This window comes from Glandiceps talaboti, chromosome 20 (genome assembly GCF_964340395.1).
Source record: "Glandiceps talaboti chromosome 20, keGlaTala1.1, whole genome shotgun sequence".
Classification (NCBI taxonomy): Eukaryota; Metazoa; Hemichordata; class Enteropneusta; family Spengelidae; genus Glandiceps; species Glandiceps talaboti.
Genome location: NC_135568.1, coordinates 12,373,818 through 12,434,276, shown reverse-complemented (window position 1 = coordinate 12,434,276; position 60,459 = coordinate 12,373,818). Strand labels below are relative to the sequence as shown.

Sequence of the window (60,459 nt, the reverse complement as noted above, 5' to 3'; positions counted from 1 at the left end):
GAGGTCATAGTTCAGAGATCAGTACCGAGAATACTGTAGTCGTATGTATTTCAGCAGTAGGTCTATTTCAGCTAAATATGTGGAAATGATTTTTCTGCAAAAATAAGTCCGACTGAAATGCATATATATGCATTAACAACAGTTTCACTGAATATGAAGGACTGGCGGGAAGCGTTACTATTTCTCTGTGCACTGTTTCGCCAAAGTGGAGAGTGTCCGACCTGTTCTAAATTGTAATTTCGTAAATTATTCATGCCCAAAAATAAACTACAACTTTTATACGTATATCAAAGTGATTTTGTGAGTTCAGTCTTACTGTCTCTTCTCATATTAAAGTACTATCTATACCGTAACCTCAGTAAGTGTTAATTTATTCAGGGTTCAAAGGTCACTCGTGGGAGGGGTCAGAGTTCAAAGTTCAGTACCTGGAGTATCTAACTTTTATACCAATATCCAGAGTGATATTGAGTTTTACTGTTTCTTCCCATAAGTACTATGCATACAAATACCTCTAGTCTGAATTCATTCAGAAAGACCAACTTCCAAATTTTATAGTTGATTTTTTGGACCACAAAAATGGTTATATAAGGGTGTATACATGTGTGAGGGTACAGAACAGATGTGTAAGTTTTAATACTAAATTATGTAGTAGTAGTATTCATAATATAAAAACCTGATGACCTGAACTATTTATATATCTACACTGACCAATAACTGTATTGTATCATAACTTATTAAGGTGGTATGTGCTTAAGAAATATGTCATAATCTTTTACTGTTACTTTGTTCAAGAAAACGCCAACCAGTTGTCAGTGAAAAATCAAGAAAAAAAACAAGGGGTCACACCATGCAGGTGCAAGGTCATAATGATCTTGAGATCTTGACATTGACACATTTTAGTATTCAATATAGCCAAGTATGTCGAGTCTGGAAAATTCATAGATTTATGATTGTTTTTGGAGTGCAGACCCAAAAAATCAATTTGATTGGACATATTGCACCATACTTTGTGTACTGCTGCATGAACAATTTACCCATAGATGATTCAATACTGTGCAGGGTGTACAATGTTATGAGAAAGTCAACTGGGTTTTTGGTGGCCAAGTGGTTAAACCACTTGCCTCTTACCTCTGCAGTCGGGTACAAACCCATTCAGGGTTTGATTAAATTTACCATGCTGTAGTAAGTAAGAAGAGTGTCATTCAGTTTGACTCTACCGAACAATGCAGGTTTTCCCTGGGTACTCCGGTTTCCTCCTGCATTAACACTGAACCCATGAGGGATGGCTCTCACTGGACTTCTTGGGAGATAAGTGTTTATATACTTAAAGAACTATCCAGTATAAATAAAAATAAAAGATTATTATTGTGTCTAAGAAAACAACTATAAAACAGCATTCCAGTTGCTGTTACTTCAACTTTAATGTTGTTCATCATCTTCAAATTTGTTTGGGTTACAAATTAGCTCAGGGTATATACTACATGTGTATTGGGTCCAGTGTATAACAGTCTCACTTTAGTATATTTCTGTTGACAAATAACATCATTTGAACACCATATCAGAGTTGAAATCACATATCAGAAACTACAAATACGGCTAAACTAAAAACTGATATATGCTATCTTTAAAAATCTAGTCCTGGTATATCTTGTCAAATTTTAACATCGTTTTCTAGAGAGGAATTGCAATCGCCGGAGACTATGTGTTGTGGTATTTTAATCTCAAGCTTCCCAAATAATAACGCTTGACATTACCAATGAAACTACTGTTACGGCAAATGCTTGTTAAATCTGTCATGTCTCCGAATGGCAAGTTCATTCTTCCATGTCTCATACACTATGTCTTTGACCCAGTGTCACTGGATTGTTATTGCTGTCTAATGACACTTCTATGCTCTGCTACCAATGTTAACCTTGATAGTGCCTATGAAACTACAGTGTACTTTTATTTATCACATGTGTTTGGCATGACTAACCTGTACTTGTATATACAGATAGTGTCCTGTGCATGTGCAGTTGTGTCTAAAGTGAGTTAAGGATGTGAATAAACCCTCAGCTGACGAAGTAGAATTCTGTCACTAGTTAACACAAACTTTGAGATACTAAATACTAAATAAGAGAGAGATACATTGTAATGACTTAGGCGTGATTCTGAAAAAGTAACTGAGAAACTCGCTTGTATTTATTTAGCCATGTTTTTAGCTAAGGACTGAATAGAACCAGACTGCTTTTGTGAAACTGACCCCACTTTGTTCTTAATTTAGTTTCATCCCATTGTTTTCCTATGATGGATGAGTTCATTCTTTAGGAAAAAGGGGTGTGTAGTACTATCAATAATCTTTTACAATGCTTAGCTGTCAAACTGATAGGAGGAGGTGCAACAGTGTAAAATTCTTTGATAGACATTTTTGTAATTAGAGAACTTGCCAAAGAATTGTTATAGCTCTTTTGATTTTGTAGTTCTTGCCAGGGAAAGTTTTGATAGTTAATTCCATTTTGTAGCAGTTTTGGTTGTCTGATCCGTTTTCAGTTTGCAGGATCTTATAAAGTAGTTTTCCTAATTTCAGTTATGTGGAAGTTTGAAAAAGTTGAGTTTTCTATCTTTGACATTCACAGACTGTTTATTCAGTTTAGCCACATTAGTTCACTGTTTGACATTCACAGACTGTTTATTCACTTAGCCACGCTAGTCAGTAGACATTCATAGACTGTTTATTCATTTAGCCACGCTAGTCTGGTTTTCTGTTTGACTTTTATGATAATTTGTGAATCAATGCAACAACCAATCAATTTACAGAAGTCTAATCACATGATTTGATGCAAATATTTGAACAAATTTCTGCCATAGAATTTTTTGGTAAATATTCATGAAGGAAAATCAAAGTAATCATCAGATCTTTACCAAAGTACCGTTGACTTATTGCCATGACGACTACACATCAAGGGTTCAGGAGATCAATAGTAAAGAAAGTTAGAAGCCTATTGGTACCTAATTCTATATTGGTTAATTGACCAATCAAAAATCATTTTCTCATATATAAAATGCAAATTTAACAGGTGTGTATACTACTGTAACATCCTATCAGCATAACTGACTGCTGTATCTGATTTATTTCATCAAAATTTGAAAAGAAAAAAATTGAGTTTTTTAGGTTTAATTTATTTGAACTATGGAATAGTTCATGCATAATATTGAAATGAAATTTGCATAATTTGCATATTAATTTATTTGCAGGTGTTGATTTACCATGGCTTTGTTTGATGTTTATTTCATGACTTGTAGATATTTTCTGTGTTTTTTGATGGAATTTTGTCATATTTTTCTGCTTTATTGAGGTGTATATGTTGATAGCTGGATGACTAGTTCTATGCATTGGATTCTTAGGTGGAGGGCAACTCCCAATAAAGTTTCAAGAAATAAAAACAAAAGTGAGTCAGTTTCTTTTATTTCATATTAAGGTATGATTTAGAATGTTAAGGTTTTTCTCTCTATTTATAAAAATTCACACCACTCCAGGAAATATATTAGTCATTTTCATAAAAATGTGCGTTGTTGAGAGTTACAGCTATCTACGAGAAGGTGGAGGAAAACCTTTTAAATTTCGTCGTTGAGGGCGCTCATGTTGCGTGGAAACGATTGAAAATAAAGCTACTCGCATCATTTTATCATCGCGACTGCCAGTATGAGAAAGGTCGTTTGGGGGCCAACGCACTTTACAATATCTTACCCCAAGACACTCTGATTGGTATGCTTGGTATTTTAAAACTTTCCCAATGAGCAATATTTTTTAAAATAACAATAATAATAAAAGTGCGCTTAAGAATGAAAAAAAGGTTGAAATGGTGCGTGGCTTCAACATAACACGTTCTAAACAATGAGTGTAACCATAATGGCATGCGAAATTCAAAAATAAAAAAAATGTCAGTCATTAAAATTGCTGAAATAACGCCAGCCTCTTTTCTCAAGACTGTAGGTAGGCTAAGTTTCCTATCCACATGGCGATTTCAAAATGTTTACTAAAAAAATGAAAAAACCGAAACATTTAACAAGCTGTGTAACAATGCATGTCTCTGTGTTTTCTATTGACGGTACGGTTATTCATTCAGTTCAAACTTATTTGCATCCGAGATTAAACTTAGGCCAAATAAAATATGGTATGTTGCCGATAACTCGACCCCCTCCCCCCCCCCCCCATCCTAAACTCTTTTTTTACAGAACTTAAGATAAAATGCTAACACTTTACTTCTATTTCTGTGTACACATTCATGCCTTTGCCTCATCTGTGGTCAGTTTTTAACGAGCATTCCAGAGAGAAATCATGTCTTTTTAGACTATAGCAGTACAATGAACGGAGGGGGGGGGGGTTGTAGCTGTCACATGCATACGATCAGGTCCTCAATTACGAAGCATCGGTCAATAATCACCTGACGCCATAAACACCTGGCGAAAACATTCACTCCTTTGAGAAGTCATTCAAAAAATTAGAGTAAAAATGAAACAAACTTCCGATTTTCGTCATGTTAAGTCAAGTTATCGGAAACAAACTTTTTATTTTTATTTTGCCTTATGTGTTGCGAAACAAAAGGGGTTTAGCTCAACGCTCGACTAGACCCGGCGGCGATGACCGACCTTCACTTTCTCAGTGACTCCTAATCCCAACTTGCATTGAAATACAGTGGTTTGCTATGTATATTATGACAACAGGTTGTTTCCCGTTCTTTCAAGGTCTGGTTGAAGGAGGTTGTATACCTCGAGCGAGATCTCCTGGGTCTATCTGAGATATCAAAAAGCTGGGTGTACTAAACTCAAAAAAGAGTGTTTCTCGTTTTCACAAGGACATAAAACAACACAGTGCAATAACAAACTACTTCTATCACCTAACTCAAAAAAAATGTTGTTTTTCTACACTGTGGTATTATGCAATGTATAAATACGACTTAGATGTAAACATGTGATAAACATGGCATTTGTGATATAGGTAAATTAAATACACACTACGTGTAACGCTGAAGTAATCCAGCCCTACGTTACAATCTGTTTGGCTGGTGTTTACTGCAGTTGAGTTGAGGGCATTCCCTGGATCAACCTGTCATGTGACCTCTTCGGTATTTGTATTAGTCTCATAACCTGTATTTTGAACAAAAGAATGGTATCGCATTTGACGAAATCTGAAATGTTGTTTTCCTTATTGTTATAAAAATGGGTTTGCGGGATATCTTTTGAGAACAATAAAAGACTGTCTGCAACCACCTGTTGAATACCACGGTACCTACTTCATCAACCCCCCCCCCCCATCTCTCTCTCTCTCCCTCTCTCTCTCTCTCTCTCTCTCTCTCTCTCTCTCTCTCCCTCTCTCTCTCTCTCTCTCTCACATCACATCACACTTATCACATGTATCATGTATCACCCTCCCACATCTCCCGTTACACGTGATACATACGCACGTACGTACGTACACATACACGCGCGCGCTCTGGCGCACGTACCTACGATATGACGCATATTGAAACCAATCTGTACACTTGCTACTCTCAAAAGACTTACAAAAAACGGGGGAAGTGTACGTGGGTTGTTCATGGTAATTTTTCAGTACACGTATTTGAAGAGTCCTGAAAAAGTTTTAGCTGAAATAATTTTACCCTTGTATAGCGATCAGCATGGATGCACGTTGTAAAAACAACCATACTGACTTGAACAGTTCCATTTAAAAATTCATTTATCCCGATCGGGGTAAATATGACAAGTACGTTGTATGTATTAATAAATTGTATGTTATTCCCGACTACTAACGGTTGTGAACATTTCAGGAAACACGAAAACAATGTCGATAATTAAAGTGACACGACTGAGAACATTCCAAGCTATCTATGAGCTATACCGGAATGTAAAGTAAAATGTAAAATGTGATCAACTTTTTCCTTCAGTTACTTGTAGTCTCCCAAGGTTCAGTGTTCACTCGACTGTTCGCAATCACGTCGTGTCGCTATTTCACATTATTGTGTTAAAAACATTCTTCAAAAAAAAAGAGTGAAAAAAAAACAAATGCAAATACGTGTATGTAATCAGTAATCATTTTCGGTACCTGGATCTCTGAATTGATGGATGTCGGTAAAGTAAATGACCACATTTTGTCGTCTGCGGTTATGTCATCCTTTGTTACTCGTATTTTGTTAATTTTTGGATGGAATCCAATCATTCTGTAAGGCCTAAGAATTGATGACCGTTTGGGGTCAAAAGCTAAACCTCTAACATTTTTCAACATTGTTGAATAGTTAGCTGTGCAAGGCAACATGACCCCATCATTGATGTACGATTTCAATAGGTCTGGAAATATAGGTTATTAGGTCAAACAGTGAAAATAAAAACACTACTCGGCAGATTGGTCTGAAATTTAATTGCGATATTTCTAGTAGTAGTATCTAAACTTAATATTACTCACAACAAATTGACCCCATAATTATATGCAAATAAAGTCTAAAAAGATGTGAACTGCAAACTACAAACTCCGAGGTAAATTAACAAATTATTGTGAAATTCGTTTGTGATGTTCCTAAAGAATCCGAATACGATATGACATCAATGTTTTAATTCACGTGAAATGCGAATCGGAAATAAATTTGTGTCAATATTACCAGCAAAGGTATTAAACACCCTAAACTATATCAACTCTGCATAGCGGCATATCATATATAGTTTGTTTTTCAAATGAAAAACAACAACACATTTTTTTTACTAAAATACGTACAATGGATCAAACAGATTTGCCTTGAATAGTTTTTCGTTTGGTTATCAATCATCTTGCGCCTAACGACTTAGAGTAAAGATCACTCCTTTTTGGCATGATGTTTCATTTTACCCTGGTAACTTCTGACGTCAATGTGATTCAGCCTTTTAAAAAAAAGCACGCATTCAATGCAGATTTTTTAACCCGCTATAAAGTTGAAGGACTGTATCGTCAACTTTCAAAAACCACGAATGCAATGCAAAATTAAGGGGATTGTGTAGTCAAAAAAACACTAATTCAATGCAAAGTTAGGGGTTGTGTCGTCAAAAAACCATGAATTCAATGCAATTAAAGTTAGGGGTTGTGTCTTCAAAAAACCACGAATTCAATGCAATTAAAAATAGGGGTAGCGTGTCGTCAAAAACCACGAATTCAATGCAAACTTAGGGGGTTGTGTCGTCAAAGACCACGAAGTCAATGCATGCTCTAGAGTAAATCTGCGTCGGCAATCTTAATCACGTCAAACCGACTACATCAACAAGTAAATATACAAAGTACCACGATAGAAAATATCTGCAATGTCTGATTGTATTCATCATGCGTGTAGTAGTATTCATCGCCATCTCTTCATTGTCTGTGAAGTGTCTTAGCCAAAACATCCGTCCGAGGCTGTGGTGTTGTCATTTATGGGTAGAGTTAAACTACATGTACATGTGATGTATAACTGAGACCACATATTCATCAAGACGAAAAGACACTTTTAATTAAGGTTGCCATATAGATGAGAAATGTGTACTACTTAATTTGAATTTTTAATAAAAAAATGCATTGTATATTGTATATCGCCACTGTTAGATTTTTTGACAACTCGTATCAAAGTGTTTGGCTGGGTCAATAGAAGCTACTAAATAATATATTCACTGAAAACTGTTAAAATACCAATAATTAGGCATAGTTATACATGTCAATTAGAGATCTATTTTATCTACATTTGTATAAGTAGTAGAGTAATCAGTTAAAATCGTGATTCATGGGGGGGTGATTTTTGAGTGCGGACCCAAAAATCAATTTGATTGCATATATAGCATCATACTATATGTACTACGACACAAAATGTCTACCCATAGATGATTCAATAATGTCCAATACGTACGAGACTATGAGGAAGTCACAACTGGTCCCATTCTGAAACAAATCAAGGGCCAAACACTGATCCGTGTGTGAGGCATAAATATATGCTGGGATTTCGAACTACAGTTCGACATGGAAGATTGCATGCGTGAAAGTATAACTAGGGGTCTACGGTAAAATATTGATTAATAAACCTTATCGCATACACCCATATGAAATGGTCTAAATTAAAAACCCCAAAAAACATTAATATTTCGCAGTGTCATGGAGAAAATATCACCTCTGGTTTGCGAGGACATACATTGCCTGGGGTTCAAATAAACGTTGTTGGTCGTTTAGTACGTACACTGTTTATCATAGCAAGCTTACAATACCCGAATAAGTATGGGCATGTGCCGGGGCGGGGGGGGGGGGGCATTGGTCGCATACATACAGGAGTCAACTGTATAGAGAAAATTTATTCTACTGAAAAAAACATATGTTTTGACAAATTGATGAACTGCTGTAATGAAACAAGCTTCAGTGAATAACGACCCAGGCATACGTACATCCGAAAAGGTAAAAACGTTCAACAATTTTTCTTTTTTTAAATGCCGATAATGAGGTAGTTGCAGGTAGGTTCGTGGGAAATAACTGATGACGTATTTTGAAAAGACTGTTTGTCAGTAAATAATGGTGAAAACCATTTAAAATATACAATGTGTTCCTTCCTATCTTTGATAGCTGGATCGATAGCTTACACTGGAATGCTTGGTGATGTAATGCAGCGTAACAAAGTAAGCTGTGCAGAACAAAAGTTAGAATTGATACAATTGTTTCATGTGTCAGTCTTTCGCACGGGATTATTCATATACATTGTAATAATATCAATTTTATATTATTTTATTATCAAAAAGCTCTTATGTACAGATACCAAAGGAAATAAAAAAGAGGTCACATCACTGTCATCAATTTTTGAAAACTTACTTTTTTCTGCTTTAGTACCTCACATTCACTGCCCTGTTGCTAAGGAACTAGAGATGATAGAAGCATAGAATTTAGTCGTATGCAGTATGCCATACATCTCCAAAATGCGGGAAGTGTGTGTGTGGTGGGGGCACATAATTGCGCTTATAACAGTCTGTGTAGCCTTGGCAAGACTTGGGGAGTATGACAGTTTTGGGTTCATTTTGGGGTGGATGGCATGACATATTTTGAGAGCGTGAAAGGGCTGCGGAAAAAACAATTTGACCAAAGTATTTTCTCCTCACCTGCCCTAGCTCTAAATTCTACTCGTTTCCTAGAGTGTCTATGGAGATGTCACTGCCAATAGAAATGAGCAAATCAGAGACAGTCTGTAACCGTCACGGACTTTGTTATATATTTTATTAGGGCTGTTGAAGTTGCAACTGGAGAGGTTTTTTTTGAAACTGTTCTGTTTAAACATTCATGACTTACTCATAATACTGTACAGCCAGTGTAGGTTGAATTGTACTCATTCATTCATACATACATACATACATACATACATACATACATACATACATACATACATACATACATACATACATACATACACACACACACACACACACACACACACATACATACATACATACATACATACATACATACATACATACACACACACACACACACACATACATACATACATACATACATACATACATACATACATACATACATACATACATACATACATACATACAATAGATGAATCTGTATCTAGCTTGATGATGATGTTCGTCAAACTGGACAAGATCTAATCGAATTTTGACATTCAACATGCAAGCTTGGACGTTGGAGAGGGAAAGTCAATGTGCAGTCAACGCAATATCATTTAGAACTGCATGGTCCAACTGTCATTTTTTCAACAAATGTTATGGTTGAACCATTTCATTCGTCGATTTGTAAAAGTCGTCTGACTACAGTAGATGGAACAAAAGACAAACAGATGCGACCTGACGTCATCTTATTTACATATCAAAAATGTACATAAATGTTCCATTTACGAGAAGGGTGAAGACAGTCGACATTCTATGAACACTACACAGAGGTTAGTCACTTTATCAATGAGTGGGTCTTGCACGGTGTGTACACGACGACACACGTGGACTTAACGGAAACTGTTCAAATAGAAGGCATTTTGAAGTATGTCGTTACTATTGTGCAGGTATATACGCACGTATTCTCCGTCCACATGACGCTACATGGTAAATGAACATATATACACAGGTAGCAGGGTCAGACATGTCTTGCTGTTCAGTGTGTGTTTTTTATAGCATGGTGTTACAAGTCGTGTCTTCTAGACTGGTTAAACAGTGTTGTAAAAGCCCGTCTCAGACCACTAAAAGCATGTGAAAAGATATAGTGGTCTTAGTCCTGCTTGCATACGTAAGTCGCCCCTTCCTTCTCCTCCAGGGTCATGTCAGTAATCTAGACCTGTGCACCGTCTGCAAGCAGGACTATAGTAGTCTGAGCCCAAGATCAAGAAAGTTCAGCAATACGTTGGTGTTGTTGGTGTGTATGTAGAGAGTTGGCGTTAGTGTAATGGGAATGTTCTGAAGCCTGCCTCAAAACCTGGGCAGACGTTCAAAACTAGAACAAATCCCGAACTTTAGGTCTTCGAGTTGATGCATTATCTCGTCTTGTAAATCATATATGATCCCAGTATATGCACACGTAACTGGTCGTTATTTAATTATTGTTATCAGTCATGCATGCCTAATTGGTATTCTAGATTATTAGAATACAAATCACTTTGATGACGTGTGTCGGGCGTTTGGAACATCACAAATTATTTCATGGTGAATTTTGAATTTCCACGTCGATTTTGTATTTTACACATTCGCAGATTTGGAAATTGAAAATCAACTGAAAAATGCAAAGTGAAAATATTTGAAATTGGGAATCAATTGAGAAATTCAAAAGAAAATATCAAGGCCCTGGTAAAAGTGTTGAAAATTGAGGAATCGACTGATAAATACAAAGTGAGAACGTCGTGTACACATTTGCAGTTTTTTGGAAATTGAAAATCAATAGAGAATTAAATTCAAAAGCAAAAATATTGGAAATCGAAAAATCAACTGAGAAATACAAAGTGAAAACGTCGGAAATTCAAAATCACCCAGTGGTACTAACCAGTCATCGTAAATCACCACATGTAACAGTGTTGTATTTAGAGGCACGTCAGTTTACCTTTGCAAAAAAAAAAAAAAAAAAAGATTGAACCATGCAATGCAAGTTGTTGATTTTTTTTGGCGGGAATTTTACAAACCCTGCAAAGAATAGAAATTAAACATAATGGTATGTGATTATCACGACTGTGAATTAGCCAGGTACAATTTATAAAGTTATCATTTACTTTAGAACAATAGTAAACGAAGAAAAACCTTTTCAATCGAACAATTCGATAACTCGAAACAAAAGAGAACTCGGGCGTGGTGTGCATCCAGATGAATATATAGTTACTGATAACAATGCCCAGGTAGTCTTTGTTGATATATCATTGTTCGTACTAAATATAATAAGCGAGGTAGAAACAATAGTACATGTAACAGTTACAGCACTCATTCGCTACATCATAGTGCATCACAGACAACCATGGAAGTAGGGGTTCTACTTCCATGCAGACAACTAAGAGATTCTTGTATGTGATTGCATTAGCGTGGCTTGCGTTGACGTGGCTAGGAAACTATACAATATACAGTTCAATCTGTAATTATGATATATGTAGATTTGTAACTTCATCCAGAACTTCCTCCATCCCAATAAAGTATATTTCAGAGCAATGGCGAGTAAGATTCTTATTTTATTTACAAACAATTGTATATTTTAAAAGTTTCCGCCATGCCTATAGATGATTTGTTAATAAGAGTATAAACGGTTGTTAGGATAATATGATTTAACTTCAAAACACTTGTTTGGTGGTTCAGGATTTATGGCTTCAGCTCTCGGCCACGCTTGTGTTCGGATAAGCTTGGGTAAGCTGAAAGCTAGTCAAGAGGATTGCGAATGAGTACTGTAACTGTTACTTGTTGAGAAGATATATCTTTGAGTGTCTTGTTGTATGTATGCCAGTAGCACACTAAACCAGATTAACATGGACCCTGTCACTTCGTGGTGTCACGTTCTACCTCTCGTAGAAATTTGGTAACGAAGTAACATAGCGGAACTGCAACTGATTTGTTCAATGACTAAACAACCAAGACTCGATCGGTTCAAAATTTGTTCAAAGGCCTTCAACAGAAGATGTGATGTATTGTATGTACAAACCTAAAGTATAATGTCACATTATACACTAATGTATTCTACTATTGTAATGGATGTACTCTGCTTTTTTTTCTTTCAACAGTGTTACCTGTATATATTGTACACTGACTGTAGTGACTTGTTGGCCGTAGTAATTCCTTGTTTCGACTTGTCTTGTTGTGATTACATGTCTCCGATAAACATATTATTAGTAGTACTATAGCGGGTTCCTAACTGTTGAATGACGATCATTAAGTTAATGCCTTTACAAAATACATGTATTTTAATGTGTGTGTACTGGTATTCTGTGTGGAATTAATGAAAAATCCACAGTCAGGAATAGGTATTGTGTGGAAAACGAATGACCCAAAAATAATGCCATTTAAATTAATGCGATAATTAGCATAAATTGGTGATTATATAACATGAATTTACAATTAAAAAAAACTAAACAAGCGATCGAAAGGGACACTTGTTTGAATTGTAAACGATACCCGATATTGATACGATGTCATCCGTCGTATTAGTCTGTGAGATAGATTTGTGCCACGCTATCAGCCAGCACTGGAACACTGAACCCTGAACACGACGTATTTTTCAGTCTATCGTTGTATCCTTGCCTGGAGATATTTGTTTGTTTTAGCTGTTTGACCGCTATGTTAAATTACTCTGTTAAGTATTAGTATCACTTGTTGTCAGTTTAGATATTTTGTCACGTGATCAGAATATTATCGTTGTAATTTTTGCTTTAGTTTAGTTTAACCATTCCTGAATTATCCTAATATTCTCATCAGTAGACAAGGTCTGAACTCACTGCGTAATAATTGTCATATCTGTCATTCTACATCGATTCTATCTGAGTCAGTATTCCATTCAATAGTTACTCTACATAACACCTCTTATTGTGTTTAAATAACTTTTGATATCCCTTTTGACACATCAGCAAAATCGGGTAAAATTTACAATTCAAATTAGCGTCCCTTTCGGTAGTTTCATGGTTCGTAATTATAAATGCAGGGTTCATAACCTTGACAATGCCAAGGAAATACAAAGCCTACATGTAGTAGTTATGCAACTTGTTTTATCATGCAGAGTAAGATTCACAAAACCTGTGTTTGGAATGATAATATAGATAAATAAAGTTAACCTAAACTTTGAAGCGAAGTACTTGGGGAAATAAAATGGAAATATGGTGTTCAACCACCTGTTGAAGGAACTACGCGTACGTAATGAGGTCATGATAACTATTTCCGTCTCTCTCTCTCTCTCTCTCTCTCTCTCTCTCTCTCTCTCTCTCTCTCTCTCTCTCTCTCTCTCTCTCTCTCTCTCTCTCTCTCTCTCTCTCTCTCTCTCTCTCTCTCTCTCTCTCTCTCTCTCTCTCTCTCTCTCTCTCTCTCTCTCTCTCTCTCTCTCTCTCTCTCTCTCTCTCTCTCTCTCTCTCTCTCTCTCTCTCTCTCTCTCTCTCTCTCTCATTATAATGTATATGTAGTATATGGACCTCTATTCCATAGTTGTATATTGACCATATGAGTGACCACTTCGGTATATATTTTTGGGGGCTCATGGATCAATAATACGACTTCGCTGTTGTTTTCTATTTTGAAAAACAACATAGACCAAGTCAGGGTTTGTAACTAAACGCTTGCAAAAATAAGTACATAATAAACGTAAGCTTGATAATTATTGTGCGCAAGGAACTGGTTTGTAAATAAACTCGGTAAACACAACTTATCTGACAGGATACGTGGCAACGTCTTCGCGAATATCCGGGAGCGTTCAGTCAAACAGGAATATGCATAAATTGTTTTGATTTCTTACGGTTTTTTTATGATCACTTGAGTTTACCGTTTGTTTACAAATCACTTTTTGTATACATGTACGATAACACACTCTTTATACACATTTGTCAGTTTTTGTTATTTATTTATTTAGTGACAAAAACGGCCTTGGTTTATGTTGTTCCACACTTTATTTTTTACTGGGAGAAAAACATACTAAAAGTTGTTTCATTGATTAAATTGTTTAACTTTATACTGACTTTGATCCGTATCGCCACTTCCAATGAACAAACTGTATTAATGGTCGTGAAGGGCAATTCTGCAGGGCCACCATGACATTGTCTAATTTGTCATTTTGACAGATGGTAAGTTGAACGTGAACGTGACCGATTACAGAGGATAACTCTTTAAACAAAGGAGACGAAATGTTCAAGGACAGCTTCACCTTTTCACGTGCTCAATTTGACTGGAGACATGAGGTCCACGTGTTAATTATGATGCAAATCGCTGTCCTCCTTACAATAGAAAGTGTACATATATGACACCACCGGCCACTCCGTGGAAAGAGCGCGAGTGAAAGAAACCATTCCCAAGTTACAGAGCAGTCCCTACCGTATGAGATATCTGTTCGTTCACGGTGCCAAAGATGGACAACAAGGCTTATTCCACAGATAAAGAAAATGGCCATGTGGTAAGTAATAAGAATTTACTTAGATTAATAGATTATTTGTAACGAATCCACTTATTCTCCAAATCCCACGAGATTATAGTCTTCGTAGTGAGATCGTGGTTCTGTACCATGGTACTTGATCGAGAGTGTCTCAGATTGTTCACGAAACTCAGCAAAATTACCGTCTTAATGTAATCTAACGAAATAGACAACATAGTGGAACGTCCTGGTATGTGCAATTTGGAATCCGAATCAGTATTGTGTGGTAATTCGTACGATATGGAAATTGGTGCCATAGATGCCAAGATCTACAATGGAATGAATGACTAAATATGCCACCTAAATACGACTACTGTATAGTGACTACTGTAGAGTCCCAGGATTAATAATATTTCTGTTAATTTTTAAAGACTTTTCGTAAATGTAATTAGAGTTTCACTACAACGGAAACATATTTTAGAAAACAGTAATATACCAGTTATGGCATACACATAGCGTTCGTTATTGTAGCGAGCTATTTTTAATAGCGGCGAGACAAATATTATCTCCTAACTTAGTCAGAAATAATCCAGGACAGAAAACGCTGCATTTGCACGAATTAGCGACAACAACTTGGTTTTTTGTCGACTCCGTAAAATTGTCGATCAAACACGGGGAAACACAAAGAGTACTGAAAAGTTTGTAACCGGCAAATGAATTCCGACGCCGCACCTGGGAAAGAACGCCGCTTGGTGGTTTGACAGATACAATGCAATTTACATTTTGTAGTGAAGCTAGGGGGTTCAGGTGACAGACAGGCAATTGTATTGTAACAAAAGTTCGACAAACAGTGAAAAAGTCGATCGGTACAAAACGCAGGTACAGGTCAGGTACTGACTGAATATCTTTTTTATTCACAACCAGATCCAAAGATGTGAATCCGTCTTTGTATTTGGTGTAGGTTTCGATTGTCAGGTTATTTTTTTCTTAGCATCAGTTATCTTTGTTTTAAAAATCGGCATGCAATTAGTGTCTTTTGTTCCAGGCCTAGGAATTACATTTTTCACATAGATTTCATACTCGTTCTTGTACGTACGTACGCTTTAATATATAAGTATGCATAGTCTCGGTTACCCAGAGTCTTGCCATTGAGGGCTCCACCCGGTTCCCCCAGCATGGATGGAGCCATCAATGGCAAGAATCTGGGTAACCGTGACTGACATATACGTTACATCAAAGGTCAATTAAAATTGGTGCAATGAATCTGGTCAGGTGATTGGTACATTCTATGCTTTGTTATTGTGGATTTCTGTAAGTAGCCGCACATCTACCATTTATTTTGAATGCAACAAATAGGGTTTGATTTCTACCCTATTACACACTCTACAACACATCTAAATGCATATGCTCTGTGTGAGGAGTAATTCAAATTGTTTTGAACAGCTTGGAGTATTTATCATTGGCGATTTCAACAGAAAGTGAACATATTTGAGTATAGACATTATTGAATTAGCATTTATAAAAGAAAATGTGAAATTTGCCATGAAAACCAATATATTTCAAATAAAAACTGATGGCGGATCTTTGGATCCAAATGTGAATATGAATCAAAACAAAATATTCAGTCTAATATACCTGACCTGACCTGGCCCGTACTTGGCCCGAACCTGTGTTTTGTACCGACTGTGACAAAAGTACTGGTGTAGAATCATTATCCCGTTTTTGAAATCGAATGATTTGCTTATACATGTTCCATACAATTGAATAGAAGTAATTCTGTGCCAATGCGAAGATACCAGACCATAGAAGCGTATACGCAAAGGACTCGTCTGAACACGACGCCTTCTGCCAGAAATAATGGAGCTATTTTAATACTTCACAAGTTATATCACACGATCAATAGTATAACCATGAAGGGCTCCTCTAAATACGCACACAAACTATTACCATGGTTATGTCATGAATTTGTAATTACTGTGTTTGGGATCAGAGAGGACGTTGTTTGTACATGTCGCCAAACCCCAAGTTAGAGAAATGAATTCTCTTATTGCAGTAGCTCATGACCACGGGTGTCAAGACAATAGGTACACTAATATCATATGTCTGGAGATGTCATTCAAGATAAAGTTTAGTGTCCCTTGTTTCATTTCCACGACGCTCATAGTCGAGTCTAGCTGTTAGACCTCGGATGTCCTTCCGATACAATACGACACACGAACGAACATCGCTATCGAGGATGGAACATACGAGGGATCTAGCAAAAGTCATCTCTGCGGTTCAGGGATATAAATATCTGCCAATCAGAGAACTGCATTGGCGACAAGCACAAACAGAGGACAATGGCTAAATATGTCATGCATATTCATTTAGAGTCGGTCAGTCCCCCTGCTGTTTGTATGCAAATCACAGAGCAATAGACCAATATCTTGGGTAACCTATCACATATATTTATAGGGGTCTGTCATATGCCATTTCATTCAAATAATTACTCGTTACAATGTAATATTATTCGCTTTTTTGACTATGTTAACGCAAAACACGCTAATAAACCTAAGCGACATCAAACCACCATCACCAACATATACCAAGCGAATTCTGGACTTGATTTTTGAAGTCAAACACTTTCGAATTCATTAACGAATTCTCAGTTCAAGAGTGTGCCGCGGATAGATGAATAGATGTATAGATAGAAAAAAACGGGGGGGGGAAACGAGTACCAGCTGGATGTTAGACGAAATTAGGTGAAAGTTCAAACAGGAGAATGTGGTTGCACGAAGGAGAATAAACAAAATGATATATTGCAGCGATGTCAGTGCCCTTTCGACCACATTCTGTTGACAATTGTTATTTACATATCATATGTCTATATCGTCAATGCCTAGTCATTTTGTAAAATGGTTCAAATCTTTTGTATTTAAAGTTTATTCGAAGTTAAACTTCAAATTGACTGATTCCCTTGAACCACAGCTAGGAATTTTTCCTTGTTTATGCTTGAACCAGAGACCCGCCACCCACTGGGTTTTTCTAGTCTCGGTTACCCCTCAGACAACTATAACTTCTCTATAGTTGTCTGACGTTACCCAGACTGTCACGGCTGGGGCTCCCGGCCGGGGCTCTTCTACGAGATCACCCAGACGAGAGTCGTTTGGGGTGTCTCGTACACAGAGCCCCCAGCGGCGACAGGTTCGGTAACCGAGGCTAAGATCTTTCAGGCTAGATTAAATATAACAAATCGAAAGGTCGAAAGGTACCCACTTGGGTAGTACTAGTAAATACGAATTTTGTTAACTCAAAATAATACAATGCCAGCAACACTGAGTCACCTGCAGAATCCAAAGATCGCCACCCCGCGACAAGATTTGGAAATGCCATCAGAATATCACCCTGCGTGGATGCAAACATCGCCATCAGGCGACAAGATTGAGAAATACCATCAGTATATTAGTGCATCATACGAGTAACCCGCTGAAGTTTTCTTTCCACGAAAGTGACTTTGGTCTAAAACAAAACAGTTCGCTCAGTTAGACCCCTCCATTTAAATACAGTTTATCTCCACGATTTGTAGTACAATAGACAATCGAGGAATGCCCCTCTTTGCTATTAAACACAGGAAACCAAAATATACAGACGTTTGAAATCAAGTTTTACATAACTTGTCAAATGATTGTATTCATATATTCTTGTTCACTATATCATCCATTCATTCATTCATACGTACGTTCGTTCGTTCGTTCATTCATTCATTCATTCATTCATTCATTCATTCATTCATTCATTCATTTATTCATTCATTCATTCATTCATTCATTTATTCATTCATTCATTTATTCATTCATTCATTCATTCATTCATTCATTCATTCATTCATTCATTCATTCATTCATTCATTCATTCATTCACTTACTATTCTGTTGTCGACGTTTACAGACCCATGTGTCAATTGGTGTAGGCACCAATGATGATGACGTTCACGTCGACGGTTCCAAAGGAAATTCTTCCTATCCTCCACCTGCCTACGACTCTAATGATTCTAAGCTTGAAAACGGAGTATCGGGAGGTTCGCCAGCTTACACAACAGATGAGAAAAATGAAGACAAAGAAATTGATGATCCATGGGCACTTCCCAATGTTAAACCAACTGGTAAACCATGGAAAGGTGAATATACAATTAAATTGTAGGATTCAACCGAACGTCTGTACACTACTGTTATTATTACTATTACATCATCAAAAATATCATTTTCTTTCTTATGGTTTTCTTCTAGAGCTCTCATGTCCTGAGAAGTGTTGGAGAGTAATAAGGGATGGCATTATCAAAATGGCATTGTTACTGGGTTTACTTTATCTCTTTATCTGTTCCTTGGATTTCCTCAGTTCTGCTTTCCGTCTTCTTGGCGGCAAGGCAGCCGGTGAAGCCATCGGAAGCAGTGTTGTGGCAACCAATCCTATCTGTGGATTAATGGTCGGTGTCTTAGCAACGGTCTTGGTTCAAAGTTCTAGTACATCCACATCTGTTGTTGTTTCCATGGTAGCATCGGGAAGTAAGTAATCTACCTAATGTACCACCAACACAAGCATACATGCAAACACCACATAATTTGAAGGAAAAAAGACATGTGTTGTCATGTTTAAAACTAGCAAATGCAACAAGATGCTGCCCCAATTGGTCATTAAGTCATCGATGGTGGGCCAATCGGTGTAATCGTTTGGAGGGGGGGGGGGCGTGCTCACATTTACAGCTTGATATGCTTTTAGGGGAGAGATAAACAATAGTGAAATGAAAAACCCTTGATTATTGAAGATGCTCTAACTTGAGCCAAACATAGGACCTCAGTTGAGGACTGCCACTTTACATTTAATATTCACCCTATCATATATGTGTTTACAACGAGTGGCATAATCTCTCTAAAGACAGAACTGTGAACTGGCAAATGCCAATGTTATAATACTCAAATACTGGTCTGTGCTCCAAAGGTTGCCGAACAAAAGCCAGATTAATGCCCTTGGCCTCGGTTTGCTTTCTTTTAAAATATTGGTGCAATGCGACGCCCTATCAAAAAGAAAGTCTGACAGTCTAGCACCTAGACTATATGACATTGTGCACTCTCTGTACTGTTCTTTTCTGTTTAAGATGACTGCGGTTCTGGGACTAATTTTCCAACAAAATTAAAATCTCTTCACATGAAAGCTTTCTAAATACCAAAAGAACAGGGGAGACTCGTCATCTTGTTTTACTTGTAAAGGAAATCCAAAATCTTTTATTTTGCCCGTAGAGTTAACACAGTGTTTGGCGGCCATGTTGGATTCCAAAATGGCCTTACTTGGATTTGAAATATTGCAAAAGATTGTACGATATTTCCCATTTAGACTCTAAACGAGACATATATTTGTATCTATTATGTTTCAGTCTTGGAAGTACGTCCAGCTATCCCGATAGTCATGGGGGCCAATATTGGTACATCGGTCACAAATACCATCGTGTCCCTCTTCCAAGCCAGTGACAGAAACGAGTTTCGACGTGCATTTGCTGGCGCTACCGTTCATGATATGTTCAACTGGCTGTCTGTTTTTGTTCTTCTCCCTCTGGAATTAGTGTCAGGATATTTGTACCTTTTAACTGACGCTATCGTGAAAAGTCTACACTTGCAAACAAATGAGGGCGCCAGTGTTGAGTTACTGAAGGTCATTACCAAACCATTCACAGAACTGGTCATCCAGGTAAACCATTTGCAACAAATTTTTCATTCATATTAATGTATGGATGTACAGTAACAAATTATGCATTCATATTAGAATTGCGCATGTGCAGTAAGAAATCATGTATTCATATTAGAATGCACGGGGGCAGTACCAAATGCATGTGGGCAGTACCAAGTTTGCATTCATATTGAAATGCGCATGTGTAGTGGTGTAATTCACATGCAAATTTAAAGCTGCAACTGGAATCGAACGTGTTTTTTTTAAAAATGTGTTGTAAGGTACAAAATTCAAAGTCACCTTTGCTGCATTCAAACAGTTTGATTTCCAATATCTAGTTCAGAGGTTTGCAAGACTGAGATTTTTTGAAAATACAAAGTGACATCATATGTTCCACCAATAGCATGCATGCATGTTTTGACGTCATCGTTCTTTATGTATTGTACAGGTTGACAAAAAAGTCATCACAAAGGTAGCAGAAGGGAAGGCAGATGCTCTGAAAACAAGTTTAATGAAGCAATGGTGTGTAAAGGATAAAGTTGATGTGTATACGATGCAGAATGTGACCGAGTTACAAAACAGTACTGACGGAAGTGGATTCATCAACGTTACCACTCTACGAAACATCTCAGAAGAAGTAACAGTTAACATTGACAAATGTAAGTGTGAACTTCTTTTGCTTTTTTCCAGCATCGACATCACGAGGTTGTTTCCCCATTTCTAGTGCAAAGGAGCCAGTTTCAATATTCACTTGATGACGTCAGAGGTGGATACGATACCTGATAAAGTGCATATATATATATATATATATATATATATATATATATATATATATATATATATATATATATATATATATATATATATATATATATATATATATATATATATATATATATCTTCTTTATTACCTACTTATTAAATTTACATTTGTAAATAAAATAAATAATACATTTTTGAGGTAGGTAAAAGGAGACCAGAAAATAGCTACTTGCTAATCAAGTCTGTCTCCTTAGACACTGTAAATAACATTTATAATAAATACATGACAAAATATAACCATTATCAATCGGAATATATACCCAAACTCTCAAAATCTCAATTATTTTTCCACATGGTTCATGACTTGTGATGTAATTTATTTTACAAAATTCAAGATTGTTTCTCATTCAGCTGGATATTACTCACAATCCAAGTTTTTTATCATTACTCATCTGCAATTCGCAAGAACAAGGCACGGGCTAGTAGCTAAGATTGGTGGTCCCATATAAAAGTAGGCCCCTTATCTTCGTCTTCAACTCCAAATAACAAGACCTCGTCTTAGGTTAGTCGTATTTTTAACTTCACAGAATCATAGACGTTGAAGATAAGATCTTTCTACAATGTCTATGGCTGAATGAAGAAAAATATTGGGGAATAATATCAAATGTGTTAGCTAATATTTGTCTGTTTTCTCTTTCCATAGGCTACTATCTGTTTTTCGATTTGAAATACAAGTACAATATGAAGGACTCTATCATTGGTATAATCGTGTTGATATCCTCCCTTGCTATTCTCTGTATTTGTCTGGTGCTGATAGTCAAGATCCTCCACTCCTTGCTGAAAGGACAAATTGCTGTCATTACCAAAAAGGTCATCAACTCCAATTTCCCAGGACGCCTTGCGTGGCTGACCGGATACGTCGCCATCTTGGTTGGCGCAGGACTAACCATATTGGTGCAGAGTAGCTCTATTTTTACGTCCGCAATGACACCACTTGTTGGCATTGGTGTTGTATCAGTTGATCGTATGTACCCTTTTACGTTAGGAGCAAACATTGGCACAACCGTTACCGCTATTCTGGCGGCCCTAGCAAGTTCTGGCGGTAAATTAGCGCTAGCATTGCAAATTGCATTATGCCACTTCTTTTTTAACATCAGTGGTATTGTAATTTGGTACCCAATACCCCAGTTGCGTAAAGTCCCAATAGCAATGGCCAAGATAAATGGCAACACCACTGCTAAGTATCGCTGGTTTGCTATACTTTATCTTATAGTCATATTCTTGATCTTGCCTGCTGCTATCTTTGGTTTGTCGTTGGCGGGTTGGGTTGTTCTTGCGGCTGTTGGCATACCCTTCTTAGTCTTTCTTACGGTTGTCATTGTGATCAACGTTTTGCAACGCAAACGACCAGGGGCATTGCCACGCAAATTGAGAAACTGGAATTTCCTTCCCCTAGCTCTGCATTCCCTTGAACCCTTAGATAGAGTATTAACAGCCATGGTCCGATGGAAGATATGCAAAAATTGCTGTTCACAATGTAAACCACTTAGTGATGAAAGGGTAGTTGTTGAAGCAAACGGGACAGACTTAAATACCGACAGCCATATTATGAAAGATGAGAAAAACAATCTTAATGGCATTACAGAAAATACACAGTTGTAGGTGAATATGAAAAATATTTACTTGTAGGGCTACTGGTTCTTAATAATGTGCATATTCAAACTGCATTTCAATACAAGTCACAACTAGTTCTGACTATGTTTACATCTTTATAACACAAACCATTGCTAGCCATGCCAAAGTACATTTTATCCAATTAACCCAGCCATATTTTTGGGATAAAATTTGTTTTTGTCTCCCTTTTTACTCAGTTTTTGCTATTAACATTTCCAAAGTTGAAATACCTGCTGAAATAAAGACATGGGTTTTGCACATGCGCACCTGGTGATTGTTATACTTTATTTTTTTAACATTCCTGGTGTCACCATGCTGATGATACTGAACTCAGATGTTAAGTCTTCCAAATCAATAGCTTGTCGCAGGCGATAATATTGATACAATTATTTCGTTTTCCTGGTGTACTAACTCATAGACTCGTAGAGCTCATGCTTATCACCGGGTCAAAGGTCAGAGGTTAATATTGACTGACCACTTTCCATACTCCCTTTGCGAATTCCAGTTTCTATTTCCATTAGTGACTGTGACGTTTACCTGTAACTGTCAGAAATGTCTGTTGCAATTGCAATCAAATATATTTATTGAATATTTCGGTGATTTTGCAACTAAATTTTGGCGGGAGAAAATTGTAATGCTGTAGAAGCTGTAGTAATCCTTTCTTTTGCCGATCTAGTCTTGTTTGTTTTTTTAATTTATCGTTGTCTAATGGATTTAGTCAAAGACAGGCACAACGTTGTCTGTAGTTTATGCAGTTTCGAAAATGTATTCATTATTCTCAAGAATAAGTATATATCCAAATATTTCTACTCCAGAGTTAGTGTTTTTGGACAATCCTTAGCTTCTTGGTCCTTTAAGATGTTTAATGGGTCGATAAACCTGTTATATTTGAGTTCAGGTAGATCGCCTTTTTTAATCAAGAAACTATCAAAAATTTTCGTCTGCGTGTTTTATGCTGGACTCCCTAGGTTAGCAGTTAATATCACTTTGGTAGTGTTGTGAGAACTCGAATATAGTAATGATGTATATTATAGTGATGTAAATGTTATATTTTGTGCCCTACTTGTAACAAGATAACGCTATCCACTTCTGTTCTGACATGTACCCAGGCTATTATGGCCTAGAATGATTGTATATAATTTATATTGTAAAATATTTCGTTGCTGCTTATGCCAAATTTTATTATTTAAAAATACAATTGTTTGTTATAGAAGAGTGAATGCATATCAATCCATATTATTTTGTACACATTTTTTAAAAATCGTGAGTACCAAGCATTTTTCCCGCCAAATTTCCCCGCCATTTTTATACAGCATGCAGCATTTTTAAGTAAATCTTTGGAATGTCTTATGTCTTTTCGATTGGAATCGTAGAAACAGTTCTGTCATGCCTTTGTCTAAAATATTTTGTTTGAAGCCAAGACAACTTTAGAAAGTCAGATTAAGGGGTTCACTAATTTGCAATGAAGCAGGTGATATAAAATTATGCATCCTCAAAAATAACAAGCGTCCTAGCGGTCGAAATAGCTCCGCTGCTTTTTATTTTTGTTTTGAGAAGCTCAAATGTCGTTATAGTTGAACAATGTCTATTAGCCGCTTAACTAAGCTACAATTAAGAATAACCATTGTCTGAATGTTTATTCACTTGCCCACTCAACATTGTCTGAATGTTTATTCACTTGCCCACTCAACAATGTTGCGGAGAATATGTATATATCCAAATATTTCTACTCCAAAGTTAAAGTGTTTTTGGACAATCCTTAGCTTCTTGGTCCTTTAAGATGTTGAATGGGTCGATAAACCTGTTATATTTGAGTTCAGGTAGATCGCCTTGTTTAATCAAGAGACAATCAAAAATTTTCGTCTGTGTGTTTTATGCTGGACTCCCTAGGTTAGCAGTTAATATCACTTTGCTATTTGGCATAATTGTATGCTTGGTTGTTCTGGCAAATAACAATGTCAAGTCTGGTAACCAAGTCTATAAAACCGGGAATAAAATATGTGAATGTTTCGAAGTTAGCATAGGCTAAATAGCCAAGAATTGAACACGTACTGGTTCGTTCTCTTCTGTTCTCCAAAACCTTCAATTTATATATCTCACGATTCTATTTGAATCAACCTCGAATTCACGATACAATGCAATATTAAGTACACGTACCGACATGTGAAAGTGTTCGAACGATAACAGCAGTTGTTAGGGGCGAAGTCAATATATAGAAAAAAAATGAATTGCTTAAGTAGGTCTCAGCTCCCTGCACCCCCACTCCTTCTAAATTATTAATTTGTCATGATTTATAATTGTTTCAGACTACTACGAATACGATTAACTTCAAGTCAATGCGTAGTACTATTAATACAAGGTGTGTATGTAGTGGGGAAAAACTCTTCTGTTGAAACTTCAACTTTTGTTGTAAAAAGTTGACAACAGAAGTATCAACAGTTCAACCCCCCACCATACATACATACATACATACATACATACATACATACATACATACATACATACATACATACATACATACATACACGTACGCACGCACACTTTAAGGTCTAGAAAAAATTGTTTGTTAGGTTACCCGACCCCACCTAGTTTTTCACTGCCGACCCTAAACTTTTATTCACATATTCGAAAATTGTGAAGTCTCGCCAGAAACTGTGTATGCGGAACCTGACATCAACTTAAAAAGACAATATAAAACTGTTCTTGCAGTCTGTAATGGCTGTATATCTGTTGGGAAGAAATAAACAACACAGAGACCATGTGGAAAACAATGGAAAACCTGAAGTAGACACACACATGGAAAAAAAATTCTCGCTAGTACCCCACCTATTCTAAAATTGAGCGTAATCGGAACTCACAATTATTTTATTAGCCTAAAGCAGTTAATTTTTTTTTAAATTCAACTTTGAACTATTGTCTTCGCCCCTCATTTTAATACGAGTACAAAACGTCCGTATATACATTTATGTACATCTATGTAGGTAAATTCTACAAGACATACTATTTACTAGCACCTGCTATTTATCAATTATAAAAGTGACCTTTAACCTCTAAAAGAGAAATTACAAATTATCAAACAACATCCACACCCTGTATCCATGTTTATCATTTTGGTGTTTGTTAAATCAAAGTGCAAGTCGTTTTCTGATTGATCAGCTATGAATGTTCATTTTTTTTTAATTTCAACATTTCCGTAATATTTTATTTTTATTTTGTAGTGCGATATATTATTTTGTGTAATGGTTCATTGTTGATCAGTTACTGGGAATAAAGTTTTCAGTGTTTTCATCACTTTTTAAGACTGCTTTGTTGAAGAAATTTCCTGGTACTCGTAGTCTCTCAATACGCCACGTCACACACACACACACACACACACACACACACACACACACACACACACACACAGTAATTAACGTTAGCGTTGTGCATGTGGACGACAACCCCTGCCATAGACTGTAAGATACGATATTTGTGCCATGCTATCAGCCAGGACTCGCAGTTCAAGAAGCCAAATAGGGCTGAGAAAAACGACGTATCTCACGGTCTACTACTGCCAGTGTCATATACTTAGTAGATCATGCGATATATATATATATTGGTGTACAACAGGAGCTTATAATTTTCAATAGTCCATTTTACCCCCAGTAAATTATGACGTCAATGTAAATACTTGTACTAGTAAGTCACATTCAAGACTGTGCTAATGATCGGGACTTGGCATCTCCCCTTATCCATCCATTGTATAGGAAGGGTGAGAGCATATACACGCCCATTGTATAATAACCGTGATGTCTTGTGACCTGTGGGAAACACGTGACCTGGCTTCGCTTGTAAGAATGTTGTGTAGCATGATTGCAAGTGTTAAAGACACACCAGTCGAGTCCCACCTGTAGGAGTCGAGCGCCTGAAGTAGACCAGACACCTATGTGCGCATGGGCGGGTCTTACACCTTATATTACTCGATATACATATACTTTCGGAATGTGTTTATTTTTAGTTCAGACAACCATGGATCTATAGGCTAATGAGTGTATTGATCCAACCAAATAGTGATAGTTTTGTCTGCGCCTCTAGTGAACAGGGTTTATGATTTTAACTCTGATGGGAACCTAGTATGTAAGGTACGCCGTGACGGGGCGCCCTCAAACATCGGCCAACCCCTAACAGAGAAGGCCGGTGAGGGCGAAACGTCACGACGTATCTTACAGTCGAGTCTAATGGGAACCGAGAGTACTAGATACACAACATTGCACTGAAACACACTGAATAGCTGTCGATACTCTGAGTTGGTCGGTGTATTTATAGCCCTGCTTACAGGCGGTGCACAAGTCTATATTGCTGACTTGACCGTGATGTAGGAGGGACAATTGTCAGAATCGAGTCCCGGATTACTCTGTATGCAAACAGGACTAGTGTATTTATAGAGAGACTGTGAGTGGACAATGCGATAGGAACCGAACAGAGTACGTAATAACTTTAGTCGGTCAACCAGAGTCCCGAACCTGGGGTCTGAACCAGCTGGCGAATGCATCGTTTGACCCCCTTTACGTACATCACTGAAAACTCAGACCACTAACGAATAAAAATTATTTAGTGTGGTGTCGTTTCCCCCAAAAAAGTCAATGTATGTACTAATATATCATTATATTGTATAGAATGGGGGGGGGGGGGGGGTAATGTACTGGGGTCAAATATCTTTTTATGGACAGATACCGTATTGTTCAGAGTCAATACTTTCACTTTGACTAACAATTGTATAACAGGAAAGACAATGTGAACAAGTTTGTCATTAACATATCTGTGGCCCTGGTGCATAATGAGCGAAGTGAGCGGAGTAGCTACTCTGCAGTGAGGCGACACCCACCACTGAACCGTTGCGGGCTTTCCAGTTATCCAAGCGGCTTTCACGCTACGATAAACTAGCCGTTGAGCAAACATGGAAAACGTCAATCGACCACTTCGAGATAACAAGAGAAAAAAGGTAGGGGTGCTTTATTATTCAGTTTCATTATACACTTTTCCATCTATTGCGAGTGATTGAAGGAACTATACCGGGTGTGTTACAGAATGCCTGTCACCTGATACATCGCATTATACAAAGGGCACACGCAAGCTTTACGTTTGGAAATCGGTCATATGTGATTTGTTAGATCTGACGTCAAAGATACCCGTCAATTATTTCGTTTTATTTACTTTCACGAGTTCATGGGTGCATGCACAGAAAGGATAATTTGACACCATTTTAAATGTATCTATGTCAGGAGGTTGCAGGAACCGGCATGAGGCTATCATGTGGACACTTTCTCACATCACGTGAATGTACATCTGCCGGCGGTACTAGGTGAAATCGTGATGTCGCTGTAAACAATCAAGACTCGACAATATTAACACTATTATGACCACAGGCACTCGAATAAATGTGTATGATTTAAAAAAAATAATATGTATGTGTCTTATTTATATACAATACATTTTTTTCTACACATTGATTCGAGTACCTGTGATTATGACGATTTAACTACAGGCTGTATATACAAAATGTTACGTTATTTCTGAAATATCTATTGTTGATCTTGATGGAACGTGGTACTTTCCCAGTTTTTATGGACTTCTGGCTTGACCGGTGCACGTCGCGTCGTGTACTTTTAACTGTGGTCTGTGTTTTGAGCTTGTCCCTGAAGAAGGTCTCTCGTATCGTGTGAAATGACCGGAACGTCGGTGTGACGTTTTAATATGTAAAGAAATTCGGTGCTTGTTTACTTTCATACCTACAAAGGTTTAATACCTGGCAACTTAAAAGTTATGGATATTTTAGAGACCTTTAGACCACAGTCTACTTACACTACAATATAATTAATATTTTTTACAGTTAGTACATTCCATTCAATACACGCCATTCAGGTTTCGAACTAATCCTTTTTTTGCAGACGGCACGGTGTACGCGTTTCACAGGACGAAGAAGGGAGGGGACTAGTTTCGAACCACATGTTGACTTCCACTTATTTGCATGAGTTTGGCCACAGTCGAAGTATGGTTAAGCCACGTTAAATTATGGGATAGATAGTTTGTAAATCCTTGCTCGAAGACAAAGCAACCTTTTTACCCAGTATGGGAATGAATTCCAATATGCATTTAACTTAGTATAATAGTAATGTGTCGGTTCGATTGTGAGAGCCGTTTGTCACCCTGCCGCCGTGCCCTTTGACTGGTCAGTTCGACCAAGGGCATGAGGCAACAATTCTGGTGTCTATCAACAATTGAATAACATGAATAAAGACAATATCAAAAAGTTCCGTCAAGTTTATAATTACTTCATTATCTTGAATCAATAATTAATATCTAATTAAAATACATCGAAAACACAGAAAAATACAGTAACTTGAAACGCGCTGAAATACAAATAGAATACGGCGGACTGGGACGTAACATGCGTAATGCATGTCTGGTCTAACGTCAGTCAAGTCGATCGCCATATAAGGAATTAGTCATGAATATTAAGTAGTACGTTCTACTCTTCATTTTAACCAATCAGCGTCACAGAAAGTTTGGGTCATAGGTTATGCAAATAGGCGCGCTTACTTTTGTTTTTCTTATCGTCTGCTGAACCAGAGCAAAACCACAACAAAGTTTTAATCACGATGCCGAAAGTCATCATCAGAAACGTAATTGCTGTGGGAATGCACCATTATTCGGGGGAACTAACGCCAGGGAGAGGATACAACATCATCCATGAACTGAATAACGTGCATGATCCGAATGCTTGCGGTATCGTCGAGAATGGAATGGAACAACATCAAAAAGTACTCGGCCATTTGAAGAGAGACGCTGCTCAGTTACTAGCAAAAGTGATTGATGCACGTCTAGCTTCAAATGGACGGTATTATTTGAAGCCAAAGGGCCGTTGTTTCTTCCATTCTCGGCGGTATGGTAAAGTTCAGATGTGTACGGCCGGCTTCATGGTGAAGACAGAGGACGTCACTCGGGCAAAGGACATAGTCCTGAACCAGAGTTTTCCTGTCTTGTTCCCCTAGACACCAAACCAAATCAAAACGGCCCTTTTCAGGGCCACACATCCTCCAAAAAGAGAACTACCGTAATCAATGCGTGATGTATGTGTGTGTGTGTGTGTGTGTGTGTGTGTGTGTGTGTATGTGTAGAAATGTGAATTACATGGTTTCATGGTGTTATGAAAGCTGTTCTGTGCACTTTCACAAAATGTTAACTTAGTGTAGAGTTCGAAGTTTGAATTTTGATTTGAATACATCACAGGTAGGTAAACTACACAGATTACCGTCACCAGTGTGCTATTGAGTAAACGCTGATTAGGATACAACACATATGTTTATAGTATTACGTTATCGTTGTGACATACAGAGACTATACTGTAGCTAGTTCGTGTTTGCTGATGTCGTTGGTTTTGGCGTGGAGGGGGGGGGGGGCAATCATCACTTGTTTGACAGATCATTACGTACATGTTTGTGACTTCAGGCAAACCTTGGTCACGTGATGTATTTCTATGATTCAATGGTTGGTTATGTGTGTAAAATTAAGGTGGGTGTGTTAATGATGATTTCTAATTTAACAAGAGATATGCTTTGGTCTTTCAACTTACAGCTGTTTCTAAAACAAATCCGAAGCACTACTTGGCAATATACTTAATTTGCAAAACATGTCATTGTACTTTTGATACCCCTATTATGTTGATTGATATAACTTTTGTCACAGACTACTTTATTTCTCACTTGTTTGGTGTGATGGGATCATCATCACTTTTCTAACATGATATCAAAAAGACAAACAATAAATTGTCTTTTTTGATGTCACTTGCACAATATATTACTCGTGTCACTTATTTCATTAATTCAATATTTTATCTCTTATCTGAGAAAACGAGAAATACTAGCAAGGACACTGTAATTGATGTCTTAATTTCTTTTTACACATACTCCTTGTTTGTAGTGTTAAGACCTTCAACTGTTTATATACACAGTTGTCACAATTAACTACTGGTTTGTCATTATTTACTATTTTGGGGAATGGAGTTTGGGCTAAATAGGTATTGATGGGTAGATGGTTGAGTGGTAAGGGATGGTTAGATGGACAATTGGGCGTTATTTCTAGTCAAACTTGCAATCAAATTATGTCTAAGCAAGCATGTATCTATAAGGGAATGAAAATGATAGACGATGAATTATGATATACAATGAATTTTATTTTCAAATAAAACTTCTGAATTGAAACATTTACAAGTATTACATATAATACATACATACATACATACATACATACATACATACATACATACGTACATACAATACATAGTATGAACATGTATGTAAGCCTTCAGTAGGAGTGCTGTAAGGTACTACCAGAATCAGTTGGATATATAAAAACTCCAAAAATGTGTGAAACAAGCTACAGATAAAAAACAACTGACTCCTTACTGAATATGCTATCTACTCGACCAATTACTTGAATAGATGTATTGTGTGCATGCATGCATGTGTGTGTGTATGTGTGTGTGTGTGTGTGTGTGTGTGTGTATGTGTGTTTTATAAAAAACACATGTATGCATCATTACCATTAATAACTGGACAATTTCAATTTGAAATTTTACATGAAATGTCAATTTGCCCTCATGCTTATTTGTTGTCTACAAATATAAAATGGACAGAAAATGTTAAAAACAATCCAATTATTTTAATAATGGTATTTCAGACCTACACCAACAACAAAATTATTCAACACAGTGTCATGTGTTAATTTGTACTACAGTGACATTTGTCTTGTTTTGACTTTGGTATATTTGTATAAAGATGTAGAGAGCAACTTGACAGTTCATTATTTCTATGAATTAATTACTCCAAATCAGCCATGTTTAGATTTATGATTCGTATATGAAAGGTGGAACCCCAAACACCATACCTGAAAAAGACAATGCAAAAATGTTATTGCTGAGATAAACAGTGAAACTAACATCTAGCATTAAATATTATAGAAACCAACTCTAATGTAATCTAAATTTAATTTTTCTACTTTAATCTTTTAAACTATCAGAGTCTATACATATATATTTGAAATCATGAAAAGATACACTTCACATTGTAGCATCAAAATAGTTACATTTTCACTGGATAATTTTAATCTTCACTTTAACAAATATTTGTCTCACTTGTCATCCTCAGAAATACCATCTACATTACCATCACTTTCCCCCACTTCATTAATTATTGCATCCTGGATTTCTGTGACAGGTTTTAACCATGTTGATTTAACAACCCTACTTTTACTCAGTCTAGTTACTTTACTATCCCACTCTATTCTTCTTTCTGGAGACATCACTGACAAGTAGGATTGCATTTCACACTTTAATTGTGCCACAGATTTAGATTCTAGTTTGTTATATTTTGCCCTTTCTTCTTTAGTAACAAAAATTACAGGGACGTGTTCTCTTCTCTGAGGGAACTTAGAGGCCCATAGATACTGAGTGACAAATCTCATTCTTCTCATACCTGCCTCGCTATTAAAATCTAGCAAACCAATGTCAAGATCCTCCCCATGAATATTGGTAATTGTTCTACCTGGGTTAGGTGTAAGATATGCCTTGGACCTTAACACCACTTTGAAGTTAACAAGATCGTTTTCATATGGAGGAAGATTGCGATCAAATGAATTGTCAACTCTCATTCCTAGTGCCATCAATGTGGTGTTACGGAGACATACAAGACTGTGATGGTTGCGAATGACCCTTTCCCACTTAGTATAGTCAGGAGTCCCCACTATCCATGATTTGATTGATTTATTATATTCTTCAAGGACAAAGTCCAAACCCTGGTGTTTATTTGGCTTTCCAGATCTAGAAACAGATTCATATTGTTCTAATACCTCCCTTAGGGCCTCTGGCCAACACAATCTATCATACTCATCCCATGACTCTATTTCCTGGTATTTTGGGTGACAACGTCCAAACCAAACTGGAGAAAATAATTGTCTCCCTGCTCTGAAAAGTTTAGTATCATTGTTTCGGACCCCCTTCCTGAACAAATGAATTCCAAGGCAATGTTGCAGCATTGTTGTCCAAACAAACTGTATCGTTTCATCACTACTTTTGTTTCTTATCCATTCCAAAAGTCATAAGGTGATGGAACTTGAGACTCACACGTATATGGCCAAAGTAACTCTTGATAGATAGCTTCATGGAATTTACAGAAATTATCAAAACTTTGATGGTGGTCCCCACATCTCTTAAAGAAAAGCTGAGCCTTCTCAGTCACAAAACCCTGTGTCTTCCCAAACTCTGAATAGATAATTTCCCAATACATTTCTGCAAAAGATCTTATCATATTCATTTCTTCATGACCTGGACCAGTGCGAAGAACCACCCAATCAAACTCATCCCCATACTTATGAATAGCTTATTCTTATGATGTGCTGGAGTAAGCCATCACATCTTACAATGGTCCATTCCCTCTTTCCTTTACCGTTGCAGTATTTATGAATCCCTGCATGTTTCCCTATTGCCCTAAGAATTATTACAATAGCTTCCAGAGAAGATGGGTTTACAAACATAGGGTCTACAAGACTAATATTGGCCTTCCTAACTTGGTTAAGTACATTTTCAGTGTCTGGGGATTTTCCTTCATATTTCATTACTACCCGTTGGGTACCTCCCTCATTAGTCACTGTGTGGCCAGTATACTCATGAAATAAAATTGTATTATCATCACAAGTGCTTTTTGTCCTGTATGTCTTTGTATCCACACCTTTTTTACTCTTTCTTTTCAAACCAAAGTTACCACAATTTACACATTTAATTCTATTTTCAACCTTTGGATGGCTGTGATTACATACACTACAGATGTCAGTGGCATTACTTAATTACACAATTTACACATTTAATTCTATTTTAACTGATTCACTATTCCCTATTAAACCAATCCCACTTTCTGTCTGTTTAGCTGTTATTGCATTTATAAATGCGACAACAACAGGATTTCTAGAATTTATGTGACTGACTAAATTGACATCTATTAGATTATCTAAGCTCCTTCTATCTTTATCCCTGGTCAGTTTTGTTGTTTCTTCATAGGCATTCTTATTTTCTATGAAACCTATTTGTTTGACTGCTTCAATCCTCTGTTTTTGTGTTTCATACATATTGTCTAATTTCTTTTGTAATTCATCCTTGTCATCTTCTAGTTTATTTTTATCTTCTAACAGGTCCTTATTTTCATTTCTAAGAGAAGTCACTTCTTCACTTAACTCATCTACATCCTGTATTAGGGACTTTACCTGATCTTTCAGCTCACTAATTAGTTGCTGGTATTCGCCTACAACATCAAGGTTGTACATGTTAGCATATTCTGGTATCTGAAATAAGTGTAAAATACAAAACTGTTAAATCTCTAGAAGTTGCATACTTTCATTTCATTTAATGACTCTTAGTTACTATGTCACAACTACCTACATGGCAGACATGAATGGAACATACAATATAGCTTGGTATCATTGCCTGTAGTACTGTGTACACCAAAATGTATGATGTTATTGAATCGGTCTACTGACTATGTGCTACATGTTACATGTGTTACAGGTTACATGTTCAAGTGATGGAAAATTGGTATATTCATGTCATTTTTATGTCATGTAATCGCTTTCATATCAGTGTATCTTTCGCTCATGTATACATTGGAACTAATTACATAAACCAGTCCTTCAAGATTATACATGTATGTATGTATGTATGTATGTATGTATGTATGTATGTATGTAATGAAAAATGAGGAGAGACAAGTGAGACATATAGGGATGTAGGAGTCGAACCCACATCCCCTGAATACGAACAAGCGTGATCCTGCCAACTGAGCTTACTCGTTAAAATAAAATATGCAATGTACAGCAGTAACTGTGACTTGCCTTTGTTTCAGGACAAAGTGTACCACCTCTTGCTGCTTCAGAAATACGACAGTTGTATCTGCAACACCATTATACTTAAAAAAAAAAAATTCATTGAATTTGTTAATATCATGATGTTACAAATACATGCATATTATATCAGCCATCCATAATAATGAAGTACACAATGTACATCGTCAATCATAAATGCAGTACTTAAAAACACTACATAGATTTCATTTATTCAATTTTACAATTATAAGAACAACATATAATACTGTTGTGAACATGTTCAGCAAATGTGTACTGTATCATGTAAATTTCGTATAATTTTAAAATTTTTACCATTGCCAATAAAGTAACATATTAAATAATATGCAACACAAATAGCATCTTACCTTTGTGTGACTATCAATTGGAGTTACCGTAGCTATAGCTTGGTTTTGGAGTGTTGTACGAGTAATATGACCTGGGATAGATGAACATCCTTTGCTTGGACACTAAATAAATCATACAGCAAAAATCAACCCATGAATTAGGAATTTAGTGAGAATCAAGAAATATATATGCACTCTATGGATAATTGGATACTGGAAGTATGGGATTAGTGAAATTAACAATTACTGCTAGTTGGGTATTAGTATTTTAAAACAAAAGTACTAGTAACTCATTTCAAATCTAAATATTCGTTTTGGGGTGTTATGCACTCCCACACACATGTACATAGTCATTGTTATTCAAAAGTCTACTGAAAAATCAAGGATGGATCATTTTCTATTAGAGTATAATGTTTTTTCTACATGTTGCTGTATCTGTGTTGATATAACTGTATACATGGATTGTGTATACAAGTGTATTAGCAGATCTTATTTTATCAACATTTCACTGTTTATAATTAAAACACTAATATATCGTTTGGTACATATTCTTAGATAATACAAACTGATAAGTATACATACTTATATCAACAGACCAGTTACATCACTCATACTGTGAAAACATCTCTGAGAAGATGTACAGAAATGTACAGACCATGTAACTGCATTTGTACATGAAATTTTTCAAACAGATCACAATAGTCATAATTGCTAGCTGTCACATGTCTATTAGTACAGCTATGAAATCTTACCAGATTTATAGACCCTATATAACATCACTTTTTTCACATACCCTGTTTTAGGAGGTGCAGGAGGTCTGTTACAGGCATGTCCTGTAATCTACATGTGGATTTCTAGCTGTTTATATAATGTAAACGGCCTGACCTTACTTAGCCAATTATATCATGACTAACCTGTGACTGTGTAATATCATGAATATAGTCGATGTCTATACATGTAGCTGGAGATTCTTCATGGGTCTCCTTTCGTTTGCGATCAGCCTGTGAAGAAAGCAATTCCAAATATCACACAAATGAAATACACAAAATAGTACATACCACTCGTAGGTGTGTCACCCCGCGTCTCCAATTATTAAACGAGTCGTCAAACAACTACAAATGTAGTGATCATCAATAAAGTTTTTACACTTGCTAACTATACACTGACTGTCAACATAAGTCTATAGAACTATAATACATATTTGATTTACTGTTACACGAGCAAATCATCATTACAAAAAAAGCTCCTACGAATATAGAAGTAAACTTAGTTTGCTCAGCTGCATCGAAACTCGTCCTGCTTGCAGACTTGAAAGTCGAGATTCAATGCTGACATTGTCCCTTTCGTTCTCAGCTCCGTGTTTAGAGACATTGAATTTGTTAGTCCTGCAACCGGAATAAGTCGGGACTCAATTCTGACAGTGTCTGTAATGTTTCTTGTCAGTGTTCACAATTATTACAAGCAGGACTACATTTGTTATTTGTCAGAGTTGTGTCCCGTCCACGGTCGTCAAACAGGACTGCTCCGGATCCCGCACGAGACGAGGCTCGGTCAGTACAAAGAAAATTTCTGACTACATGTATGTTACAACACAGAGACAGACTGCAAATTGCAAGTGGGATCCAGATATCAACTGTATCAACATATTATCAGTTCACAACAAAGGCTATGTCGTTCAGCAACTTGGAAGCACAAGGTCATCGGTCAAACGTGAGAGGTCATTATATACATCGCCCTCAGAGTTATAAAAAACAACCTCTTTTGTACATACCTGAACTTTCCGCTCCGCAACATTATTGAAGTGCTGCGTAAATTCCCGTCGCATTGCAGCCATACGAAGGCAGTTGGTGCAGATACTAGCTGTCCTGTGAACTCCAAGTCTAGCGAAGGCATTGCGAAAGTCCTTCCGTACATATTTCGCTATTTCAACCCCGGTTTTCTCACGCTCAGAACCTCTATTCCACCTTTCATGGAACGGGTTTTTACATTTCTTCTGTGGGCCATGGCCAACAAACACAACGATCACAATAATGCTAATTAAAAATAAAAAGGCTAAAATAATTGCTGCAAGGCTTGACAAAGATTGATGCGTTTGCATTGTTGAACCTTATCTTTAAAAGTGTCGTCTGCTATTGTAAGCTCGAGCTCAGTGACTATCATTTCATCGATCGGGAGCGTTAACTGTCAATCATTTGTCAATTGACCAATAAGATGTAGGAGAATATTTTGTGTACATTTTGTAATTTTCTCTCAATATTTGTAATTTCTACAATTGTTTTTGTATGGTAATGTCAATAATCACGTTATTTACATGCTTCATAGAACACTGAATATTATTTTACAGCTGTGATTGGTTAAATTAAAGACATCTCCCTAGGAACGATTCGATCATAAATATTCATATATGCAAAATAGCATGACTATATATGGCGATCTTGTAGACTGAACGTGTGTGGAGTGTACCGATTGTGTAGCGCCCCCAACGGTCATATAAATTATCTGTCTTGTCGCGCGCTCGCGATCGCGAGCTCGAATGATTCGAATCTTTGCAACCGTCCATAAAAGTACTGGATTTTGAAAATTCCATATGCACGAGCTCGACATTTGCTCAATTTGCTCAATTTGCTCAATTGCTAAAAAAGGAAGGGTAGGACACTCTGGTGTTCTTTTTCGTCGTAAGATTGAAACCACATCGCCCTCGTTCACGGACGCTTTCTGTTTCGGGCAAACTTACGCGTTTTTGTTTACTCAGTCAAATGATGTTGTTACGTTTTCTCTTTCATTCAAAGGTATATTTTGAAGAGACACAGATATGACGAGTAATGTTTAATGATTATTTTTACGTAATTTTATGAAAATAATATAGACCGGAATCGACTGTGTGTTCGAGCCTACCGTAACTCTACGGCATCAAATATTGATTAAACCAAGATATTATCAATTGTGTTTTTATTTATATCCCTCGCAAAAGACGCACCGTTTCGGAGCTTCAGTTCATATAATATGCTGTTTCGGCAATCTGTTTTACTGTCCCGCAAACGCCACAATGTACTGAAACATGCGAAATATATACCTCACCACAAGAGGGCAGCAGGTGGTATCGAGCATCGAGCGAAAATTCATGGGTCACATGTTCGAATTGAAGCGTCCTGATTGGTTTATTCGATGCCTTGTCCTACCCCTCTGTATTACAAGTTTAAGCAAGGAATGCATTTGAGCTCGAGCTCGAGCACGGCAAGCAGCACGTCACGCATCGAGGCGTCAGCTGTCGCGAGCGAACTAAGCGTCAATTTTGCATGCACCATGATCATGTTCCATTAAACCATTACAGACAAAATCTATCCATATAGTTTCTTTCCTTTATTCTTTTTTTGGAGTCTTCCATATTTATATAAACTTTTTCTGCGATTATTAAAAATGTTTCATTTTTTAAAAGACCGGAAAGTGTACAAATTTACTACAAATACATACCCAAAATAACAACTATGTGTAGACATGTATAATGAGTTTATTAAAATAAACTACAAATAAAGAAGTAAGTATGCAAATGTGACTCATAGCTAACTTGGGCCTTTATTACATAATACATGGATATCATTATCATTTTTGGGTTTCACCAGAATTGTTGCCTCATGCCCCTGGTTCGACCAGGCAGGAACTTCACCGTGGCGGTACTCGAATAGGGGCGTGTAGGGCGTGTAATATTCCATAGATTGTTGTTTTCGGTTTTGCGATTTTCGGATTTCTAATATTATATTCTCTATATTTCAAATAAAAAGTTTTAAAATATTGTGATCATAACTATTGTTTCCTCTCGCTGTTTTTTGTTTTTGCCTATTTCCTACCGTAATCACTGTCTTATCATAGTTTACCAGCTTTGCTTTAATTGCCCACTTAACACATTGCACAGTGAGTGTAAACATCTACTGATCCACAGTCTACTGATTCGACTAATCACAGACAAGAATTAAAATAAATGGAGTACTTCGGATTTAGTCTTATTTTGTTGCAGCTGTAGGTGAGTGAGGGCGCACTTATAGTTTGTCAACAGCGTCGTTTTCTCAGGCTGATATGCAATAGGCAATTGCTACATCCACATCCCCTAAGGTCCAATAATCCAGGGGCTATCCACGACTTTGAATCCCATCTCACGTTTAGCTCAATGAGGTCTTGAGATGAAATGTCGAATTCAACAGAAGTCACCCACACAGTCATTACATGTACTTTGTTAATCAATCACAGAATTCTGCCCAATATTAAGGTTGTGTTTATGGGACAGATACATTAATGACCAAATATGGTATATAATGACCAAATATGGTATATTTGTCAGAGCAGGATGCTACTTATACATTCTAACTGTTAGGTTTTATTCATTTGCATGATGAACAACTTTTGGTTCATGATTTCTCATAGAGCTAGACGGGGTGAGGAAAGATCTTGAGATTGGAAGCCACATATAGCAGCTAGACTGAAGACCCAAAGCCCGTCCTATAAATGTAGTCATTTTTCACTGTCACCTTTCAGGATTTCCAAAACAGCTCTGTTCAAGCGGATGAAAGCGACTTTGGCGTCAACCGAGGCTACGACTCCGACTATGATACATCACGTGACAATAGTTTCGATGGATATGGAAATGGAACGAACGGGGTGGTCTACAACGGTGGACACACGCCTAAATCCTCTATACCTTACGACTACACCCCAACCTCTTCGATGAATTACGCAAATACTCCAACCCTTCCTGTGTCTTATAAACAAAGGCCAAACCCTGCTGTACCACAAGACTACATTGTCAAACCAGTGAAAGTAGAAAATGACGTCAAACCAACAACTGCAACTAGGCCTCCTAAAAAAGAAACGGAGGTTGACCCGTATGAACTGCCGGAGTTGAAGGATAAAGGAATTCCGTGGTCAGGTAGGAACCCTGTATTTAAATACCCTTCGTTGTCGACGATGCAAATTAAGTTCACATGTTTGGAGTTCTAACCCCCACCACTTTCTTAACTGTAACTCTCTAGCTTGAAGGAAAATATAATTTGTACTATCAGTCCACTATCCTACAAATTCTAAATTCTCGCCACACGAAAACAAATGCCTGCATTTTTAATTTCGATGTTTACAGTATCGTATTGTCGTCTGAATTAGGCTTGCCGACAAACTATGGATGTAGTTTTCTCTACGTACTCTGTAGAATTTGATATACAACTTTGAAATATTTAGATATAAGTGTTTGTCCATTTGTATGCTCATAATTCCATTACTTTGATAGTATGATCTACAAAGAAGCAATTTGAAAACAAATATCTGTGAGAAATCTAGGGAATTCAGATTTTTAGAATTAACACTTTAATTATACACAAATTAACTATTTAATTATGAATTATATATATATATATATTATTTATTTATTTATTTATTTATTAAGCCTTCACAAGAAGAGAAACCAAAAAAGAACAATTCGTGACAGTCGTACAATACAATACAATACAATACAATACAATACAATACAATACAATACAATACAATACAATATTGAAATGTCATCAACAACATGCTAAGAATTTGGCAACTCTGTGGATCCTTCAATTCGCATATAAAAACTGACGGACACTGTCTGTCAACCCATCTGACATATGAGATGTTTTCATTTTTCTTAAGACAGATTCACACACACACACACACACACACACACACACACACACACACACACACACACACACACACACACACACACACATATATATATATATATATATATATATATATATATATATATATATATATATATATATATATATATATATATATATATATATATATATATATATATATGCATAACAGCATATTTCATTTGTAGAACAAAAGGTTTAGGCCAGGGTTCAAGGCAAAATCATCCAAGACGTTTTAGAACTTTTGAGACAATGCAGAATAAACTTTACATGTATTAACATTTTGGGTTTCCTTGGTGTTCTTTCAGAACTAACCACAAAAGGAAAAGTCAAGCGAGTCGTGATGCAAGTTATCATCAAACCAATCCTTTTGTTGGCGCTTCTTTATCTCTTCATCTGTTCCTTGGATTTCCTCAGTTCTGCTTTCCGTCTTCTTGGCGGCAAGGCAGCCGGAGAAGCCATCGGAAGCAGTATCGTTGCCACCAATCCAATCTGTGGAATGATGGTTGGTATCCTAGCAACGGTTTTAGTTCAAAGTTCAAGTACAACTACGTCTATTGTTGTTTCCATGGTAGCTTCAGGCAGTAAGTTATATATATATATATATATCTGTTATATTCACTTTGCTCTCAAATATGTACATGTATTTGGTGTTTATTTGCCAATTATCGTAAAATGTATTGCTACGAGATGTCATCGGTTTCTTAGCAATAACAGCGAGTTAATTCATCGGGAAACGTGACAATGACCTTTGGTAATCACCATAACTTGGTTTACATTTTGCATATCTCGATGTCAAGTTCCTATATCATTATGTCCATTATCGTCATCTATATTGTCCATATCATTATGTGCTTTAAACATATCATCATCCTTAGATCACGAGAATTTTCCTTGGCTGAATGAAGAAACATATTTGAGAATAACACAATTATACCAGAGGCAGTAATATCAAAGAAAAATCGGGGAAAGTACGTAATGGCAATTTTGAACGTTTTGACTCTTTGATATTTCGAAAACAGCTGAACCGGTGACGTGGACACGCATTGTGGTGACATAAACGCGCGTTGTCGTGACGTAGAACGACCAGAGTATACTTCCATATTTTGTGTTCGACTCGACTCGTGCTTGGTATAATGATCAATTTTTTCCCTGTTGTGTCTTTCTTCATTTCAGTCATAGAAGTCCGTCCTGCCATTCCTCTCATAATGGGTGCTAATATTGGGACGTCTGTCACCAACACCATCGTCTCGGTATTCCATATGAGTGACAGGGAGGAATTCCGACGGGCATTTGCCGGGGCTACCGTCCACGACATGTTCAATTGGTTAGCTGTGATAGTGTTGCTACCACTTGAATTAATCACTGGCTATCTGTACAGAATGACGGGTGCGATTATTGACAGTATGAACTTACAAACTAATGAAGAGGCGGACGTTGAACTCCTCAAAGTCATTACTAAACCATTCACCAGTCTTGTAATTGAGGTAACCATGGTTACGATTGTTACTTTATGTGTGATGTAATTTCTAGTGTTTTATTTTGCTTTTTACTTTTTTAACATAATACCTTTATTTTTTTATACAACCAGCGACGAGCAAGCATTAACAAGTGGAATTTATTTCAAACATGAAAAGTAAACAAATGAATTGGATTAATGATAATTTTGCCACAGTATGTTGGAAGTACAGAGACAAGTATTACATTTCACCCTTTGATAAGAACAGATTTAAAGCATCTTTACATGTACATGAAATGCCAAGGGAACTTGGCATTTGTTTGTGAATGTGAACTTTCATGTAAAAAGGTAGTCTATCTGCTAGACCTCGGATGTTCTTCCGATAGAATACGACACACGCCCGAACATCGCTATCGAGGTTCGGGCAAGCCCTCACTGCTAACTTCGTTCGCTTATAGTATCGAAAGAAAGCCCGAACGTCTAGCAGCAAGACTTAGTAAAAAGGCAGTAAACGTCATCTTATCAAATGGTGACATATTAATTCTTGTCCCTGTACTTCTAGCATGATATTATTACTCCAATTCAGTCGTTCACTTTCCAAGGTCCACTCTACGTTAATGCTTGTATGTCGCTGGTTGTAATTTTCTACAATTTATAATAGTTACATATCTTCAGCTGACAATATTATTCAAACCTCCGTAAATTCAGTGCAACTATGTCATTTTTGTTGTGTTTCTCATTATTCTTGACTCATAGTCAAAATACATTATTATCATTGTGACACGCCAGCCAAGTTGAACGCGTTCAAACCAGAAACATGAGATGTATATACCCTTGTCGTTCTTTGTCACGACAACTAGCATTTACATCACTTCTTCTGTGGTGCTCAAGAAATATGAGTCAAAACGTTTGAAGTCGCTATTACTTTATCTGATATTTCAGAACATATGCTAAATGCAGCAGGTGTACTACAGTATTTCCCAACATTTCTCTTCATGAAGCCGGAAACTCAGGACGTATGGGTTTTCTCATTCTCGTCTTCGACTCGTGATGACAAGTCACCTTAGGTCACTCGTACTTTTGAAAAATAATGAGGAATTGTAATATCTCATTGTCCTTGATTCAATGTCAAATTGTTGTTCATACTATAGGTAGACAAGGGTGTCATCAAGGATATCGCAGCAAATGAGGAAGGCTCTTTTGAAAAGAGTCTCGTCAAAAGAATGTGTGATGGACCAATCGGAGACATCGTTACAGAGGTAACGAAGTTGGTCAATGTTACACAGGTCGTCAATGGCAACGAGGTGATTGTTCAAGAGAACGTAACCACTGAATTCGTTGAAAGGGGACCTACCAAAGTGAAATGTAAGTTTTAAATGTTCGCTGTACTTCTTAACTTTCATTGTACACCAGATTTGTTTTAACCCAACGTGTGTGTGTGTGTGTGTGTGTGTGTGTGTGTGTGTATGTGTGTATGTATGTATGTATGTATGTATGTATGTATGTATGTATGTATGTATGTACATGTACATATGTACATGTATGTATGTATGTATGTATGTATGTATGTATGTATGTATGTATGTATGTATGTATGTATGTATGTATGTATGTATGCTGTATATGCATGTAATAACGTGTGTATGTGTGTGTATGAATTTGTTTAGGGAGATGGGTAGGTATGTATGTATGTATGTATGTATGTATGTATGTATGTATGTAGGTAGGTAGGTAGGTAAGAATGTATGTAGGTAGACAGGTTGTTGCTGTTGATGATGATGATGATGATGATGATGATGATGATGATGATGATGATGATGATGATGTTGTTGTTGTTGTTGTTGTTGTTGTTGTTGTTGTTGTTGTTGTTGTTGTTGGACTTTATCCAACAAGTCCCGACACCTCTGTCCAAACTTTTGGTAATGTGAAAAAATGACAACAATGTGTATGAAAACTGACCAGAATTATTGTTTAGTAACCATAGCACCAGTTGCTCATCCAGTCAGCTAACTTGTCTTTTTTTTTTGCAATTACAGGTAGTTTCCTCTTCGCCAATACCGGATTAAGTGACTCCATAGTTGGGGTAGTCATACTCGTATTAGCCCTCCTCATTTTATGTGTGTGTCTTGTGTTGATTGTCAAACTATTGCATTCGTTGCTGAAAGGACGTATTGCAGCCATCACAAAGAAAGTTATCAATTCTGATTTCCCAGGACGCCTTGCGTTTTTGTCTGGTTACGTAGCCATCTTGGTTGGTGCCGGACTCACCATGCTTGTTCAAAGCAGTTCAATTTTCACGTCAGCTCTTACACCTCTCGTCGGCATTGGTGTTATTAAAATAGATCGCATGTACCCCTTTACGCTAGGCGCGAATATCGGGACGACTTTTACGGCAATCCTTGCTGCGTTGGCTAGTTCTGGAGGTAAATTAGCATTGGCTTTACAGATTGCCTTATGTCACTTCTTTTTTAATATTAGTGGAATTATTATTTGGTACCCAATTCCTATCATGAGGAGAGTGCCAATCAAACTGGCTAAAATCAATGGCAACACAACAGCCAAATATCGGTGGTTTGCTTTTGTATATCTTTTTCTTATGTTCTTCATATTCCCCTCTGTAATCTTTGGACTGTCTATCGCTGGATGGGTTTGGTTAGGCGTGTATGGCACTCTATTTGTGCTAATTCTAATGTTTGTAACTATCGTCAACATACTGCAGTCAAAGCGCCCTCAGAGTTTACCCAAAGTGTTAAGAACCTGGGACTTCCTACCTGATTGGATGCATTCGCTAGCACCTTTAGATCGACTGATTTCGAGGCTGTGTTGTTTCTATAGATGTTGCGCAAGATGCAAAAGAAATGCAGACCCGTCACAAGAAACAGGGGGAACTGACATGCAAGCCATTCCCGCCTACACAAGTAATGAAACAAAACAAGACACAAACATGAAAGCTGAAGGTGATTCGTGGCGTAACGTGTATGCCGTGTATGAACCCAAAAACGTAATGTCACAATCAAATCCTGGCTTTGAACCAGACCAATCCGAACATAATGTGAACATTTCTGTTTCAAAGTCAACAGAAACTGCCGTTTGAATATTGCGCATGTGAGTCGCTAAATATTTTATATTAACCGGTGAACTTACAAAAGTATTCATTCAACTTTTCCCGCCAACATGAATTCGCTTTCCTTTTGAATTCTTTGTACGACTGAGTTTTATGGACTGGAATCATATAAATGAACATTCTGTATGGTTTTTAGTTAGTTTTTAAAATATCTGTGAACGAATTTTGTCGTCATATTCCCTCACATTGCAATGACCACTCTTCTTTCAACCTCAAATATTATCTCAGGGTTCAGTGTTAAATGCTAAATCTTCTTTTATCAGCTAAAAGGAAAAAATACATCACAGGCAAGGAAGTTTTCTGCTTGAATCTAAGAACAGGGTCTAAAAGATGGTTTCATCTTTTTTTAAGTGATAGAGAAAATTATTATATCGGATATTTCATTTTTTCTCCGAACTACTTCACTTGCTTTGTGATGACGAGATATCACATTTTTCTGTTCCCACTGTTTGTTATGTAAATGTTGAATGTATTTTCATTGTTAGCTATTTACATTTTGATATTTCATAAATTGTATATATAACATATAATTATTAATTACCATGGTGTTAAAAGATGGATTTATGGGCAGTTTTGTCAAAATTATTATATTGATTTTCTGGAGAGTTTTATTTTTCAATCTTTACCCTTTAAAAGAATGTACAACTAATACTAACTGAACGCTGGTACGACCACAGATGCTCGTGGAGTTGCTATTATCCGAGAACTATGAGCGTAATGTGACGTCATGAGTAAGGTCAAACAGCAGGCTACTTGTTCGGTGGTCTGAGACCGAACCAATTGTGGAGCTCATTGCACAGTATACACTTGTTAAATGACACACCGTCGGTCGTCGTTAACACGGTGCATCGGACCTCTTTGGTAAAACACACTTCGTATTCTACGAGAGCGGAACGATAATAGTAATCCCGAATTGTCTCGAGAATGACCGTTGGGAAGTTTTCCAGTTGACTGTACCTCAGACCACCAGGAGAATCTTAAGTGGTCCTTGACTTCGTTACAGTATTGCCGCCGTCAAATTTAATATTTGACTTTTCACACCATCACACTCTGTTTGAACCTGAATTGCCGATTAAAATTATCATCTTAAAACCATGAAGCATGAAGCGGCAACCCTACAACCACCACTCTCCCGAGAGCAGGGATATTTACCCTTGCTCGGGAGAAAGCAATAAACCGTTGGCTTGTTTAACGTAAAGGCCTTTGCAGACGACCACCGTTGTTCTATAGCGCCATCAAGAACGTCTACGTGTGTTGTTGAACTTGATATTAAAGTTCTTTATCACTGCGTTCAGTGATAAAGGGTATATTTGCTAGCTAGTTGATTTCTATACCGTTGCTTGTAACGGCTTAACAGTGTATCCGAGAATAACTTGTAATAAATTATTGTTGATATAAATTAGCAAGAGCAATCAATCATACAGTTCTGGAGTGTAGGCCTACTAGCGTGATGAATCCAAACGCACAATATCGTTTTAAATAATGTTGCGGAGTCACACCCCCGGTGACATCCAACCAGTACAGTCTAGCGGAGAATGTACATTGCAATGTTAACTGATTTTGTACATGACTTCGGAATAGACATTTCCTTGAAATGTAGGAAATGAGTTTGTAGGATATTCAGTACACGTTTTGAGTATTACAAATATGAACATTTTTTATACATAAACAGTGTTTGTCATGTGTTTTACTTAGACTCTCGTACAGCCCTCGGAGCTTCGCTTTACTAAAATCAAAGCTAAACGAATTATTCTGCATGTACCGATGCCAGCTAATTAACCGTACTCGAATATCCTTGTACTGTGCGCCCTCATCGACCATGATAGAGATAACCATTCGTTGACGTGTGACTGTGACGCTCCGTGTTATCGCGAAGCCCCGAGGACTTCGCGAAAATACGGAGCGTCGCAGTCACACGTCAACGAACATATATCTCTATGTGGTCGATGAGGGCGCACAGTACAAGGTTGTTCGAGTACGATGGAGTACGTTATGTAGATGGTATCGGTACATACAAAATAATTCATTTAGCGTCGATTTTAGTAAAGCGAAGTTCCGAGGACTGTGAGGGAGTCTAGTGTTTTACTTCACCCTCCCACTACGCCATGAATCTATGTCCAATAGTCATGATAATGATTAAAGGCGGAAAAATTTGCCAAACAATTGTGGTACCAAGTCGGCCTACCCGACCATGTTCCTTGCCCCCCTAGTACCTAAATCTGTTCACGTAGTCTGAGAACTCATCTCGAAAATGGCGCCATACCCAAATTAGAAACGTTACAGCAGTAAAATAAAGCAACTAAGCATTAAGGATACCACAACCCTTTTTATTACCGACCGTACCCTTTTGCTTACCCGAAAGATGTTAAACATATCGTATTGCGACCTTTGACCCCACTACCAAACTGCTCGATAAACATGACACATTGATAGGACGACAAAGGAACAAAGTACATGCATTTTGTTCTTTAGTTTGATTTGCATCGAATTTCTGTCGGAAACTCAAAGTCTAAAATAAATTTCATTGATTTTGTCAACCACACGTGTTGAAATATTATGTTAATCGCTCGAAAAATCTAGTCCTGTCCTGGTAACAAATGTGCTAAGTGCGTCTGTTTGCGTCGGTAATAGACTAATATGACCTTGTAGACTAATCTGACCTTTTTTCAGACAGGGGTCAGCTGATTTATCATAGACTGAACTCTATTTACATATCCATCTAGGGTCACACAGGGTTGTGTTTTTTCAAAAGATAGGCTTTAAACGCTGGCCATCTTGATGCCTGTCATTATAAACGTTAGACCACCAAACTGAGATTCAACTCTACAAGTACAGTATGCTAACTAATAATATTTGTCGACGTTTCGGGACTATTCGGTCAAAAATCTCAACTCCACCAACCAATGGGTCAACCTATTTACGTAAGACAGTTTACAGAGTGGCCTTGCAGAGACAAGCAAGTATTTTGGTATCAACACACCATGTCGCCGAATGCAGACGACGAGACCTTGGTATAGCACGTCCATGTGCTCTTCAAGTTATACGATGGGGTGGCTTGAACCAGACTAGACCATGCAGTTCTGCGATTCCAGGCAAGTTGAAGGAATATCACAAAATGATCGAACAGTTTAAATGGGAAGTGCCCGAGTTCTACAATTTTACACGTGACGCAATCGACAGATGGGCTGACCAGGAACAGGTATTACATTTAAAGCGTATGCACAGGTGTTCGTGAACTTGCAATATTTTATAGAGAGATTTACGCGTGAGGCCTTCAACAGAGACCGAACGCCGATAACCAGTAAAGTGACGTTCGACCTAACACGCATAGTTCTTTAATACATAGTCCTATCTCCATGGATACATGCGTCTGCAATAATAATATAGCATATTCACGAGCAACTATGTACTAGAAAGTGATCATGAAATTCTCAATATTGTCGATATAAAGTGCCAACCTTTTTTTTGTATACAAGGCGTATGACATATAGTTCTGTAGATTTACATATTACTATAATCTCATTAGACAGTGTGAACAGCAATGATACATTGCCTGCACACAGGGTACGAACTCATAATTCTTCCTGAAAAACATCCCCAGTACAGCATGGAAATCATGTGACATGTGTACGTCACGGTCTGATCGTTGAGATTAACCAATTCCAGTGATGCATTGTTAGTTCGTTCGTTCGTTCGTTCATTCATTCATTCATTCATTCATTCATTCATTCATTCATTCATTCATTCATTCATTCATTCATTCATTCATTCATTGCGGCGGCGGCGTCCATTGGTTAATTGTTATCGATTGATTGATTGATTGATTGATTGATTGATTGATTGATTGATTGATTGATTGATTGATTGATTGATTGATTGATTGATTGATTGATTGATTGATTGATTGATTGATTGATTGATTGATTGATTGATTGATTGATTGATTGATTGATTGATTGATTGATTGATTGATTGATTTGAGAGAGTGAGGGAGGAAGGGAGGGAGTGAATCAATCAATCAATCAATCGATCGATCGATCGATCGATCATTCAATCAATCAACCATTCATTCATCGTTCTTTCATTTAATGTGCGTTCATTGATTCGTGATCAATAGTTCATTCATTCATTCATTCATTCATTCATTCATCCATATTCATTCAAACAAATTAGCTTAACACTGAGAGCATCCCAATGCATTGCTATAAGAGGAAATTGTTTGATAAGTTAACGTAAATGGGTACGTCGTTTTAACAGACAGGTGAGCGTGATCCAAGCATACCTGGTCTGTGGTGGGTGAACGACCATGGAGACGAAGTCAAGTGGACTTTCCAAGATCTCAGTGATCGATCTAAAAGGTAATTTGATCGTCAGATACTAAATGAATTTAGACCAATGTGATTGATTCTAAAGACCATTATGTAATGATGGGTTCAAAGTATAGTTTGTATTGTTGTTGTTGTTGTTGTTGTTGTTGTTGTTGTTGTTGTTGTTGTTGTTGTTGTTGTTGTTGTTGTTGTTGTTGTTGATTTTTGTCCGAAGTGTGTCGCTTTGTACATCGTGTAACAGGTTTCATGGGAGAACAGTGCGCCGGACTGAAATGAAGTCTGTATATGAAAGATGGAAAAAATAATTGAAACTAAAAAGTGTAGTTCATTTTAGAACTCGGATAAAATAATGAAGGAGACTGTGACATTTGGGTTAGGGCTTCAAAATACGAATAGAATGGCTTAGAGGTTTAATATCTAAGAGAGAGACAGACAGACAGACAGACAGACAGACAGACAGACAGACAGACAGACAGACAGACAGACAGACAGACAGACAGACAGACAGACAGACAGATGAATAATTTCCTTGACCTCATCTTTATCGTGAAACTTTCAGACATGTTGAGTAACATTTCATTTTGTTATTTTCTAGAACGGCGGCCATGCTTCAAAGTCTCGGTGTAAAACCTGGAGATCGTGTGAATGTTATCCTACATCGTGTCCCAGAATGGTGGTTGATTTCTTTAGCTTGTATAAGAATTGGTAGGTTATCAAATCATTGCCAAATATTTCAAACCGAATCTATAAAAAGTTACGTCAGCATTGGTAATCGCACTTCTATTTATTACTACTAGCACTTCTCAGTGTTCTGTTAATTCCTTTTAATTAATAATTTTATCTGCTCTCAGTCTGTAAGATGACAAAAGTGGAAGTTGCCTTGGTGTTTCACTCATGGGACATGATATCTTTAACACAAAGAGAGACACAATTTAACTCTAGACTCACAGTAACAGAGGCACACAACACACACGACAGGATCATTTACCCTTAATCACATTGAAAAGTGATAAAGCATTGTTATTTGTTAACAGTGCAGTAGGAACAATCTCCTGTTGTAAAAAAAAAATTATACTTTGGACGTAATGATTTTAATGACTTCACTTGTGTACATTCATACTGATAATCCAACATAGTAACTTCTCTTCTTCTACATCCCCAGTATGCCCGACACCTTTATAATTGTTTCTTTTGCATTTGAAGTGGTCTCTCTCTGTGTGTAGAAAACACTCTGTCTCACGACTCAGGAAACTCCAAGGCAACTTCATTTCTCCTGTAACGCCCGCCCACCGTATCACTTTCTATTGCAATGCGGCACATACATTAGATCTTTGTTATTTGAAACTTTGTAGAGTTTAAGTTTTTAACTTGCCCTATTGTTACTAGCGTCATGTTTAGTTCCAAATAATGTAAACCCACATGAGTTGACAATTTTGATTGGGCACATCCCCATTTGTTCACAGGTGCGGTTGTTTGTCCTGGCTCTCCTCAACTAAGAGTGTCTGATATAGAATATAGATTAAACACTTCCATGGCAACAACAATAATAACCGATTATGAACATGCAGATTTTGTCGACCAGGTAGAATTATACTCAAACTCATGTGTCCAGGCTTCTTTAATGTATGTGTGTCTGTGTGTCTGTGTGTGTGTCTTCGTGTGTGTGTGTGTGTGTGTGTGTGTGTGTGTGTGTGTCTATCTACCTATCTATCTATCTATCTATCTGTCTGTCTGTCTGTCTCTCTCTCTCTGTGTCTCTCTCTCTCTCTCTCTCTCTCTCTCTCTCTCTCTCTCTCTCTCTCTCTCCGTCCGCCCCCCCCCCCCCCGCGCGTGTGTGTGTGTGTATGCAAGTTTAAAATGATATTCCATTTACCCATTATATTTTGATTTGGTCGTTTATGCATAGGGAGCCCAGGAACCGTATTACAAATAAACACAAAACAAACAAATATACATGGGTAAATGGAATATCATTTTTATATAATTATAATTGTATAATAAGTGTATAATGATCTATAGTCATGTGTATATGTATATATGGACCTGTGTTGTTTGTAAGGATGACTATATTATTTCAATAGTAAACAGGCCCATATCTATATACATATATACATGTATATAGATAGTTATCAACGAGTTTAATTTACCTGTGTATATTTGTTTATTTATGTATTTGTTTGTTTGTTTGTGTATGTATGTATGTATGTATGTATGTATGTATGTATGTATGTATGTATGTATGTATGTATGTATGTATGTATGTATGTATGTATGTATGTATGTATGTATGTATGTATGTATGTATGTATGTATGTATGTATGTATGTATGTATGTATGTATGTGTGTGTGTGTGTGTGTGTGTGTGTGTGTGTGTGTGTGTGTGTGTGTGTGTGTGTGTGTGTGTGTGTGTGTGTGTGTGTTTGTGTTTGTGTTTGTAACAAAGTTCATTGACCCCTAGACTGTAAGGTCCGTCGTGACGTTCCGCTTGGTCGATGTGTGAGAGAGCGTCCCGTCACGGCGTACCTTACAGACTACTTGACCCCCTGTGGTTTATGGTAATACTTTTGATCATAATTAGCACATTTGCATATCTAATTTGTTTGTTTATTTAACAATATAAGGCAATTACCATTAGTTTATTACATTTTGATATTTCATTCCTCCAATAGGTTGCTAAAAGCTGTCCATCTCTGCAGAACAAAATAAGTGTACGAAATATTAACGAAGATATCAGAAAAAGGTAAAAAACAAAATATTTACAGTCATGTAATAAATATCCTTGTAGACAGACTTAAGCTTACACGTAGATAATGTATTTGTTCATGGTTTCAAGAATGAATAGGGCAGTAGAACATTATTACATTGGAACAGTACATTCGCAATGAATGCGGCGTTTTTGTCTTGATCACGCAATGATTTACTCAATATCTACGTAGTAGATGAATCGAAACGACACATTTTAATTTACTCCTACAATGTTACTATTTTACTTTACTGTCCTAATTTTACAAGGGTGTTATAAACTTTATGTACAACTAGGCCGTTCCAAAGTATATAGTATTAAGGTCACATAGATAAAGTAGTGTAGGTCAGGTGACAGAAGGTCATATAAGGTCACATCAACAATTGTCTGTAGCGTAGTAGATGAATGGAAACATCACATCAGTTTCCAATAAGTTACCTCCCCAATACAATGGAGCTAGCTATGTTTTACTTCCCTACTTTTAACAACCACTAGTAGTCTGAGCCTGAGTTACAAGATTGAGTGTTTTTCCTAAAACTAGGCCGTTCAGAGGTCCAAAGTGCGTAGAATTAGAAAGGTCATGCAGTTAGTGTAAAGTGAGATCACATAAGGTAACAGAAACACTGTAATTTTGTCTGCCTTCTTTTTTCTTGATAGACCCGGATGGCATGATTTTCATGACCTATACGAGAAAACTAATGACGAATTTCAGGTAAAAATGAATCTTATCAGTTCAACAGGAAAGCAATTATAGGAAATACGGTGTTTACAGAAATAACAAGTCTTCGTGGTGTTTTATCGCTTTTATTTCGCGATTCAACTACATGTATATTTATGTTACTGTATTATTAGACGAGATTTATTCGGAGATAAGACAACTTGAATTCGTAATTTTCCACCGCATTTAAACATGGCTTGCCATACGAAAACATAAAGCCACTGCTACAATCACAAAACTTGCGTGAGCTTGTATTTTCCCATCATACCTATTTTTTAAAAAGCTCTTTCCAATGATTCACAGAGCTTACTAAAAAGGACTGTATTACCTACACTTGCGTTCCCGTCTAACTACGATTTCGAAGAGTAAATTTTGTGAGTGATCATAAACAGCGCCCTCTATGGTGGAGTGAACAAGCTAGTTTGCAGTCGAAAATTCTCATATATTGTACTTTCGTACTGATAACATGTTGGATTTCTCATTTCCTTACTTCTTTTTATCTATTTTAGTTTAGTTTTGTTTTGTTTCAATTCTGTTTTGCTAGGCTGTCAATACACGAAGCGACGATCCCATGATGATATATTTTACCAGTGGTACCACCGGAAAACCCAAAATGACCGAGCACACACAAGCAAGTTATGGTATCGGACACGAAATAACGGGAAGGTGCGCTAAAGCTTATTTTTTATGATACAATTACTAGTATTATAATATTATTATTTCTATAACCTACACGATATTTATTCAAAAACAAAGACAAAACAAACAAATGCACGATGTTTCTTGAAAACATCCTGAATTTGTTTTTATTTGAATTTGTTGTTTTTTTCATATAAGTTTGCTTTAATACCAAGCTTTGCCTTCCTACAAGCTGTCCGATCCAATGTAGGAGAAACTGCAGGGGAGCTTCGTGTCAGGCACCGGTGTTTGACGGGCCTGTGACACATCTTTATAAATCGTACTCACCTCCCCGCTTTCAAAACGCATACGCCCCATTTAATTTAATACCTAATCTATTTACAGGTATTGGATGGGGCTAAAAAGTACAGACAGGTTTTACAATTTGGCTGACACAGGCTGGGCTAAAGCAGGATACAGTTTTCTATTTGCTCCATGGTCAGTCGGCGCCGGCGTATTCGCTCACCACTCGCCGGTGTTCGATCCTCTTCATACGCTTGAGGTAGGAATGATGCATGAATAATACAGGTGATTTAGTCTCAGCTTACAAATGCCATTAAACGATGCATCAAGATCAGTGAAACTGATCACAAGGTTTCATGTTGAGATAGTCACAATAAAGATAACACACAAACATCCCGTACACAGTGTCTTCTCTGTAGACACAACATAACACACAAATAATACGAAACACATCCCCGATTTACACTTCTACAGAATACCAAGGAACAAAGCTCTTAAGAAACGGTACTACGATACGAGGTGACGATCGATACCCCCAATTTGATCGAGGGTGCTGTATTCTCAATTTCCTGTTTGCAGTCTGGATAAATGGCCTATTCACTCACTATATTTGTCTTGTTTTATTATATTGATGGCAGACGTTAGCCAAGTATCCCATCACTGTGTTCTGTGCACCAGCTACAGCATTGAGAATGATGACACAATACAATCTCAAAGATTATCAATTTCCACATCTTCGTCGTTGTGTCAGTGGTGGAGAACCTGTGGTAAGAAGGATTCTTATTATTATACAGGTGCAGCCATGGCAACCAAGCTGTTTGTGCAAACAAATGTTTGTACACGATTTTTAAGTGGGAGGGGACGTTTGCTGTGTTAGTAAGTGGGAGGGGAAAACAGCCGTAGTTCAGTGGGGAAAACGTATATTTCAGCAGACGGTGTGGGCAAGGAGAGAAAGGAAAGGTACTTGCAATGCAGCAATTCGTTGCTGAATGATGGGAAGGAAGTGGGGAGTATTTTGCTATAGGGAGAACAGAAGGGAAAAGGGGGACAGCCAGAGACCTTTTTGACAGTGGGCAGTGGACATGGGAATCCAGTGGGCGAGCATTTGTGGAATCTAGCAGTGGGTGTATATATACGGTCACCTTTCTCTTCAATCGTTAACAGTATAGTACATGTATATGTACGGGCAAAAGCTCAGTGTGTAGATTGTGGCTGTCTGATCGAAAATGATACTACAATTACAAACTAGTGTAGTTTAAACATGGCAACAGATTCAAAACCAAACTTTTGCTCAAGATTTGAATTTGTCACAACACCACCTATGGATAATATTGACCACTAATTATAGACACAATGTCTTTTTATTAGTAATTAACTACATTTTAGTGAATGTATCTTTGGTCATATAATGTCCAAATTGCAGCTACTGTCGGTTTGAATAATTAATTATGTTGTATACGTCTGCCTATGCACATTTCTTTTTTTTAATTCCAAAGAACCCAGTCTTGGCTCAAACTTGGACGAAGGGGACAAATTTACCAATATATGAAGGATATGGACAGTCAGAAACAGTAAGTTTTGCATCCTGTATTATGTAAACGTCATTTCAAAGTGGTGAGAATTTTCCTTTTGGAGTGTAAATTCTGTCCTAGAAGCATTCCGCCATACTTACCTGAGATGAGATATAACTGTATATACTTACCTGTAAACGGAGGTTTTAGTAATTCTGTGTACTGTAAATTATACAACCATTGAGGGCGTGATTTAGACATGCCAGTGATCAAATTCATCGCCTAGCAGCTATTTACAATTAAACCCCACCCTCTCTGACTTTGAAGGCGCCGAAAATTGATCTATTTAACACATTGTCAATATGACATACTATACATTGACACTGACCGATGTAGGTTCACGTCGGGCTTTTAGTTTACTTATGTGTTCATGAAAGTTAGTCATATCTATATGTGTAAACCGTTTGCATGAACCCAAAGGCAGTCACTGCTCTGTGTACATTATTAATGTGATAAGGGGGGGGGGGGTTTGAGCACCCTCAAAGCCACTCCTGATAAAACTACGTTCTGATCACTGGCATCTCTATATTACGCAGACTTTTGTTATGTTGTGCCTCTGTTATTGTTATAGTTATAGTCTAGAGTTGAACTGTCTTTATGTTAAACGTAATGTCCCAGGGGTGAAACACCAGGGCAGCTTTATTTCTCTGCAATTCCTTACAATGACTTACTATTCTTTTTTATTCTCAACCAAATCAACATCTCAGGTACTTATCGTTGGCACTTTTCAAATGACACCACAACGACTCGGTTCGATGGGAGTGCCAGGTCCAGGATTTGATATCAGAATTGTTGATGACGATGGCAACGAATTACCGAATAATGAGGGCGGTCTTATTGGTATCAAGGTTAAACCTGTAAGACCAGTTGGTTTGTTCACCAGATATATAGTAAGTATATGTATGTATGTATGTATGTATGTATGTATGTATGTATGTATGTATGTATGTATGTATGTATGTATGTATGTATGTATGTATGTATGTATGTATGTATGTATGTATGTATGTATGTGTGTGTGTGTGTGTGTGTGTGTGTGTGTGTGGGGGGGGGGAATGTATGCATGCATATATGCATGCATTTAGGTATGTAGGGAGATAGGGGGTAGGTGGGTAGTAGGTAGATATATAGATAGGTAGGTAGATGGGAGGTAGGAAGGGAGGGGTAGCGAGATAGGTAGGTTCAACTTGTAGGATGGATGGTGTACATGATGAATAGGAATATTGATGGATAGATGGATAGATGAGTAGACGGATTGATATACACTGTATGTGTGTTTAGAGTTTATAGGAGATCTCATCTGTGAGAAAGTCTGTCAGACTCTAGGTCATTACATTTCTAAAACTTACTTACAGAATGATGAAGAACGCACACGGAATTCGTTTCGTGGAGATTACTATTTGACTGGTGACAAGGCTTACAGGGACGATCATGGATATTTCTGGTTCATCAGTAGATATGATGACATCATCTCTTCATCCGGGTAACTAACACTGTCATGTACTTTTAGCCAATAATACTAGGCGCCCTTAGAGGTTGGTTGGTTGTTGTCTCATGTTAACGAGAGTTCGTTCATTCGTAAACAGTCCGATGTGTGCTCTTAGCCGAGCTACCATTGGGTAAGGATTTCACTTGTTGTTACATATCATTCACAGCAGCGTGAATGCACACAGACGATTACAAAATATCACGAGAAAGTAACTCTATGAACGGTATCTAGGAAATTGCGATAGGCCTATATCTCTATATGCATTGTCTATTTACATTTATGTTTAATTCTATAGGTATCGTATTGGTCCATTTGAAGTGGAAAGCGCCCTCTTCGAGCACCCGGCAGTGGCGGAATCAGCAGTTGTCAGTAGTCCAGACGAAGTCAGGAAAGAGGTAAACTATGCACCGATAGAAAGGTTAATTAGTGACCTGTGGAAGTCTAAGGTATCGTGTGTGTGTGTGGGGGGGGGGGGCTGGAGTCAGGCAGACTTCGGGTTTTATTAAGCGTTGAAGATTACCAACATAGGTGTATTAATTTAACAGGTCTATGAATAGGTTGTCTGTCCAAACATCACTGATATCACCTGGATATGTTGTTATTTGTATTAATCTTACAGGGTCTGGGGAGAAGTATATATATATAATATATATATATATATATAAATATATATATATATATATATATATATATATATATATTTATATATATATATTTATGTATTCATTTAGTTAGTTAGTTATTTTATTTATATTTATTTATTTATTTATTTATTTACATTTATTTATTATATTATAGTTTGCTTCGTTCTTTCTTGAAGGTAACTTGTTTCCGAAGATACAATTAAAATCACAAAACCTGACGCAAAACATCGTCTGGCTCCACCAACATGTCTGTTTCTAGGATAGTTGTTGACCCAGACGATAAAATGTAGCACTGTTAGTAAGATTGTTGTAGCACCAGACGACGTTTTGTTTCAGGTATTGTGTGAATATAATTGTATTAAACTTCTTCAATAGTCGTATGGTGACTGTAAAGACTCCGTTCTGTGTTTTCATCTATCCATCTGCACGTTTTTTTTTTCAGTTTTGCTTCATTCTTGTTTGAACACAGTGTATTTGACATTACGACTCGTTCTATGATAATTTCCGGACACTTCGTTCTGTGTTTTTCACTTCTTCAGGTCGTCAAAGCATTCATCATCCTATCAGCTGACTATCAGGGTAAAGGTGACGCTAAACTCATTAAAGAGCTACAAGACCATGTCAAAGTTGCCACAGCACCATACAAATACCCAAGAAAGGTACGTAGTTCTTTCCTTACATCATGATTCCATTTTCTCTGAGTTTAAATTCTTGAAAGTGTTTAAACTGTTAATATCATCTCCCGTTGATATATTAGATTATACGAGTTTGAAAATAAAATTACCACGAACCACAGTAACGTAACGGTGTATGATTGAAATCTAAAACATTTACTTGTTTCAATTTAGTAACCTTGTAACACAACCAAGGGTTCTAGTTACTCACGAGTAACGTTTCGCCAGTTCACAGGTCGACTGGCTTTGTCAAACTGTTCGTTTGCTGGCTTTACCGCTAGGCGGCGTACTGACTATGACGTGATTGTAGAGATGATTGCATGCCTAGCGGTATGGTAAAGTAGCAAGCAAATGGACAGTTTGACTGTCTGTGACAGACTCGTAAGTAATAAGAATCATTGGTCATGATACGAGAACTAATTATCACTAAGTTTTACCGACCTGATGAACATATTTAACGTTGTTTGCTATCTTTAACAGAATTAGACACGTGACTACTTTAACACCGATTTACATTTTTGTTAAAAATGTTATTCTTGGTAAATCTCACACAGATTGAATTTGTGGATGAATTACCGAAGACGGTGAGTGGAAAGATACAACGCTTTATACTCCGGGAAAGGGAATGGAATCAAAGCAAATGAAGTTGACCAGGGAAGATAAAGGCGTGAATATATGGATTTGAAATACTAATACTACAGTACAAAAGAAACTAGTAAACATGAACCAGAACGTCGTTTGACATTACTACATTTCATCATCTGGTTCAACAACAACAACAACAACAACAACAACAACAACAACAACAGCCTTACTAACATGGCTACATTTTATTATCTGGTTCAAGAAAGTACAATTTATTGTTACATTTTATTGCTTTTAAGGATGCGGGTCGCCCAAGATTAGCATAATTTTTTGACTGAAAAGCATCATATTCATGAAAGTGAGGACGACATCTGAAGCGCCGACAAGTCACACAGTCAGTCAGTCAGTCAGTCAGTCAGTCAGTCAGTCAGTCAGTCAGTCAGTCAGTCAGTCAGTCAGTCAGTCAGTCAGTCAGTCAGTCAGTCAGTCAGTCAGTCAGTCAGTCAGTCAGTCAGTCAGTCAGTCAGTCAGTCAGTCAGTCAGTCAGTCAGTCAGTCAGTCTGTCAGTCAGTCAGTCAGTCAGTCAGTCAGTCAGTCAGTCAGTCAGAGAGTATGCCTTTGTTGTTTACAGCTTCCCCATGTGAAGCTGACTTTTAATGCACACATAAATTACATGTCCCGCACAAAAAGTTAAGTCGAACTGAAAACTCCAAATTGAAAATAATAATTAATAAAAAGAACAGACTTTAACCATACACCAAGATCGGTTGATGTTAATGTGTATGGTATGTTTTCGTTCTCAACACTGTTGATCCCGCTTCGACAAGAAGCTGCATGAGATGAAATATGATACATGTATATGGTAACATAAGTAAAATATTCTACATGGTGCTTTTAACTGGTAAGCAGAATTATGTGAATGGTTTGTGAACGAGGAGAGGGTCATTGCACCAACCGAGTGCGTGGCGTAGTTCACGTCGATCACGTGTTTTTAAACATGTTATATATAATACAATATAGTTAAAAGCAGCCGAACCACCTCATCAAAGAGCTGAATCTAGAGTGTCAACTTAACTTTTTTGTAATTTATCTTTAATACTAATTGTTGCCGCTGAAATTAATAGAATTAAACATGGTGTGTGTGCAGGACGTTCCATGAAGTCAAGAGATGATGTGTTCGAATCCTCAGTGAGTGAGTAGCGCTTGTTCTGATCTGTATGTGCATTGTACATGCTGACTATTGTATTGTATGTTATAGCTTATGTATTTGCACACAACTAGTATTTAAATAAAACATATTTTAGAAGCTGAATCCTCAAGCTACTGATGGAAAGGTTATGATTTTAAATGGAACACACCAGGTGTACGTGGTCATAAATTGGCCAATCAGTTTTGATTATGTGTTCACAAATTACCATGTCATTCGAGCAACAGGCCGCGGTGATTGGTCAGGTCATTTCAACCACCTGGCACTTGTGGAACACGTGTTTCCACAGATTTTCTCATTCTGAGCTTTGTTTTGGATGAGACCACATAACATGTCGTTGGCACTGTACGTTGGTGGACGTTTGTAGGGATATTAATCTAGTTTG

At 37.2% G+C, this 60,459-nt stretch overlaps 4 protein-coding genes across 4 annotated transcripts; 3 read left to right on the top strand and 1 right to left on the bottom strand.

Annotated features, from left to right (window-relative positions):
- The first annotated feature begins 14,441 nt into the window (after positions 1 to 14,441).
- On the top strand, positions 14,442 to 23,740 carry LOC144450494 (sodium-dependent phosphate transport protein 2B-like). Its single transcript, XM_078141127.1, has 6 exons — positions 14,442 to 14,575; positions 18,461 to 18,689; positions 18,799 to 19,074; positions 19,941 to 20,251; positions 20,679 to 20,889; positions 21,696 to 23,740. Exons 1-6 carry the CDS (start codon positions 14,531 to 14,533, stop codon positions 22,652 to 22,654), a joined length of 2,031 nt encoding a protein of 676 aa, XP_077997253.1. The 5' UTR covers positions 14,442 to 14,530; the 3' UTR covers positions 22,655 to 23,740.
- A 7,456-nt stretch (positions 23,741 to 31,196) lies between these two features.
- LOC144450873 (uncharacterized) lies at positions 31,197 to 36,784 on the bottom strand. The gene is made up of 6 exons (XM_078141615.1): positions 36,710 to 36,784; positions 35,853 to 35,939; positions 34,960 to 35,061; positions 34,583 to 34,656; positions 33,959 to 34,036; positions 31,197 to 31,591 (listed from the first exon to the last, which is right to left on the bottom strand). The coding sequence occupies exons 1-5, from the start codon at positions 36,770 to 36,772 to the stop codon at positions 33,997 to 33,999; spliced, it is 366 nt and encodes a 121-aa protein (XP_077997741.1). The 5' UTR covers positions 36,773 to 36,784; the 3' UTR covers positions 31,197 to 31,591; positions 33,959 to 33,996.
- A 1,786-nt stretch (positions 36,785 to 38,570) lies between these two features.
- LOC144450557 (sodium-dependent phosphate transport protein 2A-like) lies at positions 38,571 to 45,163 on the top strand. Its single transcript, XM_078141202.1, has 6 exons — positions 38,571 to 38,609; positions 39,466 to 39,856; positions 40,919 to 41,194; positions 41,787 to 42,097; positions 43,221 to 43,434; positions 44,106 to 45,163. The coding sequence occupies exons 1-6, from the start codon at positions 38,571 to 38,573 to the stop codon at positions 45,161 to 45,163; spliced, it is 2,289 nt and encodes a 762-aa protein (XP_077997328.1).
- A 2,866-nt stretch (positions 45,164 to 48,029) lies between these two features.
- On the top strand, positions 48,030 to 58,933 carry LOC144450556 (acyl-coenzyme A synthetase ACSM3, mitochondrial-like). Its single transcript, XM_078141201.1, has 15 exons — positions 48,030 to 48,392; positions 49,451 to 49,551; positions 50,117 to 50,226; positions 50,985 to 51,103; positions 52,192 to 52,262; positions 52,923 to 52,977; positions 53,528 to 53,649; positions 54,007 to 54,163; positions 54,543 to 54,671; positions 55,401 to 55,475; positions 56,183 to 56,365; positions 56,831 to 56,958; positions 57,260 to 57,359; positions 58,148 to 58,267; positions 58,837 to 58,933. The coding sequence occupies exons 1-15, from the start codon at positions 48,030 to 48,032 to the stop codon at positions 58,924 to 58,926; spliced, it is 1,923 nt and encodes a 640-aa protein (XP_077997327.1). The 3' UTR covers positions 58,927 to 58,933.
- The last annotated feature ends 1,526 nt before the right edge of the window (positions 58,934 to 60,459 follow it).

Excerpts from the sequence above, each read along its gene's own strand:
- LOC144450557 (XM_078141202.1), top strand. The coding sequence starts at position 38,571 with ATGCCCCTGGTTCGACCAGGCAGGAACTTCACCGTGGCG. Across the intron at positions 38,610-39,465 it reads GCAGGAACTTCACCGTGGCG|GATTTCCAAAACAGCTCTGT; the intron begins GTACTCGAATAG and ends GTCACCTTTCAG. Across the intron at positions 42,098-43,220 it reads TCACCAGTCTTGTAATTGAG|GTAGACAAGGGTGTCATCAA; the intron begins GTAACCATGGTT and ends TTCATACTATAG.
- LOC144450556 (XM_078141201.1), top strand. The coding sequence starts at position 48,030 with ATGCTAACTAATAATATTTGTCGACGTTTCGGGACTATTCGGTCAAAA. Across the intron at positions 50,227-50,984 it reads TTTAGCTTGTATAAGAATTG|GTGCGGTTGTTTGTCCTGGC; the intron begins GTAGGTTATCAA and ends ATTTGTTCACAG. Across the intron at positions 54,672-55,400 it reads TCAGTGGTGGAGAACCTGTG|AACCCAGTCTTGGCTCAAAC; the intron begins GTAAGAAGGATT and ends TTAATTCCAAAG.
- LOC144450873 (XM_078141615.1), bottom strand. The coding sequence starts at position 36,772 with ATGGCTGCAATGCGACGGGAATTTACGCAGCACTTCAATAATGTTGCG. Across the intron at positions 35,062-35,852 it reads ATGATATTACACAGTCACAG|TGTCCAAGCAAAGGATGTTC; the intron begins GTTAGTCATGAT and ends TGATTTATTTAG. Across the intron at positions 34,657-34,959 it reads CAATTGATAGTCACACAAAG|TATAATGGTGTTGCAGATAC; the intron begins GTAAGATGCTAT and ends TTTTTTTTTAAG.
- LOC144450494 (XM_078141127.1), top strand. The coding sequence starts at position 14,531 with ATGGACAACAAGGCTTATTCCACAGATAAAGAAAATGGCCATGTG. Across the intron at positions 18,690-18,798 it reads AACTGGTAAACCATGGAAAG|AGCTCTCATGTCCTGAGAAG; the intron begins GTGAATATACAA and ends GTTTTCTTCTAG. Across the intron at positions 20,890-21,695 it reads AACAGTTAACATTGACAAAT|GCTACTATCTGTTTTTCGAT; the intron begins GTAAGTGTGAAC and ends CTCTTTCCATAG.